The 56,398-nt window shown below is 43.5% G+C and overlaps 1 protein-coding gene across 1 annotated transcript; it reads left to right on the forward strand.

The window, feature by feature from the left end:
• The first annotated feature begins 18,722 nt into the window (after positions 1–18,722).
• Positions 18,723–43,417, forward strand: bsnd (barttin CLCNK type accessory subunit beta). Its single transcript, XM_067990062.1, has 4 exons — positions 18,723–19,119; positions 37,715–37,818; positions 39,513–39,767; positions 41,881–43,417. Exons 1-4 carry the CDS (start codon positions 18,943–18,945, stop codon positions 42,317–42,319), a joined length of 975 nt encoding a protein of 324 aa, XP_067846163.1. The 5' UTR covers positions 18,723–18,942; the 3' UTR covers positions 42,320–43,417.
• The last annotated feature ends 12,981 nt before the right edge of the window (positions 43,418–56,398 follow it).

Raw genomic sequence — 56,398 nt, forward strand, 5'->3', positions numbered from 1 at the left:
TATTATTCATGATTCTGGTTCCTCATCATAATTACCATTTTTATTTAATTGTATAGTTGAAATATTCATTTAAATAAGTTATTCTTCACAATGTTTTGGTTAAACAATGGAATCCACCGTAGGCTAAAATAACATGGCTTGGGTTTGCTTTTAGAAGTAGTTATCACATCATATTGTCAGAACACAAGTATTTAAATTCAAATGTCATGTTGTGATGTAGCATCTTTTTTCTTAAGACTAGTTACTTTGTGCTGTCCTAGTTTTGAAGAGGGTGATGCTATAACAGCTAGTTTTGAAGGGGGTGATGCTATAACAGCTAGTTTTGAAGGGGGTGATGTTATAACAGCTAGTTTTGAAGGGGGTGATGTTATAACAGCTAGTTTTGAAGGGGGTGATGTTATAACAGCTAGTTTTGAAGGGGGTGATGTTATAACAGCTAGTTTTGAAGGGGGTGATGCTGTAACAGTTAGTTTTGAAGGGGGTGATGCTGTAACAGCTAGTTTTGAAGGGGGTGATGTTATACCAGCTAGTTTTGAAGGGGGTGATGTTATAACAGCTAGTTTTGAAGGGGGTGATGTTATAACAGCTAGTTTTGAAGGGGGTGATGCTGTAACAGCTAGTTTTGAAGGGGGTGATGTTGTAACAGCTAGTTTTGAAGGGGGTGATGCTATAACAGCTAGTTTTGAAGGGGGTGATGTTATAACAGCTAGTTTTGAAGGGGGTGATGTTATAACAGCTAGTTTTGAAGGGGTTGATGCTGTAACAGCTAGTTTTGAAGGGGGTGATGTTATAACAGCTAGTTTTGAATGGGGTGATGCTGTAACAGCTAGTTTTGAAGGGGGTGATGTTATACCAGCTAGTTTTGAAGGGGGTGATGTTATACCAGCTAGTTTTGAAGGGGGTGATGTTTTACCAGCTAGTTTTGAAGGGGGTGATGGCTTTAGGATGTGAGAGAATCTGTCTCTACTTTATCTCACACTATGTTAACTTATGATGTGGAGATGCCGGTGATGGACTGGGGTTGACAATTGTAAACAATTTTACAACACCAAGTTATAGTCCAGCAATTTTATTTTAAATTCACAAGCTTTCGGAGATTTTCTCCTTCCTCAGGCAAATGTTTCAAGATCTTGAAACATTTGCCTGAGGAAGGAGAAAATCTCCGAAAGCTTGTGAATTTAAAATAAAATTGCTGGACTATAACTTGGTGTTGTAAAATTGTTTACATATGTTAACTTAGTTTTCTAAGAGTGTGATGTCATACTTTGTGATGTTCATAATAACATAAGGAAAGTCAGGGATGAGAAAAAGACCATTCAGTGCATCGAAGCTCATTCATCTGGTACCCTAACTCTCTCATTACAGCATTTAACAGTATTTTCAGCTCCTAACCCACTGGACGGGAAACCCGCAGGATCAGGGACACCTCGCCCAAAATTACTCTCCGTTGACTTCAATGGAGAGTAAAAACGGACGGGGTGTGAAACCAGTGTTGCACCCGATCTCGTCCGTTTTCTGACGGGAATGTTAGGTTAAAATTATCCCTAAATTTGTTTGCCTGTAGCACCCTGCTTGGCAGATTATTTCAAATATTTAACACTCTCTCAGTAAAGAAGTGCTTCCTGATTGCCCTTTATATCTCCTAGCTCTAATTTCTCACCATGCTGTCTGGTAAATATTGGGTTTAACTTATCTATAGAATTTAATATTTTGTATATTTCAATGAGACCCCTCATTAACAACCTCCTTTCTAGATTGCAAAGATTAAGCTTCTCTAAATGTTTGGTGGCACAGTGACCAAAACAGAAGAAATGTGGTCTGAGCAGATCATTGTGAAGCCTTCATGTAACTACAATAGACTTTTATTCTACTGCTCTAACTATATACTCCAGCATTCTACACATTGCACATTGAAACAGATGTTTCTACTATTACTCCCAGGTCCCCTTATTAGCCTCCTTGTGCCAACTTTATTCTATTCATTGTTTACTTATGACCCACATGTTTTCAACATATGTCTATAGTTTCCACTAAATTTCACTTCCCATGCATAAGCCCAATTGCATAACAATCAGTAGTGGTAATGTAGGGCATGGTACAAAGCAGGAAATTAGAAGTGCATGTAACAAGGGTAATACAGTAATCATGGGGGACTTTAATCTACACATAGATTGGGCAAACCAAGTCAGCAATAATACTGTGGAGGACGAATTCCTGGAATGTATACGAGATGATTTTCTAGATCAGTATGTTGAGGAACCAACTAGGAACAGGTTATTTTAGATCTAGTATTGTGCAATGAGAAAGGGTTAATTAATAATCTTGTTGTAAAGGAGCCCTTAGGGAAGAGTGACCATAATATGATAGAATTCTTCATTAAGTTTGAAAGTGATGTAGTTCAATCCGAAACCAGGGTCTTAAATCTAAACAAAGGAAACTACGAAGGTATGAGGTGCAAGTTGGCTGTGGTTGATTGGGGAACTACATTAAAAGGTATGACGGTAGACAGACAATGGCTAGCATTTAAAGAATTAATACATAATTTGCAACAAATATATATTCCTTTAAGGCACAAAAACCCAACAGGAAAAGTGGTCCAACCGTGGCTAACAAGAGAAATTAAATCAAAGGAAGAGGCATATAAAGTTCCCAGAAAAAGCAGTAAGTCTGAGGATTGGGAGCATTTTAGAATTCAGCAAAGGAGGACCAAGAAATTGATAAAGAAAGGGAAAATAGAATATGAGAGTAAACTAGCGAGAAACATAAAAACAGACTGTAAAAGCTTCTATAGGCATGTAAAAAGGAAAAGACTGGCGAAGGCAAATGTGGGTTCCTTACAGACAGAGACTGGAGAATTTATAATGGGGAATAAGGAAATGGCAGAGAAATTAAACAAATACTTTGTGTCTGTCTTCACGGAAGAAGACACAAAAAACCTCCCAGAAATACTAGAGAACCAAGGGTCTGGCGAGAATGAGGAACTGAAAGAAATTAGTATTAGTAAAAAAAAGTACAAGAGAAATTAATGGGACTGAAAGTCGATAAATCCCAAGGACCTGATGATCTACATCCCAGGGTTTTGAAAGAGGTGGCTATAGAGATAGTGGATGCATTGGTTGTCATCTTCCAAAATTCTATAGATTCTGGAATGGTTCCTGCAGATTGGAGGGTAGTAAATGTAACCCCACTATTTAAGAAAGGAGGGAGAGAGAAAACAGGGAACTACAGACATGTTAGCCTGACATCAGTAGTAGGGAAAATACTAGAATCTATTATAAAGGATGTGATAACAGGACACTTAGAAAATAATAATAGGATTTGGCAGAGTCAACATGGATTTATGAAAGGGAAATCATGTTTGATAAACCTATTGGAGTTCTTTGAGGATGTAACTAGTAGAATAGATAAGGAGGAACCAGTGGATGTGGTGTATTTGGATTTTCAGAAGGTTTTCGATAAGGTCCCACACAGGAGGTTTGTGAACAAAGTTAGAGCACATGGAATTGGGGGTAATATACTGGCATGGATTGAGAATTGGTAAGCAATTACGAAGACAAATGGTATGTTGGCCTTTATTACAAGAGGATTTGAGTACAGGAGTAAAGATGTCTTACTGCAATTATACAGGGCCTTGGTGAGACCGTACCTGGAGTATTGTTTACAATTTTGGTCTCCTTACCTAAGAAAGGATATACTTGCCATAGAGGGAGTGCCACGAAGGTTCACCAGACTGATTCTTGGGATGGCAAGATTGTCGTATGAGGAGAGATTGAGTAGACTAGGCCTGTATTATTTAAATTCGTTCATGGGATTTATTGCCCATCCCTAATTGTCCTTCTCTAGAGCTTAGAAGAATGAGAGGTGATCTCATTGAAACATATAAAATTCTTACAAGGCTCGACAGGGCAGATGCAGGGAGGATGTTTCCCTGGCTGGGGAGCCTAGAACCAGGGGTCACAGTCTCAGAATAAGGAATAGGCCATTTAGGACCAAGATGAGGAGAAATTTCTTCACTCAGAGGGTGGTGAATCTTTGGAATTCTCTACCCCAGAGGGCTGTGGAGGCGCAGTCATTGAGTACATTCAAAACAGAGATCGATAGATTTCTAGATATTAAAGGCATCAAGGGATATGGGGATAGTGCAGGAAAATGGTGTTGAGGTAGAAGATCAGCCATGATCTTGTTGAATGGCAGAGCAGGTTCTAGGGGCCGGATGGCCTACTCCTGCTCCTATTTCTTATGTTCTTATGTTCTAATCTAAGGGCCCTAAATTTCAGAAGTCCTGCGCTGCCTTATCTCAATGGTAAGACTCTCGCCTCTGATTCAGAAGGTCATGAGTTCAAGCCTCACACCAGAGACTTGAGTGCATAATCTAAACTGACATTTCAGGGCCGTACTGAGGGAGTGCTGCAGTGTGAGAGGTGGCATCTTTTGGATGAGACGTTAAACCAAAGCCCCATCAAGTCTCTCAAGTGGACGTAAAAGATCCCATGGCACTCTTTCGAAGAAGAGCAGGGGAGTTCTCCCTGGTGTCCTGGCCAGCATTTATCCCTCAACCACACCTAAAACAGATGATCAGGTTATTATCTCATTGCTGTTTGTGGGACCTTGCTGTGTGCAAATTTGGCTGCAGCATTTCCTACATTACAACAATGACTACACTTCAAAAGTATTTCATTGGCTGTAATGCGATTTGGGACATCCTGAGGTTGTGAAAGGCACTGTACAAATTCAAGTCCTTTCCTTTTTCTTTCTTTCTTCTGGCCCAAGTGGGTTGGAGTAGATCTCCTGGCCACTCATACAGAAGTATGACTCGTGCCAAATCACAGGGACAGCGTCATTAACATGATCAGAGCAGGCAGCCTGCATCTGTAAGGATGCAGCAGAGGCAGCCACTCAGATCCATTGGCAGATGTCAGAGTAGCTCACAGCTTCTCCAATGGCGGGCAAACTGGAGGCTCAGGAAGGGACAAAGAGAAGCAGGTCAACAATTTTAAAATTGCTCCTAAGGAAGCTCAGTACTACTGTCGGAATATTACCTCTGGGATCTACTACCTTTACTTTTGTGAATTTTGGAGCTTTACCCAAGGACCTTAATGGAACTCGAGCCAGCTCTGAGCTCCCGAGAGTCCTGTTGAGGCCTGACAAGGGCGCAATGGATTGAATTCCTGGGGTAGTCCAGGAATTCCCATGATGCACAGGGGTTAAAATCCACCCTAGTATGTCACTTGTATATAATTCAGGGCTTTCCTGGTTCTTCTACCTCTTCAAATAATGAAGGGTTTGACACATAGATTTTCAATAAAGGCAGTTGATTTATTTTCCAAGTTGTGTCTCAAATATTTGTATATTGTGTTTTTTTATATTTGTGAATTTTCACACCTTCACATTATATAACATTACAGATAAACAATACTTTGGCACAAAAGATATCCAAGTGCATTGTTCACATGGGCTAGCTCTTTTGAGCCTTGCTTACGTTTCTGTTGTGACTGGGACAGTTGGTTGAAGCTCCCATCCAAAACAGGTGGGAGCTTCTTTTACATATTAAAAAGAAGGCACAGAAGTACCCGCTCAATTTCCCAGATAGCGGTGTGCTATGGGCGATCTATCAGGTGGGAGATCATTTTAAATACACAGAAGTGGGAAGTGAGTGTTTTTGGCCACTTTTGATCATTTCAGGTTTTTTTTCTGCTGGCACTTTTGTTTTCATGAGCCTTTGTGCCAGTTGTCACCAATTCCAACTTCCCTTTACTGGTACCTCTGGGAATCCTCGGAGATGACGTATTCAGAAGAAGAGGAGGACCTACAGAGGAATTCCAGGCAGCACATTCTACCGGGAGATGCTCTGTGCTCTCCTGCTGGTACCTATATCTGCAGGTAGACATGATATAATCTCACTTTGGCAGACATAGTTCTGGTATAGGCTTCTCTGCCTAAAATAATCTGCATGAGCAAACCTCCAACAGCATCACTATGATATGTGACTGTCTGACTAACCGTGATATTGGACAGTTCTTCAGAAGCACCTCAAACTGCTTTACATGATACTGCATTAAAGAAGGAATGCCTGGATGATAAAAATCTCCCATTGTCTGAATGACTGCACCTAACTAAGATGCCATCAACCATTTCTAAAAGCCATGGCACACCTACCTTATCAGGGTCTGGGTCAGCAGAAAGGCAGATGCAGAACTGAGCTTTCTGCTGCAAGGATACCATTAGTCATCATGCAGCATAGGTCTGGCACGTGTAGGGGCCGTAACGGTAGCGGTGGCCTGAAACTTGGCTATATTTACTTGTAGGTACGCTGACCTATGGGAATAATAGCATGGAATGACCTAGAGGTTAACCATTGTCGCAAGCTGCTCATCCACCACAACCTCGACTTCAGGAACCTTCAACCAGGTTTGGTTGCTGGACTACTCCATCTCTTATCTGAAGACCCACACCAACATCCTTTCCCTCATTTTGGTTTGCCTCATTTTAACGTTCTTAATCCCCTTGTCCTTCATCTTTGGAAAAGGCTACAAGTGGGTTGAGATGCTCACCAATGGCTTACGCAATTTGCCCGATTATTGTGACACTCTCCTTTAATTGTCCCTCTCTTTAAATTATCCTTATATGCAAGTTTCCTTTCCCGCCGCTGGTTTCTTCCATAAATCCATTTAAGTCTACACCCAGTGCTGTGAATAATTATACAAATGCACTTACATCAGAGAACTAAGTACTTAACATTTGCACCAGTTCTTAACTATTTAGAATTGACTTGAAGTTGAAAATCAGCACCATTGGGGGTAATTTTAACCTCCCTGGATGGTCGCGGTGATGGTGATGGCTGGGGGTGGGGGGGGGGGGGGGTGTTGGGCAGCTACGCACCCACTTCCAGTTTTAACGGAGGCGGGTTGGGGAGGGGGTTGGTGACTAACCTGCTCTCTGGAGGCGGATCCATCCTTAAAATATTTTAATGAGGCTGCTGCCTCAACTTTAACCTCTGTTTCACATTTAACTCCTGGGGGACGGTTTTTCTGGACCTCAGGAAACCCGGCAGCTGAAGGGAGGCGGGAACTGCTGGCTGGAACAGGTAAGTGCCTTTCCAGCACTGCTTTTGGACCAGGAGGAGCAGGAGTGCTACCCCAGCCCCCCAAGCTACCCTGTAAACCACCCCGCGATCCAACCCCCTAGATTGGCCGCCTCCCCCACTCCGCGATCGGACCCCCGATGTCAGGCACCCCCTGACCTCTGATGTCCAACAACCCCCCCACCTCCCGATTTCTGATGTACAACTCTCCCCTACCCCCAGATATCTGGGCCCCCTTAATAACGGGGAGGCAGAAATGGAGGCATCGGGGGTCCGATCGCATGGTGGGGGAAGAGTCGGCCGATCTAGGGGGTTGGATCATGGGGTGGTTTACAGGGTAGCTTGAGGGGCCGGGGGGAAGCACTCCTGTCCTTCCTGGCCCACAAGCAGTGCTGGAAAGGCACTTATCTGTTCCATCTAACCATTCTTGCCTCCCTTCAGCTGGTGGGTTTTCCTAGGCCCAGAAAACCTGGACCCCAGGAGATAAGTGTGAAACAGTGATTAAATTTGAGGCAAGCAACCTCATTAAAATATATTAAGGATGGACCCACCTCTGGAGAGCAGGTTAGTTGCCCGCTTTTCAACCCGCCTCCATTAAAACCGGAAGCTGGAGGCGAGTTTGCCATTTTTTTTACATTTAACCCCAATCTCCTCCCACCCCCACCCCCGCTCTCCTCCCATCCTGGGGGTTAAAATTACCCCGATGTCCAACTGTGTCGCGCGATGCCCAATGTCCAACTCCCCCCCACCACCCCCATGTCCGATTCACCTCCACTCCGCTCCCCGACTGCCTACCTGCCCGACAGCCAGACAGTCTCTCAATCAGGCTGGCTGCGGCCTAGAAATGATTCCATAAATTGAAATCAGGTCCTGCCATTAAATTCGGCAGGACCTCTGAGAAATCCGTATTTCCGGGTTTCCCGGCTGCTAAATCTCCCCCCGCTCCCGCTCCCTTCCCATCTCCCCGTTATTATCGGGGACATTAAGTATTCATGTACTGTTGTCCCACAACAGACTTTCAGAGCCGTAAATCTGCACTTAATTTCTTTATAACTAGAACAGACAGTCTGTAAATGATAATGTGACATAACTTCCCCATAGGAGTAAGCACAAAGGTGTCTGCAGATGGGACGCAGTGTAATTTAGGGGAGTTTCTCGTGATATAGGAGTAAATATTCGCCTTCACCACATGGGCAGTAATCTGATGGAGCGGATCGCCCGCCTGTTATAGAACCCGTCCGATTTTCATCCCATTTAAATCAGCAGAAAGAACATTGGTGGATTCTATAGCAGGCCGGGGATCTGCACCACCAGATCACCACCCATGCAGTGGAGACGATTATTACCCCATAATGTTTTGTCAGAAAGTCATTAGCTCCTAGAACTGAATGCAGTAGATTTTTTTTAACCAGGCGAGAGATGCAATAGTTGTAAACAACCCTGTTAGTTTGATGACAAAGTTATTTCATAAAGCAGCAAAAGAAAATACCATAACAGCTTAGTCAGTGCATACATAATATAAAAAGGACTTAAAACATATAAGTACAGTGTTCATGAGAAAAACACCACCCAGACCAAACCACTGCAATTTTTTTTGCCAAATTTGTGTTTACTTTAGTTAAAGATCTATCCAACCCCACAGGGATGAAATAAAATGGAAAAACTGATTAACTCAACAGTGTTTTCACAACAACTCTGTAGCCCGTCAACATTCTTTAATCAAATGTGGTTTGAATGATAAAAAAGATAGACTTGAAATCAATGGGTTAATGCATGGAAAGGAAGAGCAGAACAAGAATTTCAGACAAAAGCGTCAAGCATTCATATTCTATTAGGGTGTGTGCTGTGAGGGAAGGAGCATTTACAAGGGAAGGTTGCTGCTACAAAATGTACTCTGCTGCATAATGGGCATCCATGGGAAGCATTCAAAGTACTGTATGACTGGGGATGCGGAGTGGGGTAACTCTATGCATTCTTAATCCACTGCATTATATAAGGTTTTGCTGGGATCTCCTACCTTGGAGGACCTTAACGGGCCATTAAGCTTTTTAATGGCACGGCAACCAGGTCTGCTGAATGGTGCAGTGCAGCATTCATATTTATTGACAACTCCTGCAGGGCACCCAGAGCCACGCATCTTGTTCTTTTTTTATTCGTTCATGGGATGTGGGCGTCGCTGGCGAGGCCAACATTTATTGCCCATCCCTAATTGCCCTTGAGAAGGTGGTGGTGAGCCGCCTTCTTGAGCCGCTGCAGTCCGTGTGGTGAAGGCTCTCCCACAGTGCTGTTAGGTAGGGAGTTCCAGGATTTTGACCCAGCGATGATGAAGGAACGGCGATATATTTCCAAGTCGGGATGGTGTGTGACTTGGAGGGGAACATGCAGGTGGTGTTGTTCCCATGTGCCTGCTGCTCTTGTCCTTCTAGGTGGTAGAGGTCGCGGGTTTGGGAGGTGCTGTCGAAGAAGCCTTGGCGAGTTGCTGCAGTGCATCCTGTGGATGGTACACACTGCAGCCACTGTGCGCCGGTGGTGAAGGGAGTGAATGTTTAGGGTGGTGGATGGGGTGCCAATCAAGCAGGCTGCTTTGTCCTGGATGGTGTTGAGCTTCTTGAGTGTTGTTGGAGCTGCACTCATCCAGGCAAGTGGAGAGTATTCCATCACACTCTTGACTTGTGCCTTGTGGATGGTGGAAAGGCTTTGGGGAGTCAGGAGGTGATCCGCAGAATACCCAGCCTCTGGCCTGCGCTTGTAGCCACAGTATTTATATGGCTGGTCCAATTAAGTTTCTGGTCAATGGTGACCCCCAGGATGTTGATGGTGGGGGATTCAGTGGTGGTAATGCCGTTGAATGTCAAGGGGAGGAGGTTAGACTCTCTCTTGTTGGAGATGGTCATTGCTTGTCACTTGTCTGGCGCGAATGTTACTTGCCCAAGCCTGGATGTTGTCCAGGTCTTACTGCATGCGGGCACGGACTGCTTCATTATTTTAGGGGTTGTGAATGGAACTGAACACTGTGCAATCATCAGCGAACATCCCCATTTCTGATCTTATGATGAAGGGAAGGTCATTGATGAAGCAGCTGAAGATGGTTGGGCCGAGGACACTGCCCTGAGGAGCTCCTGCAGCAATGTTCTGGGACTGAGATGATTGGCCTCCAACAACCAATACCATCTTCCTTTGTGCTAGGTATGACTCCAGCCACTGGAGAGTTTTCCCCCTGATTCCCATTGACTTCAATTTTACTAGGGCTCCTTGGTGCCACACTCGGTCAAATGCTGCCTTGATGTCAAGGGCAGTCACTCTCACCTCACCTCTGGAATTCAGCTCTTTTGTCCATGTTTGGACCAAGGCTGTAATGAGGTCTGGAGCCGAGTGGTCCTGGCGGAACCCAAACTGAGCATCGGTGAGCAGGTTATTGGTGAGTAAGTGCCGCTTGATAGCACTGTCGAAGACACCTTCCATCACTTTGCTGATAATTGAGAGTAGACTGATGGGGCGGTAATTGGCCGGATTGGATTTGTCCTACTTTTTGTGGACAGGACATACCTGGGCAATTTTCCACATTGTTGGGTAAATGCCAGTGTTGTAACTGTACTGGAACAGCTTAGCTAGAGGCGCAGCTAGTTCTGGAGCACAAGTCTTCAGCACAACAGCTGGGATGTTGTCATGGCCCATAGCCTTTTTTGTATCCAGTGCACTCAGCCGTTTCTTGATATCACGTGGAGTGAATCAAATTGGCTGAAGACTGGCTTCCGTGATGGTGGGGATATTGGGAGGAGGCTGAGATGGATCATCCACTCGGCACTTCTGGCTGAAGATGGTTGCAAACGTTTCAGCCTTGTCTTTTGCACTCACGTGCTGGACTCCGCATCATTGAGGATGGGGATGTTTACAGAGCCTCCTCCTCCTGTTAGTTGTTTAATTTTCCACCACTATTCATGACTGGATGTGGCAGGACTGCAGAGCTTTGATCTGATCCGTTGGTTGTGAAATCGTTTAGCTCTGTTTATAGCATGTTGCTTCCGCTGTTTAGCATGCATGTAGTCCTGAGTTGTAGCTTCACCAGGTTGGCACCTCATTTTTAGGTACGCCTGGTGCTGCTCCTGGCATGCTCTTCTACACTCCTCATTGAACCAGGGTTGATCCCCTGGCTTGTTGGTAATGGTAGATTGAGGAATATGCCGGGCCATGAGGATACAGATTGTGCTGGAATACAATTCTGCTTCTGCTGATGGCCCACAGCGCCTCATGGATGCCCAGTTTTGAGCTGCGAGATCTGTTCTGAATCTATCCCATTTAGCATGGTGGTAGTGCCACACAACGCGTTGGATGGTGTCCTCAGTGCGAAGACGGGACTTCGTCTCCACGAGGACTGTGCGGTGGTCACTCCTACCAATACTGTCATGGACAGATGCATTTGTGACAGGTAGATTGGTGAGGACGAGGTCAAGTAGGTTTTTCCCTCGTGTTGGTTCGCTCACCACCTGCCGCAGGCCCAGTCTGGCAGTTATGTCCTTCAGGACTCAGCCAGCTCGGTCAGTAGTGGTGCTACCGAGCCACTCTTGGTGATGGACATTGAAGTCCCCCACCCAGAGTACATTCTGTGCCCTTGCTACCCTCAGTGCTTCCTCCAAGTGGTGTTCAACATGGAGGAGGACTGATTCATCAGCTGAGGGAGGGCGGTAGGTGGTAATCAGCAGGAGGTTTCCTTGCCCATGTTTGACCTGATGCCATGAGATTTCATGGGGTCCAGAGTCAATGTTGAGGACTCCCAGGGCCACTCCCTCCTGACTGTATATCACTGTACCGCCACTTCTGGTGGGTCTGTCCTGCCGGTGGGACAGGACATACCCAGAGATGGTGATGGAAGAGTCTGGGATGTTGGCTGAAAGGTATGATTCTGTGAGTATGGCTATGTCAGGCTGTTGCTTGACTAGTCTGTGGGACAGCTCTCCCAATTTTGGCACAAGTCCCCAGATGTTAGTGAGGAGGACTTTGCAGGGTCGACTGGGCTTGGTTTGCCTTTGTCGTGTCTGGTGCCTGGTGGTCCGATGCCAGGTGGTCCGTCTGGTTTTATTCTTATTGTGACTTTTTTAGCGAGATTTTACAACTGAGTGGCTTGCTAGGCCATTTCAGAGGGCAATTAAGAATCAACCACATTGCTGTGGGTCTGGAGTCACTTGAAGGCCGGACCGGGTAAGGACGGCAGGTTTCCTTCCCTAAAGAACATTAGTGAACCAGATGGGTTATTACGACAATCTGGTAGTTTCATGGCCACCATTACTGATACTAGTATTTTAATTCCAGATTTTATTTAATTAATTGAATTTAAATTCCCCAGCTGCCGTGACCAACTGTCCATCAGTCTGAAAGAGAACCACCCTGATTTTCAAATGAGGTTATAGAAATTTTATTGGGCACTTGCTCCAATACCATCTCTATAGCCTCATCTGAAAATGAGGGTGGAATGACTTGATATAAAAAATCCCTGTAAATTACTATGTTTCTTGCTACCTATCAGAAACATATATGCCTCTTTAAACTGTAGGCATTTAATTGGTGAGCCTCACCCATGGAATGTAAGTAAAGCTGACCTAGAAGTAGAGAGGGGTCAGGTATTTACCAATAAGGCACTAGCCAACTTACCTCTAAATAGAGGCCCCAGTCAAAAATCAGGACTAGCATTCATAGCATTTATGAAAGCCCTCTATTAAAACATATCATTGTAATTAAAGAGGTGGAGTGATTCTATGAGTATGTAAAATCCCTCAATTAAATCTGTAGGCCCTATAGTTTTAGTATAAGCTTTTAAAACCATAAACTAAAATTATAAGAGGCCTTTCACTGCCATTACGGATCCTGGGGTAGTATTGGTTTCATAGCTTTCTCTCACTGGACAATGAGAGAACGCAAGAGAAAACTGGGAATTACTGCACAGACCATACATGCATGAGATTACCATCTCGAGGCAGGAGAGCAGAAGATCATGATCTCCCATAATAAACTCATTAAAAGCAAGAGAACTGGCCGCCCTGCAGATACTCATACTCACAAAACACAACAAACCAAACAGAATAGAAAAAGTGCAGCATAGCACAATGTATCAGATAGACAGTGCAAAATAACACAATTTTTTTTTCATTCTCAGGGTGCTGGCCCATCCCTAGTTGTACAGTTAGTGATTTGATACAACTGAGTGACTTGCTAGGCCTCCTCAGAAGGCAGTTAAGAGTCAACCATCTTGGGGTCATATATAGGCCAGACTGGGTAAGGACAGCAGCTTTTCTTACCTAAAGGACATTAGTGAACTAGTTAGGTTTTATGATAATCTGACAGCTTCATGGTCACTTTTACTGATACCAGTTTTTTTCCAAATATTTTTAAAATGAATTCAAATTCTCAAACTGCCATGGTGGAATTTGAACTCATGCTCTCTGAATTATTAGTCCAAGATTCTGGATTACGAGTCAGTAACATAAGTACTACACTACCGTACCTGATATGATAATGACCGTTTTGACTGAATTAGTTCAATTTCATAATAATTATAATCGACCATTAAGAAAGAAAAATCTTGCATTTATATAGCAGCTTTCACGACCTCAGGAAGTCCAAAGTGTCACACCCAATGAAGTGTCCAAAGTGTATCACAGCCACAGCCTGGACCTTTGCTCCAGGAGGCAGCCACACCCTTTAGATTAAATACTTTAGAATTGACACATGGTCAGGGACAGGAAGGTGTGACTGCGAGTGAGGCAGGTACGGGGATCCAGGAGGTAGTATTGCAGGAGCAACAGTCCCTGCGATTGTCCAACAGATTTGAGCTTCTTGCAACCCTTGTGTACAAGTGCGGGGACTGCGGGGAGGACGAGCAAACTGACCACGGCACCGTAGTACTGGAAGCCGTTCAAGTGGGGGGAGTAAAAAGGAAGGTGGTTGTAGTAGGCGACAGTATAGTTAGGGGGATAGACATTGTTCTCTGCAGCCAGGAGCATGAGTCCCGAAGGCTATGTTGCCTACCCAGTGCCAGGGTTAAGGATATCTCCTCCGGGCTGAAGAAGAACTTGGAGTGGGAGGGTGAGGATCCAGTTGTCATGGTCCACTTAGGTACCAATGACATAGGTAGGACTAAGAAAAAGATTCTGCTGAGAGAGTTTGAGCAGCTAGGGACTAAATTAAAAAGCAGAACCACAAAGGTAATAATCTCTGACTGAATTAGTTCAATTTCATAATAATTATAATCGACCATTAAGAAAGAAAAATCTCTGGATTATTACCTGAGCCATGAGCAAATTGGCAAAGGGTAAATAAGATCAGAGAGATGAACGCATGGCTCAAAGATTGTGGGAGAAGTGGGTTTCGATTCGTGGGGCACTTGCACCAGTACTGGGGAAAGAGAGAGCTGTTCCGTTGGGACGCTCTACACCTGAAACACACTGGGACCAGAGTTCTAGTGAATTGAATAACTAAGGATGTAGATAGGGCTTTAAACTAAATGGGGGCGGGGGGGGGGGGAGGGTCCCGGTAGAGAGAAATCTAGAATGCTAAAGAGAAAAGACAAAGAAGCAGTGCAGGAAAGTGATTGGGATAAGGATAACCAGATTGTGTCAGGAAGGGACAGAGTGTACAAACAAAAGAGTGCACTAACAAATAGGGTCCAGGTAAGAAAAAATGGTAATAAGACAAATAGGGCCATAGTACAAAAAAATGTTAAGATGCCTAAAAATGTTAAAAAGACAAATTTAAAGGCACTGTATCTGAATGACGAAGCATTCGTAATAAGGTAGATGAATTAACAGTGCAAATAGATGTAAACAGATATGATATAATAGCAATTACAGAGACATGGCTGCAGGGTGACCAAGGCTGGGAGCTGAATATCCAAGGGTATTCGATATTTAGGAAAGACAGGCAAAAAGAAAAAGGAGGTGGGGTGGCGTTGTTAGTAAAGGATGAAATCAGAGCAATAGTGAGAAAGGATATTGGCTCAGAAAATCAAGATGTAGAATCAGTCTGGGTGGAGTTAAGAAGCACCAAGGGGCAGAAAACACTGGTGGGAGTTGTCTATAGGCCTCCAAACAGTAGTGGTAATGTAGGGGACGGCATCAAACAGGAAATTAGAGATGCATGTAACAAGGGTACTACAGTAATCATGGGTGACTTTAATCTACATGTAGACTGGCCAAACCAAATTAGCAATAATACTGTGGAGGATGAATTCCTGGAGTGTGTACGAGATGGTTTTTTAGACCAGTATGTTGAGGAGCCAACTAGGGAACAGGCTATCCTAGATTGGGTATTGTGCAATGAGAAGGGGTTAATTAATAATCTTGTTGTGCGGGGTCCTTTAGGGAAGAGTGACCATAACATGATAGAATTCTTCATTAAGATGGAAAGTGAAGTAGTCCAATCTGAAACTAGGGACCTAAATCTAAACAAACAAAACTACGAAGGTATGTGGAGTGAGTTGGCTATGATAGATTGGGAAGCTTCATTAAAAGCCATGACGGTGGATAGGCAATGGGTAACATTTAAGGAACGAATGCATGAATTGTAAAAATTACACATTCCTTTCTGGCACAAAATCACAAAAGGAAAAGTGGCCCAACCATGGCTAACAAAAGAAATTGAGGATAGTATTAGATCCAAAGAGGAGTCATATAAAGTTGCCAGAAAAAGTAGCAAGCCTGAGGATTGGGAGCAGCTTAGAATTCAGCAAAAAAGGATCAAGAGATTGATTAAGAGGGGAAAAATAGAGTATGAGAGTAAACTTGCAAGGAACATAAAAGTGGACTGTAAAAACTTCTACAAGTATGTAAAAAGAAAAAGATTAGTGAAGACAAATGTAGATCTCTTACAGTCAGAAACGGGAGAATTTATAATGGGAAACAAGGAAATGGCAGAGCAATTAAACAAATACTTTGGTTCTGTCTTCACAGAAGAGGACACAAATAACTTCCCAGAAATGCTAGGGAACCAAGGGACTAGTGAGAAGGAGGAATTAAAGGAAATTAGTATTAGTAGAAAAAATAGTGCTTGAGAAATTAATGGGACTGAAAGCCGATAAATCCCCAGGGCCTGATAATCTGCATCCCAGAGTACTAAAAGAGGTAGCCATGGAAATAGTGGATGCATTAGTTGTCATCTTCCAAAATTCTATAGATTATGGAACAGTTCCTGCAGATTGGAGGGTGGCAAATGTAACCCCACTATTTAAAAAAGGAGGGAGAGAGAAAACAGGGAACTACAGATCGGTTAGCCTAACATCAGTGGTAAGGAAAATGCTAGAGTCTATTATAAAGGATGTGATAGCAGGACACTTAGAAAATATCAATGGGATTAGACAAAGTCAACATGGATTTATGAAGGGGAAATCATGTTTGACAAACCTACTGGAGTTTTTTGAGGATGTAACTGGTAAAATATATAAGGGAGAACCAGTGGATGTGGTGTATTTAGATTTTCAGAAGGCCTTTGATGAAGTCCCACATATGAGGTTGTGTGCAAAATTAAAGCACATGGGATCGGTGGTAATATACTGGCATGGATTGAAAATTGGTTAACAGACAGAAAACAGAGAGTAGGAATAAATGGGTCATTTTCGGGGTGGCGGGCGGTGACTAGTGGGGTACCGCAGGGATCGGTGCTTGGGCCCAGCTATTCACAATATATATCAATGATTTGGATGAGGGAACCAAATGTAATATTTCCAAGTTTGCTGATGGCACAAAACTAGGTGGGATCATGAGTTCTGAGGAGGATGCAAAGAGGCTTCAAGGCGATTTAGATAAGTTGAGTGAGTGGGCAAATACATGGCAGATGCAGTATAATGTGGATAAATGTGAAGTTATCCACTTCAGAAGGAAAAACATAAAGGCAGCATATTATTTAAATGGTGCTAGATTGGGAAATGTTGATGTACAAAGAGACCTGGATGTCCATGTACACCAGTCACTAAAAGCAAACATGCAGGTGCAGCAAGCAGTTAGGAAGGCAAATGGTATGTTGACCTTCATTGCAAGAGAATTTGAGTACAGGAGCAAGGATGTCTTACTGCAGTTATACAGGGCCTTGGTGAGATCGCACCTGGAGTATTGTGTACATTTTTGGTCTCCTTACCTAAGAAAGGATATACTTGTCATAGAGGGAATGCAACAAAGATTTACCAGACTGATACCTGGGATGGCAGGACTGTCGTATGAGGAGAGATTTGGTCAACTCGGCCTGTATTCACTTGAGTTTAGAAGAATGAGAAGGGATCTCATTGAAACATATAAAATTCTGACAGGTCTAGACAGACTGGATGCAGGGAGGATGTTTCCCCTGGCTGGGGGGTCCAGAACGAGGGGTCACAGTCTCAGGATACAGGGTAGGACATTTAGGACTGAGATGAGGAGAAATTTCTTCACTGAGGGTGGTGAACCTGTGGAATTCTCTACCACAGAAGGCTGTGGAGGCCAAGTCACTGAATATGTTTAAGAAGGAGCTAGATAGATTTCTAGACACAAAATCATCAAGTGGTATGAGGAGAGAGCGGGAATATGGTATTGAGATAAAGGATCAGCCATGATCCTATTGAATGGCGGAACAGGCTCGAAGGGCCGAATGGCCTACTTCTGCTCCTATTTTCTATGTTTCTATGTTTCTAAGTACTTTTTAATTGTAGTCACTGTTGTAATGTAGGGAAACGCAGCAGTCAATTTGCGCACAGCAAGGTCCCACAAACAGCAATGAGATAAATGACCAAAGATGTTTTGGTGATGATGGTTAAAATATAAATGTTGGCCAGGGCACTGAGAGAACTCCTCTGCTCTCCTTTGAATGGTGCCATGGCAGATGGGTCCTTGGTTTAACATCTCATCTGAAAGACGGCACTTCTGACAATGCAGGAGTCTAAATAATCAGCCTAGATTATGTGTTCAAGTCTCTGGAGTGGGGCTCATGACCTCCTTACTCTAGATGGTTTAAAATACAGAAGTGGTTTAAAAGTCACCTGCTGTTCCCAGCTACAGCTCTTAAGGAATGTGAGACGGTCTGATAAACAGGAGGCAGCTTTATTGTCATTATAAATAGGTGGCAATGGAACATAGAGCATTCAAAAGGTGAACTAATTCAGCCCTGATTGCACAATGGCAAATTTTTGGCATCTCATTTATTAAAATATCAAAAGCTATCACTAAATCAGACACCATTTACAAGGTTATGATTTTGCATTCAAATAGTTCAGCAGGCAAGAGTATGTATATTAAAATTACCAGGAGTTTGAAAGGTTAAATACTTTGAATGCAAATAGCTAATTAGCGACTTCAAGCTATTTAAGTTCCTGTAACCCTGAACACTATATCCACTTTCCATTTCAAATATTTCACTTACTCCTGAAAAAATATATTCACAAAATACAGTTGTAAATACCACCTAATTTTTTTTTAATTGTCTGATGCCTGTATATGTGCAGAGTAGAGTTTATTCATTTGAAAGCTACCTTTTTAATATTTGTTATTGGAATTTAGAGAGTTATTGAATAAACTCCTAATCGCTGAATGCCTGGAGGGAAGGTTATAGCTAACGGCAATAAAGCTCCAGTAGTACATGAGTTTATGGATGTGTTTGTGTTCAGTATGTTCATTGGAGCTGACTGGATTAAACCTGAGCAGAACTGAGCTGTGTTTAATCTAAACTTGTAGCCCAACAGATTTAAAGGAGGCAAAATCATCAATATCTGTCGACTGACGAAATTGCAGCAGGGCAGATCATGCTACATGATCTTAAACTCAGAAGGAAGAGGTTTATTTGTGCATGTAAGGAAAAACTACACACTCCACTGAAGGGTTCCTGAAAGCTTACCAACCGGCCAGTTGGCGATGGCAGAGGACAAGACATTTCGCTATGGTCTCATCGTTCTGGGATTCTTTCTGATAATGGTCGGAATGTTCATTATGAATGTGGATAAGCCCGAGGTCTATGCAACCTTCTGTTCCATCGGGATTCTGATGGTCGTTGTGGGGATTATCTGGAGCATTTGTCAGTGTTATCCTGAGGTAAGGGAAAGAAATAATCCTTCAGAAACAAGGAAATGTTTTTAGGGGCATGAACAGGAAGGAGCGGGTGAATTTTGTAAAAAAAATATTTGCATGAGAGGACCACAGGAGAGGATAAATTTGGGAGAGAAAAATAACAAGAACATAAACAGAAAGAGTGGGTTAAAAGACAAAAACAGTAAGAGAATAATGAAAGGAAAGTTGGCATTGTCATGCTTATTTGACAGTTAGGAAATTGCTACCATTTTGACAATCCACTTTATTGATACTATTTTTTTTCAAAGACAAGGAAGCACTTTAAAGAAATGCTATTGATAGTTTCCTCAGAGAAGTGAGATCAGCAATTATGGTTTCTTTTTAAAGGTGAGACTGTTATAGCTACTCTCAGATCTCTCATGGTGTTGCTTACATTAATGACAGGGGCATAGTTTGTTATTCTACTGCTAAAATGGAGTCTTGTTTATTCTAATCTGTCTCTTTAAGACCACAAAGTCCAATTGTGAACACATTTAGCGAGGGAGCCTGGAAGGTGCTTGTAAATTTCCAGCTCCAGGACAACAATAAAAACATCAGGAAGTAACTGCTTCTTTTCTCTTTTTAAAAAAATACTTTTTAGACTCTTAAAAATGTGACAACTTACATTTAGGTAGCCCCTTTAATGTCACAAAACATCCCATGAAGCTCGTCTTAAGTGTGACATTTGAAGTGCGATGGATACTCCCAAAAACTTTCATATAGATACTGGCAATGCAGACAAATATAAAGTACTGCACATAAGGAGCAAACACGGGTGACATGTGCACTCCATGAATGATGTTGAAGTAGCTGAGAATAACGCAGACTCAATGCTCAACTTGTCCAACCAATGCAGAACAAAGCCAATGAAACGTTGAACCATATAGTCAAAACAATTGAATACAAGTCAGAGGAAGCTGTGATGAAACTGTACTGTGCTCTGGTCAGGTTGTATTTTGAGTGCTATGTCCAGTTCTGGTTGCTGGGAAACAAGGGAGACTTTCAAATACTGGAGGCAGTACAGAAAAGAGCCACAAGGAGATGATCTTGTAGAGGTAAAAAAAGATAGTAAACAATATTGGAGACGGTTAATCTGAAATACTACTTTAAATTGAACTATGAGAATAGGACAAAGGGACACAGGTTTAAACTAGTAAAAGATCATTTTAGGATTGATATCAGGAATCTCTTTTAAAAAAAAGTATTACAGGAATGCACACAGAGAATGATTGAGACTTGGAATGTACTTCCTGATAGAAGTGGTTTAGGCAAAAACCCTGGAATCTTTTAGGAAACAATTAGATGCTGGGGCGGGAGGGAGGCAGGTCTTTTTGGATGGATGAATGAAGATGGGCCTAATGGCCTTTCTCATCTGTAAGAATTTTGTGATCTTCTGAAATCTGACATGGCCCTGCTCATGGTTAATTGGAATAAATGCTAATGGTCCAGAATCTTTTTTTGTATTCGTTCATGGCATGTGGGCATCGCTGGCGAGGCCAGCATTTATTGCCCATCCCTAATTGCCCTTGAAAAGGTGGTGGTGAGCCGCCTTCTTGAACCGCTGCAGTCCGTGTGATGACAGTTCTCCCACAGTGCTGTTAGGAAGGGAGTTCCAGGATTTTGACCCAGCGACGATAAAGGAACGGCGATATATTTCCAAGTCAGGATGGTGTGTGACTTGGAGGGGAACGTGCAGTTGGTGTTGTTCCCATGTGCCTGCTGCTCTTGTCCTTCTAGGTGGTAGAGGTCGTGGGTTTGGGAGGAGCAGTCCAAGCAAGTGGAGAGTATTCCATCACACTCCTGACTTGTGCCTTGTAGATGGTAGAAAGGCTTTGGGGAGTCAGGAGGTGAGTCACTCGCCGCCGAATACCCAGCCTCTGACCTGCTCTCGTAGCCACAGTATTTATATGGCTGGTCCAGTTAAGTTTCTGGTCAATGGTGACCCCCAGGATGTTGACGGTGGGGGATTCGGCGATGGTAATGCCGTTGAATGTCAAGGGGAGGTGGTTAGACTCTCTCTTGTTGGAGATGGTCATTGCCTGCCACTTATCAGCCCAAGCCTGGATGTTGTCCAGGTCTTGCTGCACGCGGGCTTGGACTGCTTCATTATTTGAGGGGTTGCGAATGGAACTGAACACTGTGCAATCATCAGCGAACATCCCCATTTCTGACCTTATGATGGAGGGAAGGTCATTGATGAAGCAGCTGAAGATGGTTGGGCCGAGGACACTGCCCTGAGGAACTCCTGCAGCAATGCCCTCGGGCTGAAATAATTGGCCTCCAACAACCACTACCATCTTCCTTTGTGCTAGGTATGACTCCAGCCACTGGAGAGTTTTCCCCCTGATTCCCATTGACTTCAATTTTACTAGGGCTCCTTGGTGCCACACTCGGTCAAATGCTGCCTTAATGTCAAGGGCAGTCACTCTCATCTCACCTCTGGAATTCAGCTCTTTTGTCCATGTTTGGACCAAGGCTGTAATGAGGTCTGGAGCCGAGTGGTCCTGGTGGAACCCAAACTGAGCATCGGTGAGCAGGTTATTGGTGAGTAAGTGCCGCTTGATAGCACTGTCGACGACATCTTCCATCACTTTGCTGATGATTGAGAGTAGACTGATGGGGCGGTAATTGGCCGGATTGGATTTGTCCTGCTTTTTGTGGACAGAACATATCTGGGCAATTTTCCACATTGTCGGGTAGATGCCAGTGTTGTAGCTGTACTGGAACAGCTTGGCTAGAGGCGCAGCTAGTTCTGCAGCACAAGTCTTCAGCACAACAGCTGGGATGTTGTCATGGCCCATAGCCTTTGCTGTATCCAGTGCACTCAGCCGTTTCTTGATATCACGTGGAGTGAATCGAATTAGCTGAAGACTGGCTTCTGTGTTGGTGGGGATATCGGGAGGAGGCTGAGATGGATCATCCACTCGGCACTTCTGGCTGAAGATGGTTGCAAACGCTTCAGCCTTGTCTTTTGCACTCACGTGCTGGACTCCGCCATTATTGAGGATGGGATCTGCTGTCAAAGTAACGGTGAGGCTAATGGCGCTCACCATTATTTATGCGTAAATGGTACAGCAACTTGAGGCGAGGAGTAGATGTGCGATTAAATGCTACTATCCAAAAGTTGCTGTCCGAGATGCACCGTTCCGCCATTAGCTTCGCGAAAACAGCATCTCGCTGTCTGCCTCACCATTGAAATGCATTGAATGTTGTGAAGTTGCTGTATTTGCATGGTAAATATGAACTAAACTCGCCACAGAAAGTTAAGTCTCGTCATTACAAGCATAAGTACCCTTTTAACGATGTGATAATTGTTAATTACTGCCTATCATCCTCTTTGGCACTGAAAATTAACTATTACAAGTGTGGAGTCTTGTTCCTTCAGGTCTTAATTGTTGTTGGAGTTTTTAAAAATGTCAAATTTTTTTAAATATGTAAATATTTTTACTTTTCCTTTCTGACTCATTTTTTCTCTCTCTTAATCCAATCTTTCTTTCCCTCTCTTTATTTCCTTTTCTGTACCTGATTTGACATTGAATTCACCCTCTCTAATTTACATTTCCTCCTCTGTCATTCCTCTGTTAATTTCTCAATCCTTCAATCTGATTGGTTGAGGAGATACCCTGTTGGGTGCCCCGTTCACTCAGGTCCCAAATGCCCTGTTTCCCTCACCGCGCCGTTATCAGCTTGCACTATCAGCAACTTCCAACATAAAATAATTTATAAAGCTAAACGTGCACGAACAAGTCTAACTAATGGCAGACACCATTGGATGCCCTGCCACAGCAAAACCTGGGCCAATGCCTTTTAGATATGTTTGTTGTAAGAGTAAGATTACAGCGCCACCTCTGGAGTGAGTAAGAATGTCTTTTGTTCTGGCCGTTTGCATATTCGGTGGTCCTGTAGGTAACACCTCTCTGTCTGAACACTTTGATCGCCTTGACAACGGGCAGTTGGAAAGATTATCTGTAATCACCAGGTATTGTTCTCTGACTATAAATGCGAAACGTTCAAGGAATCCCACACACACCTGACGAAGGAGATAATCTCCGAAAGCTTGTGATTTTCAAATAAAATTGTTGGACTATAACCTGGTGTTGTAAGATTCTTTACATTTGTCAACCCCAGTCCATCACCGGCATCTCCACAAATCTATGTCCTCTGGTTCTTGACCCTTCCACCAATGGGAACAGTAACTCTCTATCTACTGTGTCTAGACCCTTCATAATTTTGAATACCTCTATCAAATCTCCTGTCAACCTACTCTGTTCCGAGGAGAACAACCCCACCTTCTAGTCCATCCACGTAACTGAAGTCCCTCATCACTGGAATCATTCTAGTAAATCTTTTCTGCACCCTTTCTAAAGCCTTCACATCTTTCCTAAAGTGCGGTGCCCAGAACAGCAGTGCCACCTCTGGAGAAAGTAAGAACAAGTGTTACCATTACAGCATTCCCCATTGATTTCTGTGGAGGGGGGTGGGGGGTGGGGGTGACAGCATTATCATTACTGACGGTCTTTAATATATTATATAGATAGATAGATTATGGGAGGAATGTTTGGAGTATGAGCTGATGATGGGGATCTTACTCACAGCCACTGCATATCAGAAAATCAATTGCTGGATGTGCCCGCAATTTTCCAATGTGCTCCCAGGTGTACTTGGCAAATTTAGATTTCTATCTCCTTTCCTGAAGGGTTGCTCTGTGCAAGGCACAATATCACAGTAAAAGGGCAGTCCACAATCTGCTGTTAAGCTTCAAGTGGTGTTGTTCTATCAGCCATTAGGAGGTATGTAACAACAGCATGGTGACTGTCTCCCTGATGGGAATTGGCAGGTCTCCACTTAATGCCTCTCACAGCTGAGATCAGAGTTTCAGGACTTTTGGGAATATTTTAACACCCTGTATTTTGGTAGATAGCTGTCGTTTTTAATAGTGACTCACCTCCTGACTCCCCAAAGCCTTTCCACCATCTACAAGGCACAATTCAGGAGTGTGATGGAATACTCTCCACTTGCCTGGATGAGTGCAGCTCCAACAACACTCAAGAAGCTTGACACCATCCAGGACAAAGCAGCCCGCTTCATTGGCATCCCATCCACCACCCTAAACATTCACTCCCTTCACCACCGGCGCATCATGGCTGCAGTGTATACCATCTACAGGATACACTGCAACAACTCACCAAGGCTTCTTCGACAGCACCTCCCAAACCCACGACCTCTACCACCTCGAAGGACAAGAGCAGCAGGCACATGGGAACAACACCACCTGCACGTTCCCCTCCAAGTCATACACCATCCCGACTTGGAAATATATCGCCATTCCTTCATCGTCGCTGGGTCAAAATCCTGGAACTCCCTACCTAACAGCACTGTGGGAGAACCTTCACCATACGGACTGCAGCGATTCAAGGAGGCGGCTCACCTCCACCTTCTCAAGGGTAATTAGGGATGGGCATTAAATGATGGCCTTGCCAACGACACCCACATCCCACGAACGAATAAAAAAAAATATAGCATGGGTCACAGTGATTTATCAAAAGTTAAACCAAGTGACAGTGGGCACACAGCTTACAAGGTCAAAGAAAGAAAGTTAATGTAGGCTACACTCACTCCATTTTTAAAATTTATCTGTCAGCCAGAGTCCTACGATATGTCCTGTTTATACCAAATGTTAACTCATTGAGTCCATGTAATAATAGTCACTCACTCCAAAAAGTAATTCATTTTGAGAAGCACTTTAGGATATTTCAATGGGATAGAATATTATATAAATGTAAGTAACATATTTTTCAAGTTTGAACAAAATAGTTGCTGTATTGTGTGAGAAGTTATCATTGGGGAAGACTGTTGCATGCAGAGCGACTTTCCTGACATTTAAAATGAATGGGAAAATTGCGAGCTGGTGAATGTTCATGTGGAAAATTCCCAGCCAAGACCTCTGTAGTGATACAGTGACATGCCCATTGGTAAGGTCAGTGAAGAGGTAGGTTACCCTGTGATAGATCAGATCACAGGGTAGTATAAACAGCACTAAAAGTTTTCATCATGGTTTGTTATTAAATCACAACAAGAACAAACTGCAATTTTGGACAATGTAGAAAAGATTAAAATAATTGTAACTGGTCTGGGTAGAACACATTAGTAGGACTGTGTGGCATTAGGATCACTGTGTACACAAGCACACATGATACAATATGGATCTCATAATTTCAAATGTCAAGATAAATACCAGTTTGAGGAATAATTGGCACATATATAAGCCACTAATATTCAGTCATGATGTGCGGCATAAACAACAGAAGATATGCAAAAGCAGATTCTATGCAGTTTGTGTTGCAAATAGAGTAAAGTGTACAATCAAGGCAAATCACTGAAAGGTTACCACAGTAAATTGCATTGAAAGACATTTATACAAAGAGTCATGCTCAGTGAGTCAATGACATCATTAAAGTAAGTGTCCAAATAGTTTAAGGCTTAAATTACCATCAAGGAGTTATGGAATTCTGGATGTACTGAAAACCTTCAGTATTTACAATGGCTTCTTCACCAGGACCCTGCATGGTATCCCTATTATTCTTCTCCCCCCACCCCACATAACACTCAAGGAAGAGAATACCACTCTTGTAGTCTTCATCCTCCATCCCTTTATCCATTCCCTCCAATTGAAATCAAATCTGGATAAACTTGAAAATTATCCTTGTAAATGTATTCATTCCCTGTGTTAAAGTCTGGAAGTGCAAATCATGTCAAATTAGATATTGTAAAGCAGTCCCAAGACCCAGTGGTCAATTAGAACTTAATGGTTAAAACAAGTGAGGTTTATTCACCCACAGCAGTTGTGTCTTTAAGTGCAGCAATAAACAAAACTGTAGCAGGGATTACTTTCCAACACTCTCACTCTCCTATCTTCAACTGAACTATTTTCATGCCTTTTATCCTTCCAGACTGGGAGTGGTAAAAGGTAATTAAGGTCAACAATTTCTTAAAGCTATACCGCCTTGCCTTGGTCATTCTTGTATTTTATACAACTTCTTAAAGCTGTACCCTTATCACAGTTAATTGGCTCTCAAAAGCCTATGGCTCACATATTGTCCCTCTCTCACTCTGTTACAATATCAAATCATCTTCTGTAATGGAATTTTGGTTTGTTAAAGTAAGTTGCATTGTCTAAATGTATTTTCAATACGCAGTGACATAAATCCCCAAATTCCTATGACGTTTTTTACGTGCAAAACATGTAGACTAGGCAGGGGAAGGAATTTGGGGTGGGACTCAATTCCAAAAGGTTTCCACTCCTTTTTGGCAAAATGTCATGGAGCAGACATACGATATGATCCTGGCAGAAGTAGAATCACACAATGGCTGTTTCTGGACTATAATCAGAATTTCAGGTTTTATTTTTACTTGATTTTCTGAGTAGCTTGAAACTGCTAAGTGGAGCGACTGGCAAATCTATAATGGGCCGGATTTTGCTGTAAAAATAATGGTGAGGCTAACAGCGCTCACCTTTATTCATGTACAAATCGGACAGCAAGTTCCGTCACTGCACATGAGCAGTTAAACGTGGAAACCCAGATGGAATATAATGTGGAAAAATGTGAAGTTATCCACTTTGGTAGGAAAAACAGAAATGCAGAGTATTTTTTAAATGGGAAGATGTTGGGAAATGTTGATGTTCAAAGGGACCTGGGTGTCCTTCTACATGAGTCACAGAAAGCTAACATGCAGATGCAGCAAGCAATTAGGAAGGCAAATGATATGTTGGTCTTTATTACAAGAGGATTTGAGTACAGGAGTAAAGATGTCTTACTGCAATTATATAGGGCCTTGGTGAGACCGAACCTGGAGTATTGTGTCCAATTTTGGTCTCCTTACCGAAGAAAGGATATACTTGCCATTGAGGGAGTGCAATGAAGATTCCACAGGCTGATTCCTGGGATGGCGGGATTGTCGTGTGAGGAGAGATTGAGTAGACTAGGCCTGTATTCTCTAGAGTTTAGAAGAATGAGAGGTGATCTCATTGAAACATACAAAATTCTTACAGGGCTCAACTGGGTACATAGGAAAATAGGAACAGGAGTAGGCCATTCAGCCCCTCGTGCCTGCTCCGCCATTTGATAAGATCATGGTTGATCTGTGATCTAACTCCATATACCTGCCTTTGACCCATATCCCTTAACACCTTTGGTTGCCATAAAGCTATCTATCTCAGATTTAAATTTAGCAATTGAGCTAGTAACAATTGCCGTTTGCGGAAGAGAGTTCCAAACTTCTACCACCCTTTGTGTGTAGAAATGTTTTCTAATCTCGCTCCTGAAAGGTCTGGCTCTAATTTTTAGACTGTGCCCCCTACTCCTGGAATCCCCAAACAGCGGAAATAGTTTCTCTCTATCCACCCTATCTGTTCCCCTTAATATCTTATAAACTTCGATCAGATCACCCCTTAACCTTCGAAACTCTAGAGAATACAACCCCAATTTGTGTAATCTCTCCTCGTAACTTAACCCTTGAAGTCCGGGTATCATTCTAGTAAACCTACGCTGCGCTCCCTTCAAGGCCAATATGTCCTTCCGAAGGTGCGGTGCCCAGAACTGCTCACAGTACTCCCGGTGCGGTCTAACCAGGGTTTTGTATGGCTGCAGCATAACTTCTGCCCCCTTGTACTCTAGTCCTCTGGATATAAAGGCTAGCATTCCATTTGCCTTATTGATTATTTTCTGCACCTGTTCATGACACTTCAATGATCTATGTACCTGTACACCTAAGTCCCTTTGGACAGCCACTGTTTTTAACTTTTTACCATTTAGAAAGTACCCTGTTCTATCCTTTTTTGATCCAAAGTGGATGACCTCACATTTGTCCACATTGAATTCCATTTGCCACAGTTTTGCCCATTCACCTAATCTATCAATATCCCTTTGTAATTTTATGTTTTCATCTACACTGCTTACAATGCCACCAATCTTTGTGTCATCGGCAAACTTAGATATGAGACTTTCTATGCCTTCATCTAAGTCGTTAATAAATATTGTGAATAGTTGAGGCCCCAAGACAGATCCCTGCGGGACTCCACGAGTCACATCCTGCCAATGTGAGTATCTACCCATTATCCCTACTCTCTGTCGCCTTTCACTCAGCCAACTTCCTAACCAAGTCTGTACTTTTCCCTCAATTCCATGGGCTTCTATCTTAGCTAACAGTCTCTTATGTGCGACTTTATCAAATGCCTTCTGGAAGTCCATATAAATAACATCCATTGACATTCCCCTGACCACTACTTTAGTCACCTCTTCAAAAAATTCAATCAGGTTTGTCAGGCACGACCTACCTTTCACAAATCTATGCTGGCTCTCTATGATTAACTGAAAATTCTCGAGGTGTTCAGTCACCCTATCCTTAATTATAGACTCCAGCATTTTCCCCACAACAGATGTTAGGCTAACTGGTCTATAATTCCCTGGTTTCCCTCTCTCTCCATTCTTAAAAAACGGAGTGAGATGTGCAATTTTCCAATCTAGAGGGACAGTTCTTGAATCTAGAGAACTTTGAAAGATTATAGTTAGGGCATCCGCAATGTGCTCACCTACTTCCTTTAAAACCCTGGGATGGAAACCATCTGGTCCTGGGGATTTGTCACTCTTTAGTGCTATTATTTTCTTCATTACTGTTGCTTTACTTATGTTAATTTTATCGAGTCCCTGTCCCCAATTCAATATTAGTTTTCTTGGGATTTCAGGCATGTTATCCTCTTTTTCTACTGTAAATACTGACGCAAAGTAATTGTTCAACATGTCCACCATTTCCCCATTGTCAATGACAATATCCCCACTTTCAGTTTTTAAGGGGCCAACACTGCTCCTGACCACCCTCTTGTTCCTAATATAACTATAAAAGTTCTTTGTATTGATTTTGATAACCCTTGCAAGTTTCTTTTCATACTCTCTTTTTGTAGCTCTTACTATCTGTTTTGTGACCCTTTGTTGATCTTTGTATCTTTCCCATTCGCCAGGATCTGTGCCATTTTTTGCCTTTTCGTATGCCCTTTCCTTATGTCTTATACTGTCCCTTACCTCTTTAGTTGTCCATGGCTGTTTTTTTTGGCAAGTAGAGTTCTTGCCCCTCAGGGGTATAAACCCATTCTGTATCACGTTAAATGTTTCTTTAAACATTTCCCACTCATCATCAGTCGTTTTACCCATTAACAGATTTGCCCAGTTTACTGTGGACAGTCTCTGTCTCATCCCATTGAAGTCGGCCTTACCCAAGTCTAGAATCTTAGCAGCTGATTCACTTTTTTCCCTTTCAAACACTACATTGAACTCGATCATGTCATGATCGCTGTTGGATAGATGTTCACACACAGTTAAGCTGTTAACTAAATCTGGTTCAATACTCATTACTAAATCTAGTATGGCTTGCCCCCTTGTTGCCTCTAGGACATACTGCCGTAGAAAACTATCCCGGACACACTCAAGAAATTCACTACCTTTCTGACAGTTGCTAGTCTGCTTTTCACAGTCTATGTGAAGGTTAAAGTCCCCCATTAAGACCACTATGCCTTTCTTATACGCTTGTCTAATCTCTGCATTTATACAATCTAGCACTTCAGAGCTGCTGCCAGGAGTCCTATATACAACACCCACTATAGTCTTAGATCCTTTCCTATTTCTCAATTCAAACCATAAGGTCTCTGTTGGCTGCTTACCTCTCGTTATATCCTCCTTTATCATTGAAGTGATTTCATCTCTAATCATTAAGGCTACTCCTCCCCCTCTTCCATTTTGCCTGTCTCTCCTGTAGACCTTATAACCCGGTATATTTAGTTCCCAATCCTGACCATCCTGCAGCCATGTCTCAGTAATAGCTATCATGTCATACCCTCCAATTTGAATTTGAACCTGTAGTTCATTTAATTTATTCCTTAAACTCCGTGCATTTGTTTATAGAACTCTTAGTTGGGCCACACACCCTAGCCTGACCTTCAGCTTTGATGCTGGGTTAATCGCCTTCCGCCTTCTAGTTTTCACTTTATCTGTAGTGCCTAAAGTACACTTTCTTTCTGCTGCTCTACGCTTTTCCCTTTCACTTGTTCTTGAACTACTGTTTGTACTATTTGTATTGTAAATTTCCCCTGGGTCTTCCCCTCTGCTCTCAACTTTACTCCCTTCTGACTCCCCGCTCAGGTTCCCATCCCCCTGCCACTCTAGTTTAAACCTTCCCCAACAGCACTAGCAAACACCCCCGCGAGGACATTGGTCCCGGTCCTGCTTGGGTGTAACCCGTCCCGCTTGTACAGGTCCCACCTTCCCCAGAACCGGTCCCAATGTCCCAGGAATCCAAATCCCTCCCTCCTACACCATCCCTGCAGCCACGCATTCATCCGGTCTATTCTCCTGTTCCTATACTCACTAGCACGTGGCACTGGTAGTAATCCTGAGATCACTACCTTTGAAGTCCTGCTTTTTAATTTATCTCCTAACTCCTTGAATTCACCTTGCAGGACCTCATCCCTTTTTTTTAACCTATGTCGTTGGTACGATATGGACCACGACTACTGGCTGTACACCCTCCCCCTCCAGAACGTCCTGCAGTCGCTCCGCGACATCCTTGACCCTAGCACCAGGGAGGCAGCATACCATCCTGGAGTCACGTTTGCGGCCACAGAAACGCCTATCTGTTCCCCTTACAATTGAATCCCCTATCACTATAGCCCTGCCACTCTTCTTCCTCCCATCCTATGCAGCAGAGCCACCCGTGGTGCCACGAACTTGGCTCTTGCTGCTTTCCCCTGATAAGCCATCTCCCCCAACAGTATCCAAAGTGGTATATCTGTTTGAAAGGGAGATGGCCCCAGGGGACTCCTGCTCTACCTGCCTAGTCCTTTTACTCTGCCTGGCGGTCACCCATTTCCTTTCTGCCTGCGTAATCTTGACCTGCGGTGTGACCACCTCACTTAATGTGCTATCCACGATAGTCTCAGCATCATGGATGCTCCACAGCGAATCCACCCGCAGCTCCAGCTCCGAAATGCGGTTAGCCAGTAGCGGCAGCTGGACACACTTCCTGCACACATGGTCGCCAGGGACACTGGTAGTGTCCATGACTTCTCATCTAGTGTAGGAGGAGCATATCACGGGTGCGAGCTCCGCTGCCATGACTTGCCTTAGATTTACACTACGTTCACCTCTCAGACTCTCCTCCCGCTCTCAGTCTCTCCTTTTATACTGTGCTCACCTCTCGGACTCTCCTGCTTCACCTGTGACGTCGCACAGTAGTTTTCTCTTGTTGCAGGTCTGCTGCTGCTGCTTTTATTCCCCATGCAAGGAAGGATGTTACCCTTGTGTGGAAAACCAAAACCAGGAGTCACTGTCTCAGAATAAAGGGAAGGCCATTCAGGACTGAGATGAGGAGAAATTTCTTCACTCAGAGGGTGGTGAATCTTTGGAATTCTCTACCCTAGAGGACTGTGGAGGCTCAGTCATTGAGTACATTCAAATCAGAAATCGATAGATTTCTAGATATTAAAGGTATCAAGGGATATGAGGATAGTGCAGGAAAATGGCGTTGAGGTAGAAGATCAGCCATGATCTTGTTGAATGGCGGAGCAGGCTTGAGGGGCCGGATGGTCTATTCCTGCTCCTATTTCTTATGTTCTTATGTTCTTATGTTGCTGTAGGAGATGCCCTGCTCCTCCGTCTGTCCCTTAATTCAATCTTTCTTACCTTCTCTTTATTTCGCTTTCTGTACCTGATTTGACATTGAATTCACTATTCTAACTTACACTTCCTGGTTCAGATTCTGCGCTGTTATTAACGGTGCTTCAATCTGATTAGTTAAGGAGACACACAGTTGCTTGCCCTGTTCACACAGGTCCCAGATGCCCTGTAGAGGGCATCGCGCTGTTTAGGTTTTTAATTTACAGGAATTTGCTGTGCAAAAGCTCATAGAAAGTCTATGGGCAAGTGCAAGTCTATCTTCGATCACAGCAAAATCCGGCCCAAAGTGTTTTAAATCCTTCTGCCTTTGCCCTACCCCCCTCCCTATGGATGACAACATGCTGCTCCAATCTTCCGGCCCCAAACGACCCCTCCCCCAATGTGGGCAAGCTGGGCAGGAAGTGTCATAAATAGTACGGACACCTGCCACCTTTATGTTAATAACCTAGTCTAGGATTTGGGATGGGGTCAACGATGGTCTTGATGGGCGAGTGAAAGTGCTGCCCACCGCACCTCCGTCAGCACTGTGGCCCACTGGAAATTTTGGAGCTATAAACTCTGAACTCATCTCAAGATAGTTTTCCATAGAATTTATGACTGAAAATCAGGTCCCAATTTATAAGTACATCTAGGGGACAGATTTTCAATGCAAAGAAAAGGGAGAATTCAGGATGTTTTTTTCAACAATTGAGAGAGAAGAAATTTTTATTGATTCACCAAACTGAAAAAATGCAGGAATTTATAGTGAAAATCAGTTAATAAAAAACAACTTTTAATGAGTGTTGTATTTTCTGAATGGCTTTTAAATTCATTGCAAGGCCCAATCTAACATTGGGTTGAATGTCCAGATGTTCACAGAATGGTTGGTTGCATTCTTGATTCAGTCCACACCACACATGATACATCACTTGCACAAGCAGATAACTTTTCATCATGCTCCAGTGTACCCTACAGATCTATCCAACTCATAGCTACATTGAATGGCCGCATTGAATTGAGTATGATCACTTCATCAGCAATAGCCTTCAGAGTTTTTCCTTTTGCCACTAACTTACTCTAGATTTAGTATATTTGCTCTGAATTCAATAATTGTTTAACGATACCATTTTTTGAGAAAACACTTCCTAAACCATAAAAAACACAGTACATGTAAAACAATAAAAGACTGACAAAAACAAATGAAAAATTAGAACTCTGGGGCTGTGAGATTCTGTGCCACTGGCAGGATTCCAGTCCAATTTACCTTGGTTTGATGAGGTCCTATTCTATATGGTAATATAGCTAATTATGGCCTTTTACCTTATTTAGTGGGGAGCTTTGTCTTTGGGTTTTGTAAACCATAACAATATATTATCTTATTAGAAGTGCATCAATAAAAGTACAAAAATGGAAGCATTTGTTTTTTTGGATAATAATAAAACTCTTTTTAGTAAAAGTGTCCCTCATTTTACCATTTTGAGGACCTTTGCCTTTGGTTTTTAAGTTTGTAGGTTTCTGGGTTGCGTCTGGGTGCGTGTCGGGGTCAAACCAGGAAGTCAGCGCGTTGGAATCGGGATGCGGTCCCGCTCCCAAATCGAAGAATTTTCACTGCCCACCCACCCCCAACCCACCTGTTCTTTGGGGTTAAAATTTACCCATAGCGTAATTAGGATCAGAAACCCACTGAAGTGGGGAAATCACATTGTGTCCCTGAGTGTAAAAGCTCTAACATCTCATGTCAGCGCAAGGAATCAAGCCTGTGCCCTACTATTGTGTGCCCAAGTGTTAAGGGTAGAAATTTGTCCTCATTGCACCTGTATTACAGGAGTAAAATCATAGTATCATAGTAGGTAGAGCATAGGAGGTGGCCATTTGGCCCATCATGCTCTTTGAAAGAATTATCTTTCCATGGAATTTTTGATTCCAATCCACCTGGGCAAGATCCCTTTTTAACTCACTGAAATTTGCCCTCCTTAAGTTAAGTATTTTCACATTTGATTGTTCCTTGTCCTTTTCCATAACTATTCTAAACCTAATGATATTATGATCACTGTTCCCCAAATGCTCCCCCGCTGAAACATGCTCCACCTGCCCCACTTCATTCCCCAGAACTAGATCCAGCATGGGTTTCCTTCCTGGTTGGGCTGAAAACTGTTCCAGAAAGTTTTCATGAACACTTCTCAGGAATTCCTCCCCTCTTTGCCCTTTATGCTGTTACTGTCCCAGTCTATATAGGGATAATTGAAGTCCCCCATTATCATTACTCTATAGTTCTTGCATCTTTCTGTAATTTGCTTGCAAATTTGCTCCTCTAGTTAACATCTCCACAAGGACATTAGTCCCAGTTCTGTGGGGCTGCAACCCGTCCATCTTGAACAGATCCCTCTTGCCCCAGAACTGGTCTCAGGAGCTGAAATGGATTCAAAAAAGGCCATTTTCAGTGTGCAACATTCTATGCCCCAAGGACACTTCAGAAACGTCCAACCTGAAATTGGATCTGGCCAATTTTCAGGTGTCTGGGGCAGCTGACTAAAACAGGCGTTAGGTCCCTGCATATGATAACGAAGGGGCCTAACACCTATATAAGGACCATTTCCAGGAGTGGGCCACCCTGAGGCCTGTTCTGCTCAAGTTTTCAGGATGTGGATGCAGCCTGAGCAGTGCCACCACAGAAAAGGTAATTGAATAATTTTTCTTTTAAAATTTCTGTGTAGCCAGGAGGAGCAGGACTTATCTGAGGGCCATGGCCAACAAGGCAGGCAGCTTGAAATTGCATGCTTCCATCGGGCGAGTTGCCGGTGAAGGCTCGACAGGCGCAGCAGCTCACCCTGAATATTTAGATGAGTCCCTTGGAGCAGTTTCTTGTGATCCTTGGGCCTCCGTCTTCATGCGCAGGGATCATTTTGTGCGCCCATTTGGCACTTAAAAAATGGCCTACAGGAATTTCTAGGCCTTTTCCTTCCGACACCACAACCAGGCTTAAAGTGGAATTTGTTAAAATGGATTCACTCCTTCCTAACCTGAATGATCTTTAACCATCCCCACCCACCCAAAGTGCAAATCATGTCAAATTATGTATTGTAACAAGTTAAAGCAGGCCCAGGACCCAGTGGTCAATTAGGACTTAATGGTTAAAACAAGTGAGGTTTATTCACCCACAGCAGTTGTGTCTTTAAGTGCAGCAATAAACGGTAGCAGGAAGCAGGATCACTCTCCTCTAATCTCCTATCTTCAACTGAACTATTTTCATGCCTTTTATCCTTCCAGACTGGGAGTGGTAAAAGGTAATTAAGGTCAACAATTTCTTAAAGCTATACCACCTTGCCTTGGTCATTCTTGTATTTTATACAACTTCTTAAAGCTGTACCCTTATCACAGTTAATTGGCTCTCAAAAGCCTATGGCTCACATATCGTCCCTCTCTCACTCTGTTACAATATCAAATCATCTTCTGTAATGGAATTTTGGTTTGTTAAAGTAAGTTGCATTGTCTAAATGTATTTTCAATACGCAGTGACATAAATCCCCAAATTCCTATGATGTTTTTATGTGCAAAACATGTAGACTAGGCAGGGGAAAGAATTTGGGGTGGGACTCAATTCCAAAAGGTTTCCACTCCTTTTTGGCAAAATGTCATGGAGCAGACATACGATATGATCCTGGCAGAAGTAGAATCACACAATGGCTGTTTCTGGACTATAATCAGAATTTCAGGTTTTATTTTTACTTGATTTTCTGAGTAGCTTGAAACTGCTAAGTGGAGCGACTGGCAAATCTATAATGGGCCGGATTTTGCTGTAAAAATAATGGTGAGGCTAACAGCGCTCACCTTTATTCATGTGTAAATCGGACAGCAACTTCCGCGACCGCATATGAGCAGTTAAACGTGGAAACCCAGATGGAATATAATGTGGAAAAATGTGAAGTTATCCACTTTGGTAGGAAAAACAGAAACGTAGAGCATTTTTTAAATGGGAAGATGTTGGGAAATGTTGATGTTCAAAGGGACCTGGGTGTCCTTCTACATGAGTCACTGAAAGCGAACATGCAGGTGCAGCTAGCAAGCAAGCAATTAGGAAGGCAAATGGTATGTTGGCCTTTATTACAAGAGGATTTGAGTACAGGAGTAAAGATGTCTTACTGCAATTATATAGGGCCTTGGTGAGACCGCACCTGGAGTATTGTGTACAATTTAGTCCTGCCCGTGATATTTAGTGCAAATACCCCACACAATTTTGATCTTTGCGCTCATTTATAGTGTATATACTTCAACAAAATTTAAAATGTTTCCCCTCCAATGTCTGTTGATAGTGTGTGACCATTCACATCATGGGCTGACGTACACCATGGGTTACAGATCAATCTTGCAGGGCTTTAACAGGGGCATCCTTGTCAAAATGGTCTGCTTCCATTGTTCTGCTGTAGGACCGTGAAAAGGGATGTGAAATAAAACTAATATATTCATCAATACTTCTGTTAAAGGATTAGATTTCATCATAACTGCCAGTTGACTAAAGCTAATAATATACCTTAATTTAACACTTCTTTAATTCTTCAAGTAGTGCAAACAAAGAAATCACCCCAATTTCCCAATGGGTATAAAACAGGTGCAGGCACATGGTTCCCAAATCAAAATTGATAGCATAAATTAAACAGGAAAACTGTGCGTTTTAATTTGTTTTTTCTTGGTATGTGGGTAACACTGGCAAAGCCGCATTTTTATTGCCCATTCTTAGCTCTCCTGAGAAGGTTGTGGGACTTCTCCTTGGATCCTTGTGCTGATGGTACACCTACAATTATGTTAGGTAGGGGATTCCACGTTTATGACCCAGTCACAATGAAGGAATGGTGGGTTATGTCCATATCAGGATGGCGTATGACTCACAGAATAGTGCCTCAAGTAGTTCCACATCGTCAACAGGGCAGGCAAGGTAACACACTGAAGCCCTCGGCCTTTTCTTCCATGTCCGACGCCAGCACACTCCTCACCCTTATATAGCAACACTTCACAATGCTTTCTGGTCAAGGCGGGGGGACTCCAACTCAGCATCTTGTACGATGGCTACACAGCTCCCCTTATAGCAATTACATGCACAATCCTAAAACAACCTTATATCACCCCACCCCCACATCTCTCCCATGCCAATTAGTACACACTCTTTAACTGATAGCCTTACCTTTATTCACCCTGTCATCTTGCAGGGCAAATTGGTGCACGATGCCTGCCACAGGCAGGCCAACAAAGGGGGCTTCCTCAACCTTAAGTACCTCACCCATTTCGAGGAGAAGGCCCTACAGCTTGTGGGGGGGCAACCAGCTCTTGCCGTGGGAGATGGCAAGATTGGTAGCATCTTGCTGGTGCCAGGTTAGTAACTGAGCACCTGCACTGTTGTCCTGGTATTCCTGTGAAGTGTCACACAGCCACAACCTTCCACCCATTACTCTGTCTCCTTAATCCCAAGGGGGTGATGCTCACCAATTCTTGGTTTCCACCCTTCTTTCCTGCAGATCCACCACAGTGATAGGTAGCACAGGAGGAGGAAGTTCATGATGAAGAAGATGATGAGGACCAAGCCACCCAGGAGCGGCAGCTGCATGGTACTGCCATCTCTCATGACAGCAGCATATGCCAGGCCTTCAGCTGTCCCCCTCATAGCACGACACTGATGAATTACAAGATATTTGAAGGGTTCAGGTCAAGTCACTCTTGCACTATGTTATGTAAACTCTGAGATTGGATTACGAATTGAATGTCACTGAGGTGCCTGGTTTTACTTCTAACATCTACCTAAAAGTGAATGTTTTCTGATTTAAATCAGAATCAGTTCACAGTGGATTTTTTTTTAACATGATTTCCTGACAGACAGCCTTCTCTTGTAGATCAAGCTTGTCCCAGCCATCGAGTCAGACACAGAGCATTTGTTTCTGCAAAAACATCAGATTCCAACCTCCATGGCAGAGAGTGGGGTTCCTCTCAAAACAAGGTAATTTATCCTGAATGCTGAAATATGGATGAATGTTAAAATTATTCAGTGGCGAGGACTTGCTGTACTCTTCTCTACACACTCCTAATTGAAATGAATCTGGAATTTGTGCAAGCGAGAAAGATAGAACTTAGACAAGTAAATTCTCTGCATAGATTTTCAGGTTAAGGTTAAGAAGCAGCACAAACATAAGTGGTATGATGTAACACAACAGCACACAGACAGAACTGGGTGGGAGGGATGGGTAACACAAAACTTCAATTGTATTTGAAGAGATTTATTGATGGCAGAAAATAGGACTGAAACAAATGTAGTGACAAAGGTTGTGTCTGGAGCTCGGATCCAATGACAGATTAGTGTCCAATCTCTGGCCATAGTGAGATGGTCTGAATCTGATCTACAGTTCTAGTGACAAGGTCTGTGCCCAATTCCTGGCTATTATGAGAGTCAGCATTTGGTCCCTGTTCTTAGACATCAGAGAGGTTGGAAAATTTAGCTTAGATTTCTGGTGTTCCAGTAGTGGGCATATGCCTATGTCCCTGGAGTATGAATGGTCTGTATATAGTCAATCCCTAGGAGTCTTCTGGTACACAAGATTAAAAGATGTATAAGGAAAGACCATTAGGTCAATTCTAGCTCAGCATCCCAGAAAAAACCTACAGTTCCATCACATTTTCTTAAATGATTCAAGAATTTTGCTTGTACTCTAACATTAGAAATGGACAATGGGTAGTTATTTGTTGTGAAGAACTTCCAGGTGTCAATCCTAATTTGCTACAGCTATACAAAGCCCTGGTTAGACCACATCTGGAGTGCCGTGCACAGTTCTGGGCACTGCCCCTTAGAAAGGATATATTGGTCTTGGAAGGAGTGCAACGCATTTTCACCAGGATGTTACCGGGCCTCCAAAGTTCACATTATGAGGAGAGATTAAATAAATTAGGCTTGTGGTCCCTGGAATATAGAATATTGAGGGGTGATGTGATTGAGGTTTTTAGGATTTTGAAAGGAATTGGTCGGGTAGATAGAGAGACTTTTTCTGCTGGTGGAGGAGTTTAGGGCAAGGGGACATAAACTTAAAATCAGAACCAGGCCTTTCAGGAAAGAAGTTAAGAAACATTGCTTTATGCAAAGGGTAGTAGAAGTGTGGAACTCTCTCCCACAAAAAGCAGTAGCTCCTAGTTCAATTAATAATTTTAAATCTGAGATTGATAGGTTTTTGCTAGCCAAGGGTATTAAGGGATATGGAGCCAAGGCGGTTAAATGGAGTTAGGATACAGATCAGCCATGATCTCATTGAATGGTGGAACAGGCTCGAAGGGCTGAATGGCCTACTCCTGTTTCTATGCTCCTTTCCCAGTTTTGACTTGTACTCCCTTGTCTTACTATTGTGGTTTAATTTATAGTAATGCATGGATTTACCTTTTTTAAAAAACTCTTTACTATTTTATATACTTCTGGAGGACCCCTCTCAGTCCCCTCCTTTCAAACCTTAAAAGCCCAAGTTTCTCCAACTTTTCCTCATAGTCGTAACTCAGTTCTCTCATTCCAGCGATCAGTCTTGTGACTCTTCTCGGCACTACTTCCTTGTCTTAAAAGTCACCCTTGCGTCTAGTGACCAGAACTGGACATGGTACTCTGGGGGATGTACATCGCCAAGTCGCTATTAAATATAACTGGTTTTGTTTTTCCAGCTCCCAGAGTCCATATACCTCCTGTGAAGAACCTGAACAGTATGAAAAAAATCTTCCTACTTATGGGCAGATCCAGCAAAAAGTGGCCAGTGCTGGAGATTCCACTGGATCAAACTCTCCTCCCACCTCAAGCCAGTCAGAGCACAAAGATATAGGTCAATCTTCCCTGAAAGCGGAGGTCATGGTCCACAGAGACTCCGAGAGTGATGGGGAGACTTGTTCCAGCTGCAATGACATAACCATTTCTGGTGGAATGTGAGCTGTGTTTCCTCTTTAAATGTATTTTGCATTTTATGTCCTTATCCTCTCACTAGATCTCCTAGCTGTGCACATTCCAGTTCCTGGTTGAGATTGAACCTATAATGAAACTAAAGTAGACAGCTGAAGGTGGACAGTTCAGAAACGAAGTTTGTTGCCCCATTCAAAAATTAAAAATTATGCATGCACAGGCTTCCCACAACTTAATCACTTGAGGGTTGGGAAATCTTATAAACCACATTGATAACATTACTTAAAAGGAACAATTTTATCAAAGTTTGTTATGGTACCTGTTTCAAATTTAGAGTCTGTCACAAATATCTTCTCAGTTCAGTAGCATCAGTCACTCCCATAAGCAGTTTGAGTACTTTCCTTTTAATGGGTTATGACTCACATTGCCCTGTATCTACTTGTATGATAGTGTAATGGAGGGGTGGGGTTTGTAACATTAATTCCCACTTGTGACCTTTCACATGCGCCGTTCCTTCATCGTCGCTGGGTCAAAATCCTGGAACTCCCTACCTAACAGCACTGTGGGAGAACCTTCACCACACGGACTGCAGCAGTTCAAGAAGGCAGCTCACCACCACCTTCTCAAGGGCAATTAGGGATGGGCAATAAATGCTGGCCTTGCCAGCGTCGCCCACATCCCATGAACGAATAAAAAAAACGTATTCAATTTCTCTGAAAGTGAACTGAGCAAACTCTTGGTGAAGTGAGGCTTGATACAAATTGTTAACCTGCTTTATTTCACAGCAAGTAAATATAAAGAGCAACAGTTATAATCAAATTCACTTAGTTCAATCAGTATAACTTATCTCCGTGTAATGATATAAAATAAAGAATATGCATGTGGGTCATCTCACTTGAGTTAAACCAGATATCTTCTAACTATCCTCCAGTATTTCTAGCCTCTGCACTTCAATGAAAGTCCTCATAGCTTTCTTTTTACCAAAACCTGACTACTAACAGGTAGGTCTTTGCTCATTTCTTTCTTGACCCCACAGGAAGCTGGAGTTTGATTCCTGATCCCTCCCTCTATCTGGGAGTTAGCCAGAAAAGCTGCTAATCACACCTATTACTGAATTCCTTCCCTTTGAAACTAGTCTCATGCAATACTCAACAGGAAAAGAATCCGCCCACCTATAGTGTGAATGTTTGTTGGGAGCCATTGGGATGAGATAACGGGATTCCCACCATCAATAGGAAGCCTGCCAGTGCAAAGGGTGATGGTGGTGCTGCCGTGGGGATGCTGCAGTACCATAAGATCTGGTGAAGGGCCTTAACGGGGCATAAGTGTTCTGAAGATTACAGACGTCCCACTGAAAGGCTCAGCCTAAACCAGGCCTTCAACAAATGAGTGTCTGAGCTCTGCTGAAAAGGAGAGAAGACCATGGGGGCACCTGAGGGCCATTACTGCCACTTCCCGGGGTCCACTGCCACCTTCCCCATGGCGACTCCAGAAAGCAGTGGTAACATGGGGAGAAAGAATGAAAATCTGCCAAAGAACAATTTGCATGCAGCAGACAGGGAAAGAGCTGGCAACAGTGGCTCTGGTGGGGGGCAGAGGGAGAGAAACCTTGGTTGGGGCGGTGAGACAGTGGTGGGCCCCATTTTCTTCTATTTCCCCCCCATGATCCTGCCCGATTTCGGCAGGAGCCTGGAAGAAAATCCCCCCAAAACTATAATTTAAAATGGGATTGGATAAGTATTCGAGAAGGAAGAAAGTAAAAGAATACAGGAAAAGGGTAGGGAAATAGGATTAGGTGAAGGAGCTAATATTGGAACAGGCATGATGAACCAAATGGCTGTAATTTCTATGATAACAATAATTGGGTCCAGTTTAACAGGTTTATAACTACAGATTTGCACAATGACATGATCAACAACATTGTATCATATTGCTTACTGTATCTTGCAATAAAATTATCATTTTTGTTTTAGTTTAATAATGGCAAAGATAAAATGCAGTAAATGTGTGTTGCAGCAGATCTCTCTCAGCGCTGGAGTCACCAACTCCAACTGAGGTTGCGGCACCCTTACATAGCAATTGACAAAATCAATGTTCAATGCTCAGTCTCATTAACTTCCTTTCTCTGTCCATTTACAGCAAGGCAGGAGGGTTCAGTGGGGCTCCTCTTGCCACATTCCAGGAAGACTTCAATACCACAGTCAGCCCATCGTCCTCAAACAACCTGTCCCTTCTCAGACACAGGTCAGTACTCCCCTCTTGTTCCAGAAACAAAGGCCAGAGCCACCCAGCTAGGAGTGAAAATGTCACCTTAATTGATTCTGAGCCCGGTGACAGTCGAAGCCTGTGTAACCAGCTAGCTGGCAGTGCCTGTGAGAGTGACCAAAGGGATGTCACAAGCATTGAAATTCCACCGCCTTTTAAACTTGAACAATCAGCATCCAAGGAGAGTCAGAAAAATGAGCACCAGATAGAAGATATGTTTTATGGGATATGCGATGAAGCGCACGAAAGGAATCTTTATATTTCTGAAGAATCAGAACAAGAAGAATGCTGCTCTGATGAAATTTCTGTATAAAGTGCACATCACCTTCAGTATCTTATTAAATAATTACACACTGAAGATCAGTAACTCCTTCCTATCGTCCCTCAGTGATATCATCAGTATTGAACCCTTTTACAAAAATATATTTTTAAAAATCAGCAGATTAGACAGGAAGTTAATGACAATTCTTTGAAACATAATGAAAAAAAAAAAATTCAGTCATATAACAGAGATGAAATGCCAAAGTTGCACATCCTCCCTTCTTCCCTCCATTTTTCTAAAGGGGGTCCCAGTGGATTTTTGTGCTTTCTGCCAAGTTTCCTGGGGTTGCCAGGTGTAAGGTGACAGTAGGTCCCAGGGAATGGCAATAAATACCCAAATAGAGGGAGAGGGCCTTCTAGCAGCTTTCTCTCCCTCCAGACAGCTCCACAGACATACCTGGTGAAGGTCTCAGTCTCGGCCAGGACCGTCAATGGGAGTCTTCCTTCCAATCTTCAGGGGGCATCTTCATTTTTTTTTTAAGGTCCCTTCTCAGATCATCTGCTTCAGCACTGCTGGGATTCTGCTCTCCCCACTGGCGGGCTCCCTCTTAATAGTGGAGCCCTGACCCAGGTGGACATAGACGGGCAGGTGGAAGAACCGCCCCACCAGAACTCTACCCCAAAGAGGACAATCCAGGGCATGATGTCACTCCATCAGTACCATGCAATGTGAATATGCCCACCCATATTTGGGTGGATGTATTAACCGACCACCATCATATCCAATGGAAAGTTCCAGAAGTGATGGCGATCAGCAGGGAAAAAGTGGAATATATCCCTAGCCAATTTTATGCCCCTGCTCACTCCAGATCTGCCCAAAAAGCAGATGGAATCTGCATGAAAAATCCCAGCTCTGGTGTGTATTCTCCATATTTCCTCTTCTGTATATATTTGCCATTGTACTGCATTCTATATTTAACTTAATGCATTCTGTTCATATCAGAGATAAAATGAAGTCACGAAGCCAGTTTTATACTTTTGCAAGAGTTATGTTGAACAACTTGGAACCCTTTGCACACCAAGATTATTAATTTTTTTAATGCTATAATCAGGAGATAGTTTTGACATTAAAGCAGCTCTTTTTATTCCATGGTTGTTGCCGCTATAATCATTCCTCAGTAATGTGGTAACTGCCTACGATGATAATATTTATAAAATCAAAATGAAACATAAAAGGTGTAGTATTGACTAGTAAAACACTGAATGATTTATTTTTCAGTACAGCCATCTCTTCCTATCAGCTGACAGCCATACAATGATTGGAAGCAAAAAAAATAATTCACAAGTGACAAAATGTATTCAGTTGGTTCCACGAGTCATATCAATGGATCGCATTTTAACCATTATAGCATTCTCTTTATACAGGGGCTTACATATTTTACACCATGTTTCTTGAAAAAGTGTTTAGTGGGATTTCAGTTGAGCTCCGACTTGTTCCACACTGCTGGGCAAACAGGTCATACAATAGCATGGCTATGGTGTCTGGGATGCAAGAAAACATGATGGGTGATTCGATGGCGAAAGACGAATGAGCAGGACAGCAACCAGGTCAAAAACAAGCAGCGATGTTAACATGCAAAGAAATGTAAGTGACAACTATAAGACAGTGAGAGGTTCAAAGACAAAAAGTAAACTGAGAGAGAGCGACATTGGACTGAAAAATAAAATATATTTTAAAGGCTTTTGCTTTATTCACCTACAGATTTGCTGATGTTCGCTTTGCAGTTAGAGATCATGCCTTTGAAATGTTCAGTTATGCTCTATTGAAACCATGTAACATGTAGTATAAAAAGAGGTATACGAGAAAATGAAATCAAACGTATGATCATACAAAAAAGGACAGAAGACCAAATAGCCCATCCAGCCTGTCCCAATGGGATTTGCTGCACTCTTAAAGGAGGAGAGGGAGGTGAAGACCTTCCTTAAAACCCCCCTTTTTGACCAAGCCTTTTGTCACTCCTACTAATATCTCCTTCTTTGGCCTGGTGTTCAACTTTTGTTTACACCTCTGTGAAGTGCCTTAGGAGATCTTTCTACATTAAAGGCTCTGTATAAATGTAAGTTGTTATTTTTAAGATTTTATGTTAATTCTCCCATCCCTATCTAGCTTAAATAACTTATCCACCTGGACAGAATCTATCCCTTTCATCATTTTAAAAATCTCAGTCATATCACCACGAACTCAATGTTCCTCCAGTGAATAAAGCTCTGGTTCCCGGAGTCCATCCTGATATCTAAAAGCCTGAAGATTAGCTATCTTCTCCAGGACCTTGATATCCCCCACCACGTGAGGGGACCAAAACTGGACACAGTATTCTAAACACAACTTACCAAAACCTTGTGTAAAATATCATATTTCAAGTCTTATATTGAACTGTCCTAGCTATATACCCAACACCAAATTTGCTTCTCCTATGGCCTTATGACATTGGTTGTTGACCGTCAGTGTTTGGTCCATTACAGCCCCATGCTCCTCTCGTGCTTCACAACCTGTGAAGTGGGTAACCCTGAACGGTGCATATATTAATGTTATCACACTGCTTCAGACTGCAAACATGTTAAACAATATAACAACTGCTCTCAAACAGCACGTACTTCACCAAACAAGATTCCCTTCATACTACTATTGCACCAAAACATAACCCACCATGGGGAAGAAATTAATCCCCATTGCGCCAATTTTGTAGGCTCAAAATCAAGTTGGATCAATTTCCGGGTGTGATTTCCCACATCCGATCCCCCCTCCCCAGAAGTGCATCGTTGGCTTCTGAGTGACCAAGGCACCAGCTTAAGGTGATATGCCCCATTCCAGACATGCCATCCACTTCCCCACTCAAAACCAATTTCTCAGCCTATGAATAATAGCACTGTGCCATAGCTTACCTAAGATAAAGATGAATACAATTCACTGAAACATAGTCGCATACACTAGTAAAAATAAACAGAGTATATTCAAGGTTAAACACATTTTTTGGGTTTCAATGACTTTATAAAACATTTGTGCATCACTTTCGTACTTTGGTATTATCTTAAGCCTTTACGTGTGTTGGAATATATAATCACTCAACAATTTCCTTGCCAGTTAATCATCAACAAATTATTTGTCAATCAGATTGTTGTAATAAAGTAGCAGTTTGGTTCAGTTGGTAGCATTGCTAACCCTCAGTCAAAGGATTGTGGGTTTGAGCCCCATATTAGGAGTTTGAACTCAAAATTTGAGCTGACGCTCTTGTGCAGTGCTGAATGAGTGCTGCATTGTCAGAGATGCTATTGTTCAGACAAGATGTAAAACCTAGGCCTTCTTTGCTTCGTGGTTCATTAAAAATCCCACAACACTACTCGAAGAGCCAGAATTCTCTTTGGTGTCCTGGCCAGTATTCCTTCCATAATCAATGGCACAAAAAAAAAGCTTAATTGGTCAGTAAACCTCATTGCTGCTTGTAGAATCTTACTGTATATAAAATGGATGCTGTGTTTGCCTACATATCAACAATCTCTGCACTTCAAGGTGATTCACTCCACATGAAGTGCTTTGGGTCATTTCTCAGACATGATAAGATGCTATATAAATGCAATTCTTTTTAATGTTATGTTAATTCTTCAGTGTGAACAAAATAAATAGTGCATGCATTTTATTTTTAAATGACACCTGTAATAATTACAAAGTTGTGAATCATAGAATCGTAGAGCGCAGAGTCCATTCAGCCCATCGTACTTGTGCCGGCTCTTTGAAAGAGCTATCTAATTAGTCGAAAGCTAATATTGTTCTGCAGCCAGCAACTCTTTAAATATGTTTTCAAAAACCTATGCATCTCTCCATGATTCCATTGACACCCACATCCACATGATTTTCATGTAATTTACATACAGCCTCGTCCATCACAAGAAACACAGCCAGCACTAACGTCTATGCAAACCCAATTAAAATAATGTGGAAAATTCCAACTTTGCCCTGTCACTGGAATGGGAACTGTGACAAAGTTCAGACGTGCTCACGAGTTGTATGAAATTTCCACAACACCTCACATACAGAAGCCGAGCAGAAAATGCTAGACTGATACTTCATTTCTGCATCTGATAAATTCATCGTAAGGTCAACTGAATGCCACACATCAAGCTGATTGCTTACCAATTCCTCTGAATAACATGTTTCCTTTTACTCGCTTACCTGTGAGGGGGGGGGGATTGGCTGATCACAGCTGTCCGATCGAAACCAAGTGAGCTTGTTGGGCCTGGATGAAGCAATCCAGCTCATCCTGACCCACAAGAAGTGCAATAAAGGCACTCACCTCATGGATCCAGCCCTTCTCACCTGCTTTCACCTGACATGAACCAGAAGCGATGGGAAACCTGAACAGGTAAGGTTTAATTCGTTTTACATTTGTAATGCACAAAAAAATTAAGTGCCTCAACTATCGCAATGAGGTACATTGCCCCTTTAAGTATTGGCCGCTGGCTTTAAGCGGAGGTGGGACTTCCGGGTTTCTCTTGCGCGCGTGCGAACCACTAGGCATCGGACACGACAAAGCAAACCAAGCCCAGTCGACCCTGCAAAGTCCTCCTCACTAACATCTGAGGACTTGTGCCAAAATTGGGAGAGCTGTCCCTCAGACTAGTCAAACAATAGCCTACATAGCCATACTTACAGAATCCGATCTTTCAGCCAACCCAGACTCCTCCATCACCATCCCTGAGTATGTCCTGTCCCACTGGCAGGTCAAACCCACTAGTGGTGGCAGCACAGTGGTATATAGTCAGGAGGGAGTGGCCCTGGGAATCCTCAACATGGACCCCATGAAATCTCATGGCATCAGGTTAAACATGGGCAAGGAAACCTCCTAATTAGCACCTACCGCCCTCCCTCAGCTGATGAATCAGTACTCCTCCATGTTGAGCACCGCTTGGAGGAATCACTGAGGGTAGCAACGGCATAGAATGTACTCTGGGTGGGGGACTTCAATGTCTATCACCAAGAGTGGCGTGGTAGCACCACTTCTGAACGAGCTGGCAGAGTCCTGTAGGACCTGGTTGCCAGACTGGGCTTGCAGCAGGTGGTGAGAAAAACAACACAAGGGAAAAACCTACTTGACCTCGTCCTCACCAATCTACCTGTCGCAGATGCATCTGTCCATGACAGTACTGGCAGGAGTGACCACCGCACAGTCCTTGTGGAGACGAAGTCCCGTCTTCACACTGAGGACACCATCCAATGTGTTGTATGGCATTATCACCATGCTAAATGGGATACATTCAGAACAGATCTAGCAGCTCAAAACTGGGCATCCATGAGGCACTGTGGGCCATCAGCTGCAGCAGAATTGTATTCTACCACAATCTGTAACCTCATGGCCCGGCATATTCCTCACTCTACCATTACCAACAAGCCTGGGGGTCAACCCTGGTTCAATGAGGAATGTAGAAGAGCATGCCAGGAGCAGCACCAGGCATACTTAAAAATGAGGTGCCAACCTGGTGAAGCTACAACACAAGACTACATGCATGGTAAACAGCGGAAGCAACATTTTATAGACAGAGCTAAGCGATTCCACAACCAACGGATCAGATCAAAGCTCTGCAGTCCTGCCACATCCAGTCGTGAATGGTGGTGGACAATTAAACAACTAACGGGAGGAGGAGGCTCCGTGAACATCCCGATCCTCAATGATAGCACAGCCCAGCACATGAGGCTGAAGCGCTTGCAACCATCTTCAGCCAGAAATGCTGAGTGGATGATTCATCTCGGTCCAAGTACATAAGAAATAGGAGCAGGAGTAGGCCATATGGCCCCTCGAGCCTGCTCTGCCATTCAATCGGATCATGGCTGATCTTCAACCTCAGGCCTCCTCCCGAGATCCCCACCATCACAGAAGCCAGTCTTCAGCCAATCTGAATCACCCCACGTGATATCAAGAAACGGCTGCGTGCACTGGATACAGCAAAGGCTATGGGCCCTGACAACATCCCAGCTGTAGCGCTAAAGTCTTGTGCTCCAAAATTAGCCGCACCTCTAGCCAAGCTGTTCCAGTACAGCTACAACACTAGCATCTACCCGACAATGTGGAAAATTGCCCAGGTATGTCCGATCCACAAAAAGCAGGACAAACCCAATCCGGCCAATTACTGCCCCATCAGTCTACTCCCAATCATTAGCAAAGTGATGGAAGGTGTCGTCGACAGTGCTATCAAGCGGCACTTACTCACCAATAACCTGCTCACCGATGCTCAGTTTGGATTCCGCCAGGACCACTCAGTTCCAGACTTCATTACAGTCTTGGTCCAAACATGGACAAAAGAGCTGAATTCCAGAGGTGAGGTGAGAGTGACCGCCCTTGACATCAAGGTAGCATTTGACCGAGTGTGGCATCGAGGAGCCCTAGTAAAATTGAAGTCAATGGGAATCAGAGGAAAACTCTCCAGTGGCTGGAGTCATACCTAGCACAAAGAAGGATCATTGCAGGAGTTCCTCAGGGCAGTGTCCTAGGCTCAAACATCTTCAGCTGCTTCATCAACAACCTTCCCTCCATCATAAGGTCAGAAGTGGGGATATTCGCTGATGATTGCACAGCTCCATTCGCAACTCCTCAGATAATGAAGCAGTCCGTGCCTGCATGCAGCAGACCTGGACAACATTGAGGCTTGGGCTGATAAGTGGCAAGTAACATTTGCACTTGACAAGAGCCAGGCAATGACCATCTCCAACAAGAGAGAGTCTAACCACATCCCCTTGACATTCAACGGCATTACCATCGCCAAATTCCCCAACCATCAACATCCTGGGGGTCACCATTGACCAGAAACTTAACTGGACGAGCCACATAAATACTGTGGCTACAAGAGCAGGTCAGAGGCTGGTTATTCTGCGGCAAGTGATTCACCTCCTGACTCCCCAGAGCCTTTCCACCATCTACAAGGCACAAGTCAGGAGTGTGATGGAATACTCTCCACTTGCCTGGATGAGTGCAGCTCCAACAACACTCAAGAAGCTCGACACCATCCAGGACAAGGTAGCCTGCTTGATTGGCACACCATCCACCACCTTAAAAAAACATTCACTCCCCCCATGAATGGCGCACAGTGGCTGCAGTGTGTACCATCTACAAGGTGCACTGCAGAAACTCACCAAGGCTTCTTCAACAGCACCTCCCAAACCAGTGACCTCTACCACCTAGAAGGACAAGGGCAGCAGGCATCTGGAAACACCACCAACCGCACGTTCCCCTCCAAGTCAAACACCATCCCGATTTGGAAATATATCACCGTCCCTTCATCGCCGCTGGGTCAAAATCCTGGAACTCCCTTCCTAACAGCATTGTGGGAGAACCTTCACCACACGGAGTGCAGCGGTTCAAGAAAGGGGCTCACCACCACCTTCTCAAGGGCAATTAGGGATGGACAATAAATGTGGGCCTTGCCAGCGACGTCCACATCCCATGAATGAATTTAAAAAATGCTCCTTTTTTTACTTAGTATGTACTATACATATGCGCCACTTAACACAAAGATGCAGTTAAAGAATATAGTACCAGAGTTTTATTGAGCTGTATACCGTTCATGACCGGGAATTGACACAAAGGGTAATTTTTCAAGGATCCATTCCCAGCAGAATTGGCCATATTGTTTTATAGTGCTATGTCTGACCTGCGCTCCTGTCCAGCAAGGCTTCATGCTGGAAGCAACTTTTCCATTGATTTTATGTCTTCCTTATAATGGGGTGCCCGAAACTGTATATAATACTTTGTGGACTAACTAAAGTCTTGAATGAGTTCAATGCTATCTCCTTGCTTTTGTATTCTATAACACCAGATATAAAACTAAGGATTCTGTTTGGCTTTTTAAAAAATCACCATACCAATTTGCACTACAACCTGCAGTAATCTCTTTACTTACACACCAAGGTCCCTCTGCTCCCCTACTCCATTTAAAATCTTACCATTTAAGATGGTGTTCTTTCCAAAATGTATCACTTTAAATTTTTCTATATTGAATTGTATCTGCTGCCTATCTGTCCATACTGTTAGCCTATCTATTTCCTTCTCCAGTCTTACACAATCCCCATCACAATTTGCCACAACCTCCCAATTTGGTATTATCAGCTATTTCATTGTTATTTCATAAGAACAGATAATTTATGTATACAGTAAATAAGAGCAGGTCCAACACAGACTCCCACGGAGCTCGCTCTCCACATCTTTCCAGTCCGAGAAGCTTTATTTCACCCTAACGCTTTTCTTTCCGCCCTCCAACCATCTGTCTATCCATTTAGCAACATTTCCCCTAATTCCAGTTGCCATTCTTTGGCATAAATCTCTCATATGGTATCTTATCAAAAGCTTTTTGAAAATCCACATAAACCACTCTGTGTTTCCTTCAGCTGGCATCTCCTTTATTACTTCAAAGGCTGCTCAAGCTATGACCCTTTTAGAAATCTGCACTAACTGTTCCTGATTAACTCGTGTTTCTCCCTGCTTAATAATTTCAACTCGTATTAAGGACTCTTGTATTTTACTAACCACTGAAGTAAGACTAAACAGCCTTTAATTTTAACAACTAAATTTATCTAACAACAACTACCACTTAACCCCCTATTGAGAAATGTTCCTAGGCACTTCACAGAGGAGTAATCAGACAAAAATGGACACTAAGACAAAGAAATAGATATTAGGAACGGTGACCAAAAGCTTGGACAAAGTAATGGGTTTTAAGGAGAGATTTAAAAAGGAGAGGGCGGTGGAGAGGCAGAGCGGTTTAGGGAGGGAATTCCAGTGTAGGGCCAATGTGGTTTGGCACAGTCCCCCTATGGTGGGGTGAAGGAAGGGAGTGATGCACAAGAGGCCAGAGTGAGAGGAACGGAGAGTTCTGGGGAGATTGTTGGGCTGGAGGTGGTTAGAGCAATAAGAGTGGCAAGGTTATGAAAAGATTTAAACGTGAGAATGAGAATTTGAAATTGGAGGCATTGTAGGTCTGCAAAAATAGGAGCGATAGGAGCAGGACTTGGTGTGGGATAGGATATGGGCAACAGAGTTTTGGATGAGTTGAAGTTTAAAGAATGTAGAGGATAAGAGGTCGGCCAGGGGAGCATTGGAATAGTTGAGTCTGGAGGTAACAAAGGCATATATGAGAATTTCAGCAGCAGATGTGTTGAGGCAGAGGCGGAGGTGGGCGATATGGTGGAGGTATTTCCTCTCTTAACCCTGTTTCCCTTTTTGAAGAAAATTGTCAAATTTGCCATTCTCCAGTCCTTTGGCATAAGTTTCTTTTCCAAAGAATTGGATATAAATCATCAGCTCTCAGTAATTCATCAATCTTAAATTTGAGCAACTTCTTTAATACCATTAAGATATGACCCACACTGTAACATCACTACATCACGTGACCCACACTGTAACATCACTACATCACGTGACCCACACTGTAACATCACTACATCACGTGACCCACACTGTAACATCACTACATCACGTGACCCACACTGTACCATCACTACATCACGTGACCCACACTGTACCATCACTACATCACGTGACCCACACTGTACCATCACTGCATCACGTGACCCACACTGTAACATCACTACATCACGTGACCCACACTGTAACATCACTACATCACGTGACCCACACTGTACCATCACTACATCACGTGACCCACACTGTAACATCACTACATCACGTGACCCACACTGTACCATCACTACATCACGTGACCCACACTGTACCATCACTACATCACGTGACCCACACTGTAACATCACTACATCACGTGACCCACACTGTACCATCACTACATCACGTGACCCACAATGTACCATCACTACATCACGTAACCCACACTGTAACATCACTACATCACGTGACCCACACTGTAACATCACTACATCACGTGACCCACAATGTACCATCACTACATCACGTGACCCACAATGTACCATCACTACATCACGTGACCCACACTGTACCATCACTGCATCACGTGACCCACACTGTACCATCACGTGACCCACACTGTACCATCACTACATCACGTGACCCACACTGTAACATCACTACATCACGTGACCCACACTGTACCATCACTGCATCACGTGACCCACACTGTACCATCACTACATCACGTGACCCACAATGTACCATCACTACATCACGTGACCCACACTGTACCATCACTACATCACGTGACCCACACTGTACCATCACTGCATCACGTGACCCACACTGTAACATCACTACATCACGTGACCCACACTGTACCATCACTACATCACGTGACCCACACTGTACCATCACTGCATCACGTGACCCACACTGTAACATCACTACATCACGTGACCCACACTGTAACATCACTACATCACGTGACCCACACTGTACCATCACTACATCACGTGACCCACACTGTAACATCACTACATCACGTGACCCACACTGTACCATCACTACATCACGTGACCCACACTGTACCATCACTACATCACGTGACCCACACTGTAACATCACTACATCACGTGACCCACACTGTACCATCACTACATCACGTGACCCACAATGTACCATCACTACATCACGTAACCCACACTGTAACATCACTACATCACGTGACCCACACTGTAACATCACTACATCACGTGACCCACAATGTACCATCACTACATCACGTGACCCACAATGTACCATCACTACATCACGTGACCCACACTGTACCATCACTGCATCACGTGACCCACACTGTACCATCACGTGACCCACACTGTACCATCACTACATCACGTGACCCACACTGTAACATCACTACATCACGTGACCCACACTGTACCATCACTGCATCACGTGACCCACACTGTACCATCACTACATCACGTGACCCACACTGTAACATCACTACATCACGTGACCCACACTGTACCATCACTACATCACATGACCCACACTGTACCATCACTACATCACGTGACCCACACTGTACCATCACTACATCACATGACCCACACTGTACCATCACTACATCACATGACCCACACTGTACCATCACGTGACCCACACTGTACCATCACTGCATCACGTGACCCACACTGTACCATCACTACATCACGTGACCCACACTGTACCATCACTACATCACGTGACCCACACTGTACCATCACTACATCACGTGACCCACACTGTACCATCACTACATCACGTGACCCACAATGTACCATCACTACATCACGTGACCCACACTGTAACATCACTACATCACGTGACCCACACTGTAACATCACTACATCACGTGACCCACAATGTACCATCACTACATCACGTGACCCACAATGTACCATCACTACATCACGTGACCCACACTGTACCATCACTGCATCACGTGACCCACACTGTACCATCACGTGACCCACACTGTACCATCACTACATCACGTGACCCACACTGTAACATCACTACATCACGTGACCCACACTGTACCATCACTGCATCACGTGACCCACACTGTAACATCACTACATCACGTGACCCACACTGTAACATCACTACATCACGTGACCCACACTGTACCATCACTACATCACATGACCCACACTGTACCATCATACATCACGTGACCCACACTGTACCATCACTACATCACATGACCCACACTGTACCATCACTACATCACATGACCCACACTGTACCATCACGTGACCCACACTGTACCATCACTGCATCACGTGACCCACACTGTACCATCACTACATCACGTGACCCACACTGTACCATCACTACATCACGTGACCCACACTGTACCATCACTACATCACGTGACCCACACTGTACCATCACTACATCACGTGACCCACACTGTACCATCACGTGACCCACACTGTACCATCACTACATCACGTGACCCACACTGTACCATCACGTGACCCACACTGTACCATCACTACATCACGTGACCCACACTGTACCATCACGTGACCCACACTGTACCATCACTACATCACATGACCCACACTGTACCATCACGTGACCCACACTGTACCATCACTACATCACATGACCCACACTGTACCATCACGTGACCCACACTGTACCATCACTGGATGAGAAAAATATAATCTTTACATTATATATATATTATATAACATAAATACGATCTCACAGTTTGTTCTAGTGACATCGCCTGAATTCTAAAATTGTTAAGGACCGACTTTAACTCTCGGTGGGAAGCTTGTGGGAGCTATTGGCAATCCCGCCCAGGAGTGAGAGTCGGAGGCCCGGCAGATTTTAACTGCAGAACCTTATTTGAATCCCGTCGTTCAGCTGCTTGGTTGTTTCTGGCAGAAAGTGTCAGCTAGCCAGCAGAGAAGGATGAAAGTTGGGCAGCCCAAAGGTTGCCTGCCGGCATCAGAAGTAGTCTGCCGGCAACAAGACAAGTCTGGATCTGGGGGTGTTTACAGGGTCTCACGGTTGGGGAGGGGAGGGCGAACCTCCTCCCGAGGTACAGACGTCCCTTGTAGGACTCAGAGGAGCTTTCCTGCTCCTTCTGGCCATTCTAAGGAAAGTATATTTTAAACTTACCTTAGAGGGCCTGGCTGACTTCCCGAAAAGTTTACCTGGAGGGGCGTGCGCACCACTCAGGAGCGGGTTCAAATGCCATCAGGATTGGCATTTATTATTGAGGCTCTTGCTGGGGTCCAATAGTAGCCTCATCTTCCACCAAAACCAGCGGCGTTAAAACTGTAGACTAGAGGGAAATGGAGCTGTTGCATTTTAACTGCTCCCCTGCTCCTTTCCTGCTGATCCAGGAGAATTAAAATCGCCCCTTTACAATTATGTATATCATTCTTTACATCACCTAACTTTAAAATTGTTAAAGGCCTTTTTTAACTCCCACGGGAAGCCTATGGAAGCGGCTAATTTAAGTTTAGATAAGCCGACCAGTTACCAAGATAAGATGTACAGGAGATAGCTAGCTAGTTACATATTAACTTTCACTAAGTGGTTGGGTATCTGCCTCAAAATCAGGTCAAAAAGTCAAACTATTTTGATTTTTAAACTGCTTTTGATTTTTAAATCATACTTTTAAGTATTATACTTTAAAGTGCTTTTGTCAGTTTTAGTAGGGTGACCTCTATAAGCAGCTCTCTTCCCCCACACCATTTAAATTTGCTGTAAACCTGTTGATAGTTGCTGTGTAATATGGCAACCTAATCATAGAGGAGCACAGCTGTTCCTTGTACTCAGCTTGCAAGACTAGAGACACTTGATCTGACAGCAGACTCATGGGTCTACAGTGCAATCCATTTGCGGCTATATTTAGGAGCACAGCCTTCAGTGGGAAAACAGTGTGTCTGCTGTTGGCTGCACTCATGTGATGTAGAAGTGCCTTAATGTGTGCCTCTGGCTCGACAAATATGTGTTGTAATGATTGCAAGGTGATTGCCTTGGTTGTGTTGCAGTGATGTTTTTACAGATAAAACATTTGAAGCTGTGGAAAATTTCCAGCTTTTTCTTATCACTTTATGGGTAACTGTCCTTCAAAGGAGGTGCTGTTCCTGATTAGGGAGGTGGGGCTGTTTGTTGAGTGTAAATACCAGATAGCGTTACTAGAGGAAAGGTTTACCCTACAAACTGGGAGCAGCAGCTGCACCTATCAGACGACAGCAGGTAAAGGGGCTTGTTCGTAGGAGGCCATATCCAGCACACGCGGTGTACAGGCTACGAGTCCTCTTTCAGGATGCCAGCACATCTGTTCCTTCACCACGCTCTCAAACAGTACCCGCCATGGTGCCAACAAGTACGCTGGGCTCTTTGTGCGATTAGCAACTGGCTGTACAATAATGGAATGGTAAATTCTATTTACGGATGTTGCAGGCTGGTATTGTGGTGCCCTGATGGCAATATGTGCGCAGTCAATGATGCCCTGTATGCAGGGGAAGCTGCAAATCCCTGAGCTAACACGAGTTGACTGCTGAGGTCAATGAGGAAGTTGATACCCTGTTCGCCAGGTCTGAATAGTGCATCGGTGACCATGTATGCTGTGTACTGCAGACTGGGAGATGCAGCTGATATCCGCTGTAGCAGACTGGAAGAAGCCA

Source organism: Heptranchias perlo, chromosome 9, assembly GCF_035084215.1.
Source record: "Heptranchias perlo isolate sHepPer1 chromosome 9, sHepPer1.hap1, whole genome shotgun sequence".
Taxonomy (NCBI): Eukaryota; Metazoa; Chordata; class Chondrichthyes; order Hexanchiformes; family Hexanchidae; genus Heptranchias; species Heptranchias perlo.

What these genes read in the sequence shown, in the direction of transcription:
- bsnd (XM_067990062.1), top strand. Translation starts at nt 18,943, where the DNA reads ATGGCAGAGGACAAGACATTTCGCTATGGTCTCATCGTTCTGGGATTC. An exon ending in TTTGTCAGTGTTATCCTGAG is followed by an intron (nt 19,120 to 37,714) that starts GTAAGGGAAAGA and finishes CTTCTCTTGTAG; the next exon opens with ATCAAGCTTGTCCCAGCCAT. An exon ending in GGGGTTCCTCTCAAAACAAG is followed by an intron (nt 37,819 to 39,512) that starts GTAATTTATCCT and finishes TTGTTTTTCCAG; the next exon opens with CTCCCAGAGTCCATATACCT.